This window comes from Chenopodium quinoa, unplaced genomic scaffold (genome assembly GCF_001683475.1).
Source record: "Chenopodium quinoa cultivar QQ74 unplaced genomic scaffold, ASM168347v1, whole genome shotgun sequence".
Lineage (NCBI taxonomy): Eukaryota > Viridiplantae > Streptophyta > Magnoliopsida > Caryophyllales > Amaranthaceae > Chenopodium > Chenopodium quinoa.
The window spans coordinates 2,696,784-2,767,834 of NW_018743850.1; the positions used below are offsets into that span (position 1 = coordinate 2,696,784).

The 71,051-nt window shown below is 34.4% G+C and overlaps 6 protein-coding genes across 8 annotated transcripts in view; 3 read left to right on the top strand and 3 right to left on the bottom strand.

Annotated features, from left to right (window-relative positions):
• Positions 1-7,019: 7,019 nt before the first annotated feature.
• LOC110685937 (floral homeotic protein PMADS 2-like) lies at positions 7,020-10,690 on the bottom strand. The gene is made up of 7 exons (XM_021862492.1): positions 10,247-10,690; positions 10,017-10,083; positions 9,144-9,205; positions 8,876-8,975; positions 8,635-8,664; positions 8,412-8,456; positions 7,020-7,448 (listed from the first exon to the last, which is right to left on the bottom strand). The coding sequence occupies exons 1-7, from the start codon at positions 10,432-10,434 to the stop codon at positions 7,293-7,295; spliced, it is 648 nt and encodes a 215-aa protein (XP_021718184.1). The 5' UTR covers positions 10,435-10,690; the 3' UTR covers positions 7,020-7,292.
• Positions 10,691-12,703: 2,013 nt separating this feature from the next.
• On the bottom strand, positions 12,704-16,002 carry LOC110685938 (floral homeotic protein PMADS 2-like). Its single transcript, XM_021862493.1, has 7 exons — positions 15,544-16,002; positions 15,331-15,397; positions 14,454-14,515; positions 14,162-14,261; positions 13,946-13,975; positions 13,641-13,685; positions 12,704-13,183 (listed from the first exon to the last, which is right to left on the bottom strand). Exons 1-7 carry the CDS (start codon positions 15,732-15,734, stop codon positions 13,055-13,057), a joined length of 624 nt encoding a protein of 207 aa, XP_021718185.1. The 5' UTR covers positions 15,735-16,002; the 3' UTR covers positions 12,704-13,054.
• Positions 16,003-19,742: 3,740 nt separating this feature from the next.
• LOC110685939 lies at positions 19,743-26,171 on the bottom strand. The gene is made up of 6 exons (XM_021862494.1): positions 25,492-26,171; positions 25,120-25,188; positions 24,014-24,118; positions 23,684-23,803; positions 20,239-20,328; positions 19,743-20,116 (listed from the first exon to the last, which is right to left on the bottom strand). The coding sequence occupies exons 1-6, from the start codon at positions 25,966-25,968 to the stop codon at positions 20,000-20,002; spliced, it is 978 nt and encodes a 325-aa protein (XP_021718186.1). The 5' UTR covers positions 25,969-26,171; the 3' UTR covers positions 19,743-19,999.
• Positions 26,172-31,360: 5,189 nt separating this feature from the next.
• On the top strand, positions 31,361-47,670 carry LOC110685940. 2 transcript variants are annotated; one of them, XM_021862496.1, is made up of 13 exons: positions 31,361-32,417; positions 33,595-33,681; positions 33,871-33,960; positions 34,156-34,232; positions 34,679-35,216; positions 37,200-37,299; positions 37,388-37,497; positions 37,629-37,715; positions 38,088-38,213; positions 39,657-39,791; positions 39,921-39,968; positions 41,442-41,543; positions 41,708-42,840. In XM_021862496.1, exons 1-13 carry the CDS (start codon positions 32,085-32,087, stop codon positions 41,834-41,836), a joined length of 1,962 nt encoding a protein of 653 aa, XP_021718188.1. In that variant the 5' UTR covers positions 31,361-32,084; the 3' UTR covers positions 41,837-42,840. The 2 variants fall into 2 exon arrangements, with proteins under 2 accessions (XP_021718188.1, XP_021718187.1); XM_021862495.1 differs by lacking the exon at positions 41,708-42,840 and adding an exon at positions 46,802-47,670 and having other exon boundaries at positions 31,369-32,417.
• A 2,288-nt stretch (positions 47,671-49,958) lies between these two features.
• LOC110685942 (DNA topoisomerase 2-binding protein 1-A-like) lies at positions 49,959-64,061 on the top strand. Its single transcript, XM_021862497.1, has 17 exons — positions 49,959-50,632; positions 50,736-50,778; positions 52,938-53,059; positions 55,443-55,550; positions 55,836-55,977; positions 56,059-56,150; positions 56,853-56,946; positions 57,055-57,544; positions 57,932-58,074; positions 58,244-58,593; positions 60,573-60,740; positions 61,562-61,852; positions 61,944-62,285; positions 62,525-62,569; positions 62,648-62,733; positions 62,972-63,053; positions 63,205-64,061. The coding sequence occupies exons 1-17, from the start codon at positions 50,456-50,458 to the stop codon at positions 63,283-63,285; spliced, it is 2,856 nt and encodes a 951-aa protein (XP_021718189.1). The 5' UTR covers positions 49,959-50,455; the 3' UTR covers positions 63,286-64,061.
• Positions 64,062-70,233: 6,172 nt separating this feature from the next.
• Positions 70,234-71,051, top strand: part of LOC110685943 (NAD kinase 2, chloroplastic-like) — a 9,544-nt gene continuing 8,726 nt past the window's right edge. The window contains exon 1 of one of the 2 annotated variants that reach the window (XM_021862499.1): positions 70,234-70,876. In XM_021862499.1, the coding sequence (XP_021718191.1) occupies positions 70,664-70,876 (213 nt within the window). In that variant the 5' untranslated portion in view covers positions 70,234-70,663. The remainder of the gene's footprint in view (positions 70,877-71,051) is intronic. The other variant, XM_021862498.1, reaches the window with a different exon arrangement.

Sequence of the window (71,051 nt, forward strand, 5' to 3'; positions counted from 1 at the left end):
TATCTTTTGATCTACAAAACATTTTGGGGCGATTTCAATCGGAGATGAAAGCTTATCTTGAGAGCTTTCCAACGACAGGTCATATGCTCAATTCCGATGTAAAACGTGGGAGATATGCTCATTTGAAGCTGAGCAGTTTGCCCAGCCCGCAGCCAGGAGCGCCCGCTTCTCAAGGCCGCACTCCCGCTCCTCACAGGGTGTGCAATTTTGAAGTTTGGCAGAAGATTTGGCAGAAAGTTTGGAGCGCCCGCTCCTGAGGGGTGCACACCCGCTCCTCTACGCGCTGCTCGACTTTTTGCGGAGCTTCCTAGGCAATTTAGTAAGGGCTATAAATAGATTTTTTGCTCATTTTAGAGGGGAGAATTCATATTTTCAGTAGTTTTAGGTTTTTAGAGAGAGAAACTCTCAAATTTTGGAGAGAGAAAGTGAGAGAAACAATGGTTTTCATGGATTTTGGATAATCAAAGGAGGAATTTGATGATTTGAAGATCTCCATTTTATGTCAATGAGCATTTCTTACTTTCTTCTCTCTTTATGCTTTATTAATTGCTTTGTTAATCATGTTTGAGTAGATTTCCTTCTACTAGGTGTTGAGTGAAGCTTTGTTATGGTTAATTGAGTTATTTGAGATAAATTTGATGATAATTGTGTGATTAAATTGATTGAATTGATGATGGCATGTTGTTTGTTTTAGATTGGATTGATCTCCCAAGATAGCAAACTTAAATGCATGTTAGTTCTAGTTTGACAAGGGATTGTGAATTAGAATTTATATATTTGATTGCATTTTGGGTAAATTTCTTCTATGCACCTAGTCAATGAGGGATCTAGGCTAGGAATTTGAGGGATTGCTCTTGATGGTAATTAATTCCCATTTTAATTCTTTCTTTGCATGATTGATTATCAAATCGATTCCCATTAACTTGTTAATTGTTCAAAGTGGATCTTTGCCCCTAGTTGACTTTGTAATATCTTGATCTTTATATGTGTGTTAGTGTAGTTGTAGTGTCCACTATCCATAAACCGACTTCGGCGTAGCTTAAGCATTAGATCGAGAACAATCCAACATTACCGTTCCTTGTGGTTCGACTCCGAACTTACCACTAGACTTGTTTAGGGGTTAGTTTAGGATTATAATAAATTTTGTTTGGCCGTGAGGAGGTTAGTCAACGACCTAATTTCCCCGCGCTCATATCCACAGGGAAACAATATTTTTCTATTCCTAAATAATTAATATAATCTAAATTATTAAGTAAAAAATATGGTTTTATGAGAATTAAACTAAGGGAAATAGATAAACTAACGCGAATAAGAATAATAGGAATAACAATAAATCAAAGCCTAGGGTATAGGTTCACCAATAAATAATACTCCGGGGTAAAGTACAACAATCAATTATCAATGCATCAATAAATAAGATCATAAAGGGCTTTCGCTACATATTACAATCACAGAATTAATCTAGCGGTATTAAATCGCATCTCTCGAATCTTTACTTAACCATTTATAAATTAACCTGCCTATTGAAACTAAGTCTAAACATCAATTCTCATCTGTCGAATCTCGAATCAATATTACATAACTCATACAATTAAACCAGGCCTAATCTCACTACAAGAAATCAGCTGATTTCCGACAGATAGGTTCCGACGGACACGTAATTCCGTCGGAAAAACTAAATTTTCCGACAGATTTACATTCCGTCGGATATTTCCGACAAATTCATTTAATTCGTCGGAAAATCCGTCGGAAAATTTTCGACGGAACTTAAATCCGTTAGGAAAAATGTGTAATTTCCGACGGATTTAAGTTTCGTCAAAAAATTTCGACGGATTAATTTCCGATAGAATTGAAATTCGTCGGAAAATTAGTGCTTTTCGACAGATTTTTCCGTCGGAACCATTAAAATAACATTTAAAAAAAAAAACAAACCTTAATCCTAGTTTGGAGAATTGCGCCGCTAAGTTCTTTCCTCCTTTCTTTCTCTTTCCTTATTTCTCACGCTGTTCTCCCTCTATCCTCTTTCTCTTTCCTCTCGTCTTTCTCTTTCTTCACGTTATTCTCCTCTCTTCTTTCTCTTTCCTCCTTCTCCCCTCTCCTCTCTTCTTTCTCTTTCCTCTGTTCTTTCTCACACCTCTCTATCTCCTCTTCTTTTTCTCTTTCTTCTTTCTTTCTTTCTTTCTCGCGGTTTTCCCTCCTCTCCTCTTCTCCTCTTTCTCTGTCAAAATTAGTACCACGTCATGAATTTCGCGAAATTTGGCCAAAACGAAGGTTTACATAATTAAATCAAAGGTTTTCATGGTCAAATTGGTGGTTTTCGTCACAATGTTCGCGAAATTTGGCTAAAAACGAAGGTTTTCATGGTCAAAACGAAGGTTTCATGGACAAATTAGACCATGAAAACTCTAGATCTAGAGTTTTCATGGTCGAATTTGGCTGTTACCAAATTTGAGGTGAAATTTAAGGCCATTTTCGATTTAAATGGTGTGTTTTCTTGTTTTTGATTTTCTTTCTTTTTTCTGAATTTTTTTGTTAAGTGAATTGTTGTGGTTGTGATTTTCGGGTGGTTGTGGTTGTGGTTTTTAGGTGGTTTTAGGTGGGTGGGTTCGGGTGGTTGTTCGGCCAGATTGATTGGTTAAGGTTACAGATCTTAGTTTAGGGTTAGGAATGTAAATCTGGGATAGGTTGGGAGGGTTAAGGTGGTGGTGGGTTTAGGGTTAACACTGTAGATCTGGGGATTGGGGTTAGGTAGTGTATTAAGGTGGTGGGTTAAGGCGGTGGTGGAGGCTGGTAGCGGTGGGGTTGAAGCGAATAACCTGCTTTTTTTTTTTTATTGTGGTAGGTGGTGGCGGTTGGTTTTTCGTACTGGTGGTGGGGCAACTTTTTTTTTTTTTTGGCAAGGGTTCCGTCGGAAATTTCCGAGGGAATTGTGTCCGTTGGGAATTTCCGACGGACTTTTCCGGGTCGAAGAAACCTCTTCCAACGTCTGAATTCCGTCGAAAACACGTTTTCCCACAGAAAATAGGGTGTTTCCTGTTAGATATTTAGAGTGTTGATGGTTGCGTTCGCGACCATGAAGAAGCGCTCGCGCTTGGGAGGCGCGGTCGCGCAGTAGGCGCGCCTAAATCGCGTACCCTACTGGAAAATTCTGACAGTTCAAGGTAGAGTGCCCGCTCTTTCAGATGGCGTGCCCGCGCCATCGTTAGGCGCGCCCGCGCTCCAGTCCGCGCTAAAACCGCGACCCTTCCTGGAAAAATTGGAATTTTGGAAGAACGAGGAGGAGCGCCCGCGCGCAGGGGGTGGCGCGCCCGCGTCTCCTTGCTCGCGCCCGCGCCTCCTCCCTCGTCTTCGGTTTTTTGCGGTTATTCCCTTTATATTGATTTTGGGGCCTTTGTTTTCGATATAGAGAAAACTTCTTCCTCTCTGAATATTTTCCTTCTCTACACCTTTATTGAAGAACTTTGCAAACTCTTCATTAATTCTCTATCATCTAAGTTTATTGTTTGAGAATTTAACCATCTTTTCACACATCTTTGTGCTAAGTGTGTGATGTTGTCTATTGTATCTCAAGGTGAGTTTCCGGTTTCAACCCAAGCTCCGTGGTGGGGGAATTTATCACTTTAGGAAAGTGTATACACACCTTAGACAAGTATCCGGTATAGAAGACTCACGTGGTCATTGAATTTCTCATGTTCTTGGTGGTGTTCGGCTTAGAGTGAGGCAAGTTTAAAAACCTTTCACATTAGTGTTATTTTGTTGTAATTTCTAGATTACATTGTTAATTAAGTGCTTGGTTTGTAATACTACGTTAAGTATTTGGTGTTGTAAATTTCGTTGGAATTTATACACATTCTAGGGTTTGTCCACCATTGTTAAGTGATTCTTGTTGTGTAGAATTGCTTTGTAAACCCTAACATTTCCAACGGAAAAATTCCCTCGGAAATGGTCTGTTTTCTAGTAGTGTCTAATTGCATAGCATTAAATCAATCAATAGGAATTAATCAAAGTATTGACAATCAACAATAATAAATCACCCCTTCATATTATTTACGGATCTCCACGAACTCTAAAAATAAACTACTCACACATAATGAAATCTAAACTAAGCAAAGCAATTAAACAAGACATGATTAATCAAAGCAATTAAATTACTAGAAATAAAAGGGAAGAAAATCGTTACCCAAATAAACGGAAATAATGAATTGCATAAACCATAGAGTGTTGAGAGAAGTACTAATGTAAGTTTAAAACTAAAATCTGGAATTTTAACTAATGAAAGGCGACATTGTCTTGCTTAACAAAAAGCCTATTTAAAATAAAGCTAAGAGTCCTAAACTTAAAACGATGATTAACGTCACTAAACTCTTCAAAACACGCACCCGGAAAGGCGCCTGATCGCCCGGCCGGGCGCGTCTCTAGCTCGCCTCCTTTATCTTCCTCTCCCGGCAGGGTGCGCCTCAGGGAGAGGGTCTTCTTGGCTCTTCCTTCCTCGCCCTGCCGGCGCGCCTCAGGGCGAGGTCACTTCCCGGTCGGGCGAGTCCACTGGGCAACATAGATTCCTCGTTAGGGCTTCTTTACTCGGCCCAATCCGAATATTTTCTTCTACGAAACAAGTCCAATGCCTCGGTTCTTTCTTCTTTGCCGAGCCCTTAATCACCGGCTTGATTACTCTAACGCAGTCCTAGGCTACAACGTATGGTCATATGAATGCGATCCAAATCTAATGCTCGTAATGGCTCAAATAAGTCTTGGAAATGCTCCAAATCCGCATTCTTACAAAATAATAATACCAAAGCTAAGAAAACACTAGAAAACGCATATTAGTAATAAAAATAGCTCCGTAGAGCCAATAATACTCCTAAATATGACCAAGGGACGGGGGTAAATCACTATATAATATGGACATATCAATCATACCAGATTAAATTAGACCAAATCAAACCAGACTAGATAAATTCAAATCACATCAAATAAGCTAAAATAAGACACAAATTCATGATCAATGCGAATTTTCATTAAGTGTTGCAAGACAGATTAAAGTTACTCAATTTTTTTTTTTTTTTAATGTAACCCTAAAAATATTTAAAGTTCCCTTATATATTACAAAAGTTAACATTTTTCTAACATAAATTTTACCCTTAAAAAAATACTTATAATATATTATATTAATCATATTAGTCTGCATAGCATATATCCATTAGAAAGTATACGTTAAATACAATCAAATTCATTACAAATTAAAGTTAGCCTTAAAGGGGTTAAAGTTACCATCAAAGTTGTTAAAGTTATCCTCAAATTGATCGTCTTATAATAAACTAACATAGGTCTATCTTATACAAGATTTATTTAAAATAAGGTGAACTAAACAAGCCCCAAGTGCTGGGTTCTAAAGGGAAGAAGTTAATCATATGATTAGTGAATCGATTTCGTTTCACTACCACAAAATAGAGAATAGATTACGCCACTAAGGCACTCTTCTGAGGGCCGGGGGTGTCCTATAACATTTATAGAACACCTCTATTTTGTGTATAAATAAATACAAAACAAGAAAAAGAGATCCATTAACTAAGGACATAAAATTGTAAAAAAAAATTATAGAAATCTGTCAATACTCAAAATTTATCATAGTAATTTGGCTTTATTACTTCTCCCTTTTATTCCAAAAATTCAAATAAATCACTTTTGATTTTGAGGCATTTAATTTGAAAAGGTTCAACTAACTTTTACTATTTTTTTTTCTTTCTAAAATCACTCATACTTTTTTCTTTTTCTTTTTTTTTTTTTTTTTTTTTTTTTTGAAAATTTGACGCCATCTTTCCTAATAGCTATGACCGGTCTTCTTTAAAAGGTCTCGGCTACTCCCTCTGTCCCACAATATCTAACACATACAGTCAACTTTGCATGCATGTCAATGCACTAGTTTGACTTTATTTTTATATAATTAAATATTAATAAAAATTATTCTAAATTTTTTATTATTAACCTTTATATTAATACCTGTCTAACAACATATTTTATGATAAAATATGTTTTTATAATGTTAATAAAAAATTGTGGTCAAAGCTAATACATGAATAGTAAAAAAATTCTAATGTACAAGATATTATGGGACGGAGGGAGTATCAAATAAACTTAAATTAGTTCTAACTTTAAGATAGTTTTTGTCAAAACAGTCCGTATGATATTTTTAACAGGTTTATTTGACTGGTTTATAATGAACGTGTCTTGTTTTCATTATTTGTATTAAAAAAAAATATATATCCTCCACCACTGACCACTCTAATCACTCATCCCTCTCTTTAGGCCATGTTCTCTTCACATTAAAACAATAATATTTGATACAATGGACAACTAATGAATATTACCCACTAAAATATTCATCAGTGGCATAGTATAAACTCTTAAATGGACCTGGTCCACACTAATTTATTGTGGACTACTAATATTAGAGACATTGTGGTTGTTTTTTAATAGAAAAAAAGGTCACTATATTAAAATAAAGGTTATTATGTTGCAATAAAAGTCATTGTAATATTATAAAGGCTAAAAGAAGTTATTTTATTTTTTTTAATGAAATTTTTTATATACTGGTCAATATAATAAAGGTTACTATGTTAAAATTAGGGTCACTATGTTTAATATAACGTCGTACTTCAGGTTCACAATAATATTAAATATCACACAAGTTTTAATAAAGGTTATTATGTTAAAAATAAGGTTACCATGTTAAAATTAGGGTCACTGTGTTCCATATAACGTCAGTTGCGTGCATATAAACCTCGGAGTCACAATAATATTATTGTGGACCATATTCACACAAGTTTTTTTGGTGGCATAGACAACGGATGTGATTTTGCACGATTAGATTCTTATTTCATCTTATTATTTTTGTATTTGCTAGTTTTGATTTTTGTTGTAGATATAGTATAACTATTCCATCTATTACGGAGTAGTGAATTAGTTTACTTTCAAAAGACAAAAAATTACACATCATGCAAAAAATATTTGCGTAGCCAAAGTTGCTTTTGAATTATCAAGTTAAATTATACTACCAATGCATAAAGTTCACACAAATAACAGCACACTAGCATAGAGAGTTGCTGAATTAGGAAGATCAAGGAAATCAATCCTTACACATTACACAAAACACACACTCACACACGCATTAGCTAGCTCTAGAAGCATTTGTTAGGAATTGTCACATTATCCAATCCGATCCGATCCAGTCCAGAATTTTGATATGAAGAACTCACTAACAGAAGTAACAGCAGCAGCAATTGAACTATTGAAGTTCATTTTACATCAAATATATCATGGAAATTTGGTTGCATAGATAGTCCGAAAGGCGGTATCTGGTAACGATAGTCTCTATCCTGTGGATTAATGCATACACCACCCTCCATTTCACCCATATCTCCTTCCATGACTTCTTGCTTGTGCTGACAGTGCTGTGTAGAGAATGGAAAACATGCATAGCGATATTAGGGCATAATTTATACAATATACATATATAAAAGTACTTTGACTCGTACATTACAATAGTCCAGAAAATGCTAGAAATTGCCTCGTTATTTTTTCTATGGACATTTACTAGTAGATTGTACATAATCAATAATTCAAATTTCAGCTCCACTTTATGCATACTTACAAAGTACGGAGTAATTGATCTAGTATAGGTTAGGGAAGTCTTTAACGCCCTCATTTAAAGGTTTAAGGTTGGTTTCCTTCGATAATAATTCTTTGATCAAAACCTCGTCATCATTAACTATCTACTTGCATATATAATAATATAGTTTCTACTATTACTTCGTACTAAATTTCCCTCAAAAAAAAAAATTATTACTTCGTACTAAATTCAATTATATGTCAACGAATTTAGGGTTGTTTAACTCTTGATTTTTAAGTCGACGTAGACTAATTATGATCAAGTAGATATAGACTCGATCTTCATTATCAATAATCCATCTAGCCTACAACTTTACAAAACCAATGTAGTTTTGGTAACTACTTAACTAGAAACCTAAATGTTGAGCCCATGAGCAAACTCACATGTGAGTAAAAGTGTTGTCCCACATTGAAGGAGAGTGAATGTGAAGATGAGTATTATGATGTGTATCCCACATTGAAGAAAAGAGAAAGTTGTGTCCACTTTATAAAGCTAAGGGGCTATTCCCCTCATTGCCATATGGTTTTGAAGTGGAACCTCCTTAGTGTTGATCAGTCAAATTTGAGTACATTATACAAAGCAAGGTTGCAAGAGGGCAGAGACCTTATCCCCTAATATACTCATTTGAATTAGTTGTGACCTTAGACGTTCAAATTACACTATCAACATTCAACATAGGCTACTACTAATTCTAGGCAAATAAACGTGATCAAAGAATATGGAGGGAAACAAAACACATGCTTACCCATAAATAAGTGAGCTCCTTTCTCTCCTCCTCAAGCCTCCTTACCTGATTAAATTTTTCAAGAAATAAAATTACATCAAGCATGAAAACCCCAAATCAAATATACATATAGTTAATTATATATTTTCGCTAAAAGCATTCGTTCAATAGCATTAGGCAAGAAGTGTATGTTTTTATAAGACTTAAACGACGAAACAAGATACGCTATAAGAATTACACATACATTCTTTTGGAGCTTCCCGTAGATTTCCATCTGTTACAAAAAAATGTAGTCCGTAATAAGTAAAATATACAAGCTTATTAAGACATACCACAAAAGACTATTTAGGTTGACCGAGATTATTATGCTGTGCAATTTTACATACTCTAGATAAAATCACAAATAAAACATGCTTATTAATAAAACATGTGTAATTAAAGGGTTTTAATTAACAAATTTAAGAGAAATTTAATTAGTTGCTTGCCTCCTTGTCGCGTACACTAGAAATACCATGTTCAAGAGCATCCTCTAGCTGCTGCAATTCTGTGTATGGTAATGCTGCAATGTCCTCTCCTTTCAAGTGCCTAAGTAATTTGAACAAACAAAATCGCGCTGAAACTAAGATATTCCTTTAGCTTGGTTTACATTATTACTAATTCATTAAATAATTCTTTTGATTAACAAACATATTATTTAAGTTTTTAAAATAATATAGAAGATATAACTAGCATGTATCATAGATTTATAATTACCTGAGTTCAATCTGCATATTGTCATTCTCTTTCTTGATCCTTTCTATCTCGTTGCTCAGATTCTGTGACCATTTACATCAATTATGCCAGATCAAAAAGAATATGTTGATATAAAATGCACAAACTTTCAAAAATTTAATATAAATAAAATACTCGCACACCATATTGTTACCAATTACGAGTACAAACAGATTAAAATACGAAGTAATTATTTTTTTAATTAAAATTAGCCTATTAAGTCCATTTATTATAGATTTTCTATTTAACGATCCCGTCTATTGTAGATAATTAATTACATTAGTGATACTTAGTTGCATAATAAAGAAAAAGATAATAAAATAAAAATAAATTTGTATTCTTGGGAAATAAATATGTGGGAATTTCATCAAATTAAAATTAAGATTTTTTTTTTTTTTTTTTTTGAAAAAAAACTTGGTTAGTTGAAGAAAAATAATGATGAATTTCTTTTGTCCAAATAATAATAATAAAAAATAAATAAAAAATAAAAAATAAAAAAAAATTAAGAAAACCAGATCAGATCTGAAGGATGTAACATAACAAATACAGATCTAGGGCATGCAGCTATATCTTTCCCTTTTGTCCAATAAACCTTAAAATTCTTGTGAATAACCTATGCCGTTTTTAGATCTGTTCAAATGATAAATTTCTCTATATTTCTTGCATATTTTTAGAAACCCAATAAATATATTAATAATTTGTGTAACAAAGTGCATATTATCCCCTGAAGAAAAACAGGCACTCTAAAATAGATGGAGAAAAAAGTTTTATTTTTATTTAAAAATAAAATAAAATTATAGACTTATTAAAAAAGAAAGAAAATTATAACATTGAAATGGATTAAATTAAACTTACTTCATGTTTAGCATCCCAAAGCCTCTTGCCAGAAATTTTGTGGTAGTGTTCAAGTATATCTTCCACCCTTTTGTAAATCAAAATATAAAGGTAAAAAAAAAAAAAAAAAAAAAAAAAAAAAAAAAAAAAAAAAAAACATTGGCAAAATCAAGCATATATGTCAATAATACCTTTGTCCGAAACTAATAATCACATTGATAGTGTAATTTGAATGAGTAGCGATGACTTACGAGGTAGTAGGGCTATGATAAGCATGCACTTTGCTATTGTTAGTAATGATAACCAAAGAAACCTTAGCATCACAAAGAACAGAAATTTCTTCAGCTTTCTTGAAAATCCCATGTCTTCTCTTTGAGTAAGTTACTTGCCTGTTTGATGGGTTTTCTATTCTTTTTATCTCAATCTTTCCTCTCCCCATTTTTTTTTTTTTTCTGTTACTTTGTGGTAATGAATTGAAGATGAAGAATAAAAATGGAAGGAGGCTAGAGATGAAGATGTGGTAATGAATTGAAGCTAAGGGGTGTGCCTTTATTAGGAAGGGTTTGAGGACAAGGGGGCTTTAAAAAGTTGGGAAGTAGGGTTTGGTTATATATGGAATAATTAAATTATTTGGTGTAATTTTGACTAATGATTTACATACATGTTTAAACTTATTTGGTTTATGTTAACTTCTATAATACTTTTGTTTTAAAATAATTACACGCACCTTTTTTAACTTTACATTTGTAAATGTATTCCGTATAATTTTAATCACATTTTTACTTTTTTAATTGATAGATATCTGTATTATATGATATTGATATTTTGAAAATATACTTTGAGGCTAATTTTAATAATATTTTTCACACAAGACTCCATGCCTTTACCAACTAGGAAAAACGGCGATTGGTAATAAAGGTAGAAATTTTTTTAATTTATCGATTTCTAAATGGTAAATTATTTTGGAATTTTTGTTAAATAACCACATTTTTGTATACACAGTGTAAGTAAAATTATGTGGTGATACATACTGTACGAAGTACTCCGTATTTGTCTTAGACCCGTAAAAAGTCAAAATTGTTTAACTACGGAGTATTATAAAAGTAGTACTCCGTATAAACGTACTCTGCATTGAAAGTATATTATGATTTGATGTCATGGTTTTCTGTTGCTTTTTTGATTAGGCATTTGATAGTTTGTGTCACCTTGTTAACCGTTGGTCATTTTGCATCATCTAGATGTACTCTTTTGTGTGTGCAAATGGTGCAATATCTGTTTTGTGGTAGTTTCTATAGCATCTTTTTTACTAGTGTGTTAAATACTGTTTTTTTTTTTTTTTTTTTTTTTTAAAAAAAAAAAAAGGTTTATTATTAGTACTTTAGACAAGACTTTGGATTACTATTTAATCTTTGTCTGATTATTTTTCAAGAATATTGATGAATTATATTGGAGGGGGTGTTAATCAATTGACACATGCCATATTGACTGGTATGTATTGTGTTCTGTGAAAATGAAGGTCTTAGTTATAGGGAGAGTTAGGGTTTTGACCTAGCCATTCAAATCAATTTTACAATTTCTTATATGAGAGTCACACATCTTATTCACCATCACATCACATCATATTGTGTGATAATCAAGCTAGATAAATGTGTGTTATTTATCTGTGTAAATAGTATAGCTTGTTGGAACTCTTTTTGGTTCAAAAATTTAGACATTGACTTTGTACAATTTTAGAAAAAAAAATTGGATAAGCTAAGGGTAAAACTCATTTTCTGACGTAGTACATATTTAAATCCTCCGTAATAAAGGAATTAATAATGGAGATTATTTCTTTGACACATCTTGAGCCACTTTACCATGTCAAAATCAAATTGGTCGGGCTGGCACACAAACTGCTTTGACCTGGCATGAAATTGGCCCGATGTTGATAGGTACATTGGTATTTTATGTTTGCAAAGACATTTAGAAAAGATTTTACATCACTAAACTATTAATGTCAAAACATTCAACTTAAAATCAACGTGATAATATGATTAAGGACAACCCTAAGAGTCACGTATAACTTTTTAACATCAGTCCTATGCTATAACTTGTCCTTGCATCTTGCAAGTACCTAAACATGTGCTAATAGTTAGATATAACTATATATGTAGTCTAAGGATAGATTGGGACACCATATGATCCACATACTACAATACTCAGTTGGATAAACAAGTCATATATCATAATCAGTAAATAAGTGACCAATGTATCATGTGTGCGGTTGCTCTATGCGTGCAAGCCATACATCATCCACACACACATAGAAAAAGATGTATGCACTCTTGCTCACTTGATCACACCTTCAATTCATTGTATGCACTCTCCACACACACATAGAAAAAGATGTATATGTAGTATTATCAATCATATTTATGTCGCTAATAATATGAAGTAACAATCAATCTCAATCAAAACTTCATCTTACAATAACTCGCAATTGTCCTAAAAGAAATAAACTCGATCTCACAACCATACGAACATTGACAAAAAGACTATGGTCTCGCTATATTGAAAATTAAACAGCCAATTTTATTTTGTTTTTATTTTTAATTTTTTTTTTAAAAAAAAAGCCACAATTTTCAATTATTTGCCTAATTAAAAGGATATATATTGTGGAAAAAGAGAGACACACTACTTATATTTAGGAAACACACACAAACAAATTATTTCCAGTAGTATATTAATGAATATATTAACAATCTATGAGCCATGACTAAGTCATGAGTCATAACAAAACCACAATCCATTTGCTTAATTAGCTTATTAGTTTCTTAGATAATTGGAACAAACAAGCTATTGATATATAACAAGCACACACATACACGATACACCAAGGCCACACAAACATAGTATCAAGGCAATGATGATAGCCTTCAATTATTACAACACACACACGCACGTAGCTAGCTAGCTAGGATCCTCTTCCGGGTATGATATAGCCGGAGAAGTATACATAGTAGCTAGCTAGCAATTATGCAAGCTAGACATCAGCATTATTTTTCCGAACATCAGATCATCTACATCCTTTCCTGTAGGTTTGGTTGCATTGGTTGCAATCGATAACCATAAGGAATCTGGTAATGGTAATCCCTCTCTTGTGGAGCATGGCGAACGCCACCATCTATCATTTCATTTTCTTGCTTGTTCTGTGTATGTACAAGAATGCAATACACTAAATAAGGAAATTGTTCAATAAACAGTAATTAACACTCATATAAATATGAGCTGAGGTATATAAAAGTAGTTTATAAAAACACTTAGACCAAGGTTTGTTATAGTGTATATAAAATAAGGCCTAGAAAACAACATACAATGATAAAGAGTGAGTATTGTTCAGCACAAGTTTTAGCAGTCGTTGCTTCATTGGTTATCTGGTTACATTTAAGTGCATTGTCCGAAATTAATTGTAGGATGTCCTGTGAAAATTAATCTTCTTCAAAGTTAATTTTTGTAAGCTAATTAAGTAGGTTGCTTTTAGCTTTTTACTATGTATCACATAATTAACATAAGCTGGCATTTGTGTGCTTCACTTAAATCATTAACCTCGTGTTCTCCAAGCATTAGTAAGCATGAAAGTAGCATTATGGAAAACGAAAAACATACCAACATGTAAGTGAGCTGTTTCTGTTCCTCCTCAAGCATCGATGTCTGATCAATTTTCAAGAATCACATTTCAATCATAAACTAATGTACAAATAGGCCAAACAATCATCAACATTAATTCAGCAATAAATAAATCCCAATGATTTTGATGATTGAGATTAATAACATTACATTAACAGTGGAGTAGTTCAACAAAAAAAACAGCAATCAGGTCAGTGAAAATCAAGGTGAAGAAATTAAAGTAAAAGAATTGATACTAAATGTGAAGATTATTAGACTAGGAAATAATTAAGTTTTACACTTACATTATTTTTGTGCATCGTGTAAACTTCCATCTGTCAAAAACAAAGAAACAATAATAAGTAACATAATTACATAAATACTCCTTAGTAAATCATAGACTCGATATAATCTCATATTTTATTTCATTTATAAATTATACGAAGCAATTAGCTTAAATAAGAAATATCGTGTTAGTATTAAATTTCATATGGATTTAATAACAAGGAGAAAATACTTGCCTTCCTGTCATTAATTCTAGCAATACCAATATCAAGAGCTTCTTCGAGGCGAATCAAATCTGGGTATTGTAAAGATGCAATGTCCTCTCCATTCAAGTGCCTACATATAGTTTATAACACACCATTTTATTTTTTAACTTGTTAAATTATGTTATCGAGTACTCCGTGCTACAAAGTATATATTTAGAACAAAATAGGAAGTATAAATCAAGTTATGTCTAGAAATTGTTTTTAGTACTTCATAATTTCAAAATATAAAGATATTAAGTGGTTGATTTTTTTAATTAATCACCTGAGTTCGATCCGCATGTCATCATTTTCTTTCTTGACTCTATCTATCTCATTCTTGAGATTCTGTGAATACACAATTTTTTGCATCATGAACCATAAATTAGCTTGTATCAATGAAAAATAATTTTTAAATCAGAAATACAATCTAACTAGGAGTAAATACTAGTATTTGCTTCAATTTAATAAAATTAGCAATTAATTAGTATACAATCCTTTACTTTTGCCAACATGAATTTACCTACAAAAATGTATATTTTAAAGCAAACCAGAAATAAAAAAAAAATTAAAGGAAAAAAAGATACGAAGTATATGAATATAACTTATGTTTTTTGAATTATTAATTAGGGTTAGGGATGACCAAAAACAGAATCAACAAAAAGAATTTGATGTATTTTTTGTTAAAAAAAAAAATGGATATTTTGTTGAACTTGCATAGATCTATGAAATAATATTAACAATAAAATAAAATAATGGAAAAATAACTTGAATAGAAGAGATTTACAAGATGTAACATAACAAGCATTCAGATCTGATATCTAGGGTAGTATAGCTTTCCATATTTGTCTAAAAAACCATAAAACTACTAATATAAAGCTTAGATACTAAATCAAGCCCAACCCATTTATAGATCTGTTCATATGATCAATTTTTCCTATCTTTCTTGCATATATTTCTATCATCTCCCAAAAAAAAAAAAAAAAAAAAAAAAAAAAAAAAAAAAAAAAAAACCTTTGTTATATCCTGTAAAAGAATAACAAACACTTTTTTTTTTTTTTAACAAAGGTTTTTTTTTTTCCTTTTTGAATAAAAGAATAACAAATACCTTATAAAAAAGTGTTTTTTTTTTTTTTTTTTTTTTTTTTTTTATATCAACCCACCTCATGCTTAGCATCCCAGAGCTTCACCCCGGAAATTTCCTGGTATTTATCCAGTATATGTTCCACCCTTCAAAGAAAAAATAATTCCGTTAAAAACTCCGACTATCAGGGTTTTAAAGTACATAAACTATCAACACGACTATTAATTCTGAACTGAGGGAGTAATAATAAAGTAAAGAATCGGAAATTAAAAGTTTAAGGACGATGACATACGTGGTAGAAGGGCTATGGTAATCATACATTTTGCCATTATTGTTAGCGAAGATTACAACAGAAACCTTAGCATCACAAAGAACAGTAATTTCCTTAGCTTTTTTTATGATTCCATTTCTTCTCTTTGAGAAAGTTACTTGCCTATTTGTTGCGTTTTCTATCCTCTTTATTTCTATTTTTCCTCTCCCCATTTTCTCTCTCTAAATTTTATATATTTTTGTTGTTTTAATTTGTAAACTAGCTAGTTTTTGAATAAAGATGATGAATGATTATGAAAGAAAATAAGTAAAAATAAATAAATTAATAAGAAAAAGAAAGGAATGAAGGACAAGGAACTTTCAAAGGGAGGGTAGTAGGGTTTGGCTGAAAAGGGGTTTGTGTATTTGACAAGTGATATTCAACTGAATTTAAAGACTGATTTTTTATTTCTTAAAATAAAAAAAAAAAAAAAAAAAAAAAAAAGGAATTTATAATTTCTTTAATTTTGACGAAATATTGGGTTGTTGATTAGGTGTTTGTTTGATAGTTAGTGTCACCTTGTTAACCGTTGGTCTATTGTTTGCATCATCATAGAGAGTGATGATTGATTTGTTTGTGTTCTATTCCTTTTACTTTTTTTTACTTTGATCTCCGTACTCTAGCATTGAAATCATGGTCACTAATATTATTTTGGTATGTTTGGGAAAGTTAACATAAAGTAGAATTGAATTCTATGGTATTTCATGAATTTTATTTCACATTATGTATTGAATTGGTACATTCATATTTGACAATTATAAAAAATACATTGTACCTTTTTTTATTTTGGTGTGTGACCTACTAATGTTTTGTTCTTGCCTACCTCTTGGTTCATATGTATCCATTGCCACATTGTGCAATAATGATCGATCTCATGGTTAGGTTTTCTCCCTTTCTAATAGGTGGTAAAATCAATTTCGAGTTTTTTTTTTTAAAATGCCTTATCGATCATGAAAAAAACTCCTACTCTCCTAAATCAATTTAATCCACATTCATTATTTTCAAGTAATTATGTTAAGCTATTAGGGTGGAATAAAATTTGAGACACCCAATTTCAAGTGTGTTAGTTTTAAGTATGGATCAGATTCAATTCAAGTGTATTTTTCTCAGTATTGAATTGTCATACTTATAATATTTTTAATTGAGTAGATTGACTTATATACTTTGTACTTATTTTTTTTTACAAGTATTCCGTACTTAATTGCTAAACGGTAAGTTTCCTTATAAATAATCTATGTACAACTAGAGTGACTTTTATTAGTAAAAAGTTGCAAGTATCTTCTTATTTTGTTGTAATGACTTCCCATGTTGTCTACTGCAAACGTTTCAATAACTTCGTATATGATGCATTAAACTTAGTTAATTACTCCACTAGTGTAGTTTTACGGAGTAACACTGAGTATTTATTTAAAGTCAAGATTTACAAGCTTTCATCATTAGAAAGTTAAATAAAAAGTTCATCCAAAACTGAGGAAGTGGTATTTTGGAGAAGACTCTTTTGGATACAAATAAATACAATTCTTTGTATGAATACAACTCCTTTGATTCAAAGGGTGTTTGTTGATGGACAACTCTTCATCAGCTGACGGCCATTGCATTAATTGTGTGATAATGATGGTCTCACGTGCATGCTTAGCCATAGGAGGGTTAGGGTTTTCACCTTCTAGATTAAACCTTGTACATATAATTCATAGTCACTTGAAATCTTGTTCAATTAATCTCGATTTTTATTTTTAGATGTGTAATAATTTTTTGAAAAATGGTATACCTAAGCTAAGAAAACTGTTATTACAATTATATAATAAAAATTGTGTAAGATTATACAGTAAATAAGACAGTCATATCAAAACGGAGGAAGTATATGGGAGTCTTGAGACATTGGGGAAAAACCTCCACATAACTTCACCATCAAATCGCATTTAATTATGTTAAAGTAGCTTAGTTTGAGGGGAAAAAAAGTCAAAAGTATATGGTTAATAGTATGATCGTGTAGTACGGAGTATTATTTAGCCGTGTAAGAAATAATATATTCCGTACTAGTATGATAAGATACATGCATGTGATATGAATAGAAGCTTGTAAATGATTTAATGATTAGACTTTTGTTGTTTACGTGCTTCAATTAATTACAACTACAAATAATGCCTTGATTAGACAATGACCTTGTACCATTATGGATAAATATTGGAATATACCCATATTAGTGATGTTGCTGCTTATATCCTGTACTTTCGTTTTCTGTTTTAGGAAAGAAAATAACGCTATAAATTAGAGTAGTCGTCTCTCAACACTACAATTTACTAAAAATAGAATATGTACTAATGTACAAGTTACATAAGTATACTCCCTTGTATTTTTCTTGGATTATTAGATATATTTTGGTACAGTCGTAACGTGTGATTGAATACGATTAACCAGCGAAACAAGGAGCCAAGGGTAAACGCCGTTGTTGAAAGAGAAATTTCGTTAAACGCATTTTTTTCGGTGGTAAGGGTGAAGTTAAGGTTAGAGTTTCCTCCCTTAATAATAAAGGGTTAGGTTCAAGTAGATCAGGCAATCCTAACTCAGACCCGATAACCCGACCCGAATGACCCGACTCATGACCCGAAATGACCTAAATACAACGATCCGAAAATGACCTGAAACCCGAAATTGGCCCGACTCGAAAATAGAGTTGATCCGATCCTGACCCGACCCAAAATTGACCCGAATTTTTTGACCCGAACAAACCCGATACTCAAAATTGACCCGAACAGACCCAATACTCGAAATGTCCCGAACTAAAATTACCTTATAATTGAACTAAAATGTCTGGTGCCAAAAATAATTTAAATTGTTCATTTTCAATTGTATCCACACTCATAAACCGAATTGATAGTTCTTATTATAACAATAATAAAATATAAAATTATTGAATTGAGCTAGATCCACAAATTAAATGGAACAACCCGAACATGACCCGACCTAATTTGACCCGAACATACTTGACCCAAAAATGACCCGAGCCATACCTGAAACCTGAAATGACCCGACCCGACCTATACCCGACCTGAACTACCCATTTGCCAGGTCTAGGTTCAAGTGAGGCAGTTTTTTCTTGCATTGGGCTTTGACAATTGGTCTATTCTTTGTGTTGTGGCTCAGACCTGACGGGGAGTTCTTGTAATAGTAAATAACAGAGGTAAGTTGTGCACTTTTTTGAAGTACGACCGAAAGCAATAAGTGTGTTTCAAGCAATCAAGTTCCTTCGAAGATCAAGAGGTTAAGCTTTTATTATTGTTTTACCTCCTCTGTTTTTTTTTATTTAAAATTTTGACTTTTAAATATTTATATGTGCCACTTTAACTAGATTTGATAATTTATAGTTAAGCAAAAATATAGTTATGTGGGATCTTGTTAAATTTGTCTCTAGTTTAGCTCATTTAAGTATTTTGTTGAACTTTTTTAGCTTGTAATAGCTATTGATTAAGCATATGTCAAGAAAAAATAAAAATAAAAAAAAAACAACAACAACAAATAAGAAACATAATTTGATTTCGGATTTTGAGTATTACTCTCAAAATTTTTATTAACTAATAGTCCAAATCCTTGTAGCAAGTAATTACGAGTAGTAATTTTAACATCATCTAAGGCAGCTATAATTAATTTTTACAACTTAATTAACCACAAATGCTTGTCTACAATCTATTCTTTTTCTGAGAGATAAAAGTGTTTGATAAAATATGCTAGCTACTTTCACAGAGGAGTATCTGTATGATTTTTAGAACAGTTATATCAATACGGTATAAGATAATTTTTCCTTCAATTATGATCTTGAAAACCAAAAACAAAAAATACAGTACGTATATGAAGTGGATACTGAAACATGTCTAACTTAATTACTTGTAACACCATATCATCCAAAAAACATTTTGTCACAATCATCCAATCTACAGTAAATTTTTATTTTGTGGTAAAATCATGTATATGACGGTCTCACAAAAACTTACATTAGACTAGGAAGAGCTTTTTTTATTTATTAATTATTCAAGTGATGGCTTGATACTATTTTAGAGATAAACTAGTGTTATTTTTCCACTTTAGTTTCGAATAATATTTCCAAAAAACGATGTGGAAGCGTCAATTCGAATTAAATTGATAGAGATTTTGGCCTAAATGTGAAGTTACTATGAACACATTCATTAAAAAATATTGTGGAAGTGTCCATTCGAATTTAATTGATAAAAATCTTGGCCTAAATGTGAAGTTACTCTATAAACACATTCATTTTCTGGGACTTGTTGGCTAATTTGGTAGTTCTAATTTGGTAGTTCTACTACTACATGACAACTTGACTATTTAATAAATTTCTATCATAAACAATAAGTGCTCCGTAATGTACATTAGTGATTACTCAGGAGAGTTACAAATCATGCCTGCCTTGTTAATGGAAGTGGTTCTAGATCCAATTCGATATGCTGAAATCACGTAGCTTCCTTAAATGTTTCTCCATGTCTTGCCTAGATTTTGTCCACTCTTCCCGTTCTATGACAGTGGTTGGATCATCTCTTTGATTCTGCACCATGCATCAGGTAAATTAATTAGCAACTCCCAAATACGGGTATGCAAGTTTGAAGGTTCACATGAGATGATTCAAAAGAGGGGGAGGGGGGGGGTGATCAGAATAAAGATACTGACCGCAGGAATTATCTTGAATGAGTTCCCGTTATCACGGATCACAAGCAAGTCATCCTTTCTGTCCCTCTTTCTCCCTTCTGGCACTGTGACCTAATCAATGGAAAGACCCAATCAGTCAGTAAACTCATCAATACAAGAATATGATGGAGCATGATAACAAAACAAAACATAGGAATACCCTCATGCGCACATACAAATTGCATGTAATTAGAGCATAATGATCACACCAAGACTGCCAAAGTTATCAATCATACCAAACTAAGCCCAAGGAGGGAGAGATTAAGCATGCAGGAAAGAACAGCTGATATGTATACTTGGAACACATGGACAACTAAACCAATGTTTCTGAAAAATGATAATGGCCGTGGTTTCTCAGTTAAACAAAAAATGTAAAGAACTAGAAGGCCATGCTGTGGACAGCATGATGATGAAGATACAAAGAAAAATACTATAGCAGGATCCTGGAGGCTTGTGTCATACAGCCATTCAACCATTCATGTCACGATTAAAAAGAGTGTGAAAATATGATGCAATATGGATAATTTGTTCTACAGACCATAATTTATACAAACTTTTGACAAGAAACATAAAATTTTATTACAGATGGACGAACAAGGTTTATGACTTCCAGGTCCTTCAGTTGCAGGCAACAGGTTCTTTACAGTCTATTCTCTATTCAAGTAAGTCTAATTGTACTTATGCGTAAGGAAACAGCGGAAAAATGAAACGCCATGCTGAATTGTTAAAATTATAACTTGCCTTATATGGGATTTTTTTTTCAGCCAATTTTGGTTGACCTATGTCAGAACCCAAATTGTGGTCACGCAAGGAAACAAGGAGACAGAAGCAACTGGCAGATATTTAAAGAATGGAATGGAGAAACATTATCTTGGTAGGCTTGGAACAAATGAAGCCACAGAGAAACTATTATTGGAGCATCAGGGCTCAGAATGCAAAAGCAGTGGGTTACACACTTACACTTCTCCATATTGATTACAATCTGCCTCAATAAATGCAGTACAGTACAACAGTAGCAAGGCCTATACAGAAAATTTTCATCATTTAACAGAATTAGAAGTTTCCTGAGAGCGTATTGAAAAGAAGCATGATCCATCAAGGGACAGAGTTCAAATGCATGACCAAACATTAAGTCAATTAGGGACCTAATAGGTGCTGTGATTTCCTACTGTAGATTTAATCATCAAGTTTTTTGATTGCTTGTCTTTCTAGAGTACCAAGTAGATGATAATTATTCTGGAGTATTATTGCAGATTCAAGATAAAGATAGCACATGATTTTATGGGATTTCAAAAACACTCCATGAAGGGAGGGGAAGTTTACATGGCGATGCTTCTAATGGTTCTTTCACTTCTTTGGAATGAGAATGTAATCTTCAATTAACATTAGCAGTACAATAGTAGGACTACAACAGCCAATATTCCCTCTAATAAGAGGGAAGAATCAAGAATCACAATAGAGCTAGAGATGCAGGAGCAGCAGGACTACATTGCCAATAATCTCTCTAGTACGATTGTACAGAGAGCCTCCTCTTACATGCGAGAAATTGAAAATGACAGGCCATATATTGATAAATGCATACAAAAAATTTAACTACTACTAGAAAAACTAATGGACGTGATATACGTCAAAACAGACAAATAATAAAATGAAAATTTAAGTTCAAACTATACCCCTACGGTTGAAAGTTGACCCATAGTCCAGGGACAAAGTGGAGAACTTAATAAACTATTCCACACTATTACTCTTATCTCTTGACCGGATCAATTATGATTCTAAAGTTCTAGAAACAAGTTCAGTGAAGCAGGTTAACAAGCAGAAAACATCAAGTATCTTGGATACTGACATCAATTAGACAAATATGTATATCCCATTCACCAGAATGTTCTAAATAATACAGCTAGTTCCATAACCTAGCTATTCTTCCTCTCCTTCACACGATTACTGCCAATATATACATATCTATTTCATCAGATCCATGGACTCCATTCCTGCAATCCATCATCATAGTTACTCCCTCAGGCCTCAGCCCCCTTTTGTTTTCCCCAGTTTCCTTTTTCATTTGCTCCTTTGAGCTTGCTCCTCACTGGAAGATCTATCTCGTGGCTGGTACTGCATGGTTCCACCGATAAGTGACCATGAAGGAACATCACGTTACTCTCACATCCACTACATTTGGTCCCACCGTCCCAGTGTCCTACCAATTTGGTCCATTATCAACTATACTCAGCCTAAAATCAAGGGGTAAAATGATCCAAAGAGAACAAACACAGGGGAGGAGATTACAAACTAAATGCTCCAAACGAGTGACAGTCTTGTCAAGGATTCATCACTCATCATGGTTACGCCAACCCGGGATATGATGACTTTCTCACTTCTCCAGTGTAGATGTTACATACACGCATACACCTCCATTTCTTGAATAGATCTCATGACAAGCATGCTCTCAGAAAGCTATTCCTACTCATGTCATAAATGGATAAACAAACTTCCAAACGACATCCAGTGCAGTTCATGACAAATAAACAGGACTTTTGTAAGAAAGAATTATTCAAAATGACAAATTGTAAAAGGCAATACTTGCAATGACTATTAAGGCCACACAGCTAGGCCTATTGGACTGATGAGGCAGTATAAACTGTGATTCCTAGTGCGTGGTAGAAAAAGTGGACAGAACTTATAGCAGTAAACAATCACCAGACTAAGTCCATCTGCCATGTACTTCTTGAAATTCCCCACACAAAGGTCACACCGTAATTCCAAAAGAATCAAATGCAACACCAGCAGAAATTCTATTTTAAAAAGTCCCAACTCCTAATCTTTTGACTAAAATTTGCACCTAAAGGCTTTTAAACTCTAAACAGTAAATCATCAGGTTCAATGTGTGGGCATAATTCGCATATGACAACTGAAGTTCCCACTAACATCCTACCCATACATCCTCAAGGTAAAAATAATAAAATAAAGGGGGGGGAAGGAGGGAGGGGGAGAAGTATCACAAAGTTCCCACAAATTTTTTGCCCCTCTTACAATTTTGTTTCCTTTTATCCTCCCCTGCATCCAATGCTTCTTTTAGTTCATCTGTATGATCTCATTCTTCAAATTCGACACCTCGTTCAATTATTATCTTATTTACAATTTTTCTGGTATCGACTCGAAAAAAGTAGCCCAATTAGATTCTAAGAAGACTCATCCAATTACTCTTGACATCAACATCTATACATGGTTGAAAATATATGGAGTATTGAATTGTACACAACTGCCCCAATAAGGATCCTACTGATAGTGAGGCGGATGAATTGGATTGTGAGGAGGGTAGCCCATATGCATCACGAGTCTAGTACACAGGAAACTATTTAAGTTTCCACAGATCATTTATAGCCACAAGTGTAAAGAGCTAAAATGAAGGATAAAGGATAATTCTTACCAAAACTTTTGCACGTGTAATAGACTTTGTTCTCGAATCAATAACATATATCTCCTCGAAATCTAAAAAAAATTCTGGGTCGTTTAATCTCCTATTTCTATAATGCTTTGTCAGGAAAACCTGAAAAATAACCAGAAAATAATCTGATTAAATGACAATTTTGGTCAGCTAGCAAGTACAGGACAGGCTGATCACAATTTTTGAAAGAAAAAGATAATATATCTACCAAGTCTCCATCACATATTCATGGCATTAAAAAAATTGAACTTTGCTAATGCCATGCAAACAAAAAGTAGAAAATTGATTTTAACAAAAAAAAAGTCTTTTTACCTTAGAGACTTCTCGCTCAGATTTATACATTGGATCTCGAGGGGCATCAATTGGTGGTTCAGTCACATTGTAGCATCCATAATCACTCTTTGCACATCGAATATACTGCACTTCACACATAATTACAAAAATAAGAGGATGATATTCTAAAATATTGGTTTACACTACAAAAAGATCACAAACAAAAAATAAATCAAATTATCATAACATAAAATATAATCTACTTTATTGGAAATTATCTATTTGCTATCTAGTTTCAGCAGAGATGAACATTGAACAAGAAGATAGCCAAGAAAGCATCAAGCATGCTAGCCTAGTGACCTTTCAAAATTGATTTATTTGACCTGGTAAGCTTAGGTTAGTGGAGCGGAATGTTAATTTCCACACATGCTAGTGAGCTTTCAAAGGTGATCTACTTGACCCAATAAGCTTAGGTTAGAGGAGTGGCATGTTTAAACAAGCTCATAAATTACGACCTAAAGAGTTTGGAGCCCTTGAGAGTTGACTTTTTATGGTTATGGGAAGATGAACATTTGAGGAATCTACCCCCCCCCCAACCACACACACACTTGCATAAACAAACCAAATAGTAATCTTTGTCCCTTTGAGCTAACGTTGAAGATGGGAATCAAGGCTATGAATTCAAGTCTACTTACTAGAAAAGGGTTCCTGTAAAAGGGCATGTGACTAACTCCTGCCAAATGCCTTAAAAATGTGGTTTATGTAGATGACGTTGTTAGCATAAATTTAGATTGCAAGAGACTAATTAATTTCTTATTTAAAATTAGTTTAATTTGACAATGTAGACCATCAATAGCCATTTTGATGTCTAATGGCTAAATGAGAATAGTCTCTTTGTAAACATTGGGGAACAAACGACTAGACTTTAGAGCAGCACATTGGCATTGTAACACTAGACTACATAAATCTAACCACTCCACTACCCTGCTCCTAGGAGGTTCCCCTCTGGAAGCAATGGGGTAATGGCTTCCATTTCAGTCTAGTAAGTAACAACTGAAATAAAAAGCATTTCCACCAATGTATTTATATCGCGCAATTGATTCTTCAAACACAAAATTTAAAGTAACCAGATGAAACAAGCTAACCTTATCAGGCATGGGAGCCAGAACTTTGGGAATTGAGTAAACATCTGTATCTGGTGGTGTTACATACATCTGCAGAAAATGCCAAAGAGTACATCAACAAAAATTATGACAATTTCACAAATAAGAAACATATAAAATGTCAATAAACTAATATTAATAACAAATTACGAAGAAATTCTAACCAAAAAATTCAGCAATCTCACAAATACATAATCAACAGCAAACTCTCTATCAATTTAACTATAAACCCAGAAAATTCTCAAAAAATGTAATTATAAACAACATATGAATCAAATTATTAACAAAAATTCAGAATTTTAAAAACTAAAACAAGACAAAAACAAATTTCTTAAAAAGTAAAAATAAAATTACCTCTCTAAAATCATAGACATCATTATCAGGATCAGGGGGTTTCCGAATAAAGAAATCACAATCAAACAAACAAATCTTATGAAACTCCTCTTCATTAATCCGATAATCAACCACCAAAACAGAATCCCTTTCTTGAGTATTCACAAAATTCTTACTCTGAACAACCTGAATAACCTCATCATCATTCATCCCAACAGAAGAAACAATCCCAAGTGGTTCGTATTCGACATCGAAATCCTTCTTGTTATCGACTTCCTCCACCTCCTCATCGTCCATTTCATAGTCATCTCCTCCGCCATCGGCGTCCCCGTCATCGGAGAAAACCCGAAAGTCTCGGAGTTTGAGAGGGGTGAAGAGGGGTTTTGAGGAGAGGAGAGAGAAAGTGGTGGTGGGGGGAAGAGAGAGAGTGGAGAGTGGGAGGAATGGAGGTTTTGGAGGGAGGAATTTGGTGGGGAGAAGGAGGAAGGTGGTAGTCATGGTGAGAGTTTGAGAGGTTTTAGGAGGGGATAAGCAAGAGATTGGAGTGTCAAAATTAGGAGTACTTGAAATGTCTTTTTTATTTGGATAAATCTAAACAATGGGGTAAGAAGTTAGGCCGGGTTCTTTTCACCTATTTTTGCAATATTTTTTTGAACTAAAATTATTTTTTCTGATGGAAATTATTTTTTTTGATTTTTAATTATATTTTTTTTTTAAGTTATTGATTATTTTTTTTATGGAAAGAAATAATTTTATTAATTAATAGTCATACGGCATCTATGATAAAAATAAAGACTTGTAAACCACAAATTTAGAGAAATTAACATAATTTTTACAATCAAAATCATAACTACAGTTATTGAATTTTATGAATAATAAAAATTATTTGTACTGAATTGAAATTAATTTTGGTAACATGAACTTTTTTTTTACTTAAGTTAAACTATTTTTAATTATTTATTACTTTAAGGTGAAGACAGCCTGGTCTTACAATAAAAAAAATTAAAAAATAAAAAATTAATAATTGTCTACTCTATAATATTTAGAGGTATCAAATAGGTCATTTAGTATGGCTTTGTACAATTTGAAATTTTAAATCATAATGTGACTTAATTTTTAAAACTTTTTTGTATAGAGAGAGGCACAGTAGTAACGATTTTGACGGAATTTGATTTTATATCCTGAATACCACCCTTTAATAATCTAGCAAGCTAATTTAGTTGATCATCCACAAGTCGATTCATAAATGAGTTATAATGTATTTGGGTCTATTCACGTACAAGGGCATATTTAGGTGTTGTTTGGTTGACATGGGAAATGAGTTCTCATAGGAAATTATACTTCATGGGAAGTAATTTCCCTTGTCCATTTCCTAAGAATTACCTTAAATTTGTTTGGTTGATAATGTAGGAACTTTGATTTCCTAGGAATTTATTTCCTATGTTTTATTAGTTAATTTGATAATTTTTTATTTAAGGTAACAAATTTGGAGAGAGAGAGAAAGAGATTAAATTATTAGTGATAATAATGCAAGTAGGCCCCACAATAATCATGGGAATTGTGACTTACCAAGGGGGGGCTTGGTAAGTGAATTCCCAATGTTTAATGGGAATTGAAACTTCCCTTGGAATTTCCATTACCCCCACTTTGATAAATTTGTGCCAACCAAACAACACATGCTATATCCATTTCCTAGAAAATAGAATTTCCCATGCTTCTTACCTCCAACCAAACAACACCATAGACTTTCAATTAAGGTGCTAATCGTACAAGTTCAATCAATATTGGGTAGCATATTGTGAGAAATAAAATCAACTACATTTATAGTTGATTGTAGACTTTGTAGTCGAGTAGGTTAGATTAGGTTGAATTGATTCATGTTATTTTCGAGTACGGTTTAAGTTACTATTGAGTCATTTAAGTTGGGTCAAGTTGGATATTAAAAGCAATGTGTTAAGTTAAATTAGTATTTTATTTTTTGATCAATACGCTACCTTAATTTTGTAGAATTGTGTAAAATAGTTAGGTATCGATTTTGGACCCTATAAAAAAAAATTCGGTCCTCTTTTAATTAAAATAAAATAAAATAACTCATTTTTAAAATTACTTGGTTAAATAAACACTTGGCCAAGTATAAAACAAAATACTTTAAAACACGTTTTTGGCTTTAGTGGTAATAAAAAATCTCAACCAATGCTCTAATACCACTTTGGAACACCCTAGAAATTCCTTTCCCTTAAAATACCTGTTTTGCTCCTTTTAAATACGAAATAGGAAATTCTAAAACATTACCGCCACCGTGAAAACGACTAAGGCAATTATCAAAGACTCACAGTGGAAGACTCACTTTAAAAATCATTCAAAACAAGTTAACTTTAAAAGTTGAGCCAAACCAAAGTCAAACGAAATCAACCTCCAACTTGGAACCATTGTAGGCCCTTATCAAAACCCAAAACAAAATTTAAAATTTTTTTGTGTTAGTCTCACAAGCAAAATATATGATAAATAAAACAATAAACCACATCATATTCTTATAGAAACTAAGCATGATTCGCTCTTCACTCATATCCATCATGAATATGCTTCATCACCTGAAAAGCTTCTCTTTACTTTGTCCCCACTACTCGGGATTAGAAATGGGTCACCGTAAGGCCAAGATAAAGACAAGGTCAAACAAACATACAAACACACAATCAGCAATGATGAGTACATAAGCGTAAACAGTACAAACTAACATGCTTTCATCCTATCAACACATAACTTACCTTGTTGCACCTGTTACAAGCATATAACATACCAAACGACCAACCAATAAATAAATGAATTGCTTATTTAATTTGATTACGCATCGAACGTGTTTTCCACCAGATCCCTGCCCCAAATAAATTGAGGTAAACTACACCGGGAGCTAACCGGATAGGCAAATGCTACATGAAAGTGACTGGACATCCTGCGCATAAAATAAATAAAGGAAAATACAACGTCTTGTACTCCTAGTAAAAGTTATGATCAAATATAAAGTCGCATAACTCTCCCCATATGTTCATACTCAAGGTATATACGTTCCAATAATTCCAATAATTGTTGTAATTATGTTTAAAAACACCTATTTCAATAATTCCAACCAACGTCAATCAATTTCCATCAATATACGTTAATTTAGAAACCTAGGGTTTTCAATTTGGGGCTTTTTAATTCAAAAACTAAATCTGAAAATTATATACAAACTAATCATTATTCAAACACCATAAAATCATCACACACACCAAAAATAATAATTAAATCAAAGTTGGATTGAATTAAAACAAAAGAGAAAGAGGTTTTTTTTTTTTTTTAACCACACGCACAAGGGGAGGGAGGACGGCTGCCGCCGCCTCCCACTGGCGACTGCTGCCGACGAGTGCTGGTGGTGACCGGCCGGTGGTGGTGGTGGCAGCCGGCCACCCGTGCGGCGTGTGTGTGTGTTGTGCAAGGTGAAAGCAAAAGGGGAGGGGGGAAAATTAAGGGAGAGAAAATAAAAGGGGAGAGAAAGAGAGTTTATCTTTGGGTATTCTCCACCTTGGGCAAGATCTAACTTGCTCATAAGATGGATATTTATACCCCCTCTCAAAACCCTCCTAACCTTAAATTCCCTTTTTACCCTTAATGGTTCATTCTCCTATTCAAACTAGTCATTTGATTTCCTTTAAAAATTCTATTGACTTTAAAACTTCCTTTTATAAAATAATATGCCTCAAAGTTTCTATAAAATAAAATATTTTCAAAGCAATTAATAAATAAAAATGGACCTTTAATTAAAATAAACCTTTTTAAATTAATAAAATACCATAAATAATTCATTCAAATTATTCAAATGCTTCATAAAATAATGTTTAAATTAATTTACGTATAAAAATACGGGGTATTACAAGACTAACCCCGGGCCGGACCAGACTGAATTAAGTGGTCGGGTCTTCGGGTCTAGAAATTTATTTTTTCGGTCTTTGGTCAGGTCCGGTCCAAAACCCTATAAATAAATGGTCTTGGACCGGACCGATTTTTTTGCTTAAAATTATGTGTGAAACCTTAAATAATAGTTAAGATTATCCTTAATAAGCTTAGAAAACTTTAATTTTATGAGCTTTTTTGTACTAAACATACAAAAAAAAAAACGTTAAAATATAGTTTTTCCTTTACTTTTTTCGACTTTTCCATAAAATTATTAAAAATTTAGATTTTTTTAAAAAAAATCTTAAATCGGTCCAAAGCGGTCCGATTCGAGGTTTGGACCGATTTTTCGGTCAAGTCCGGGTTTGGTCCCAACTTAATCGGTCCGGTCTTTGGTTCTTAAAATTCTAATTTTCGGCCTGGCCCGGTCCCGTCTTGAACAGCCCTAAGCTTGATATAAATTATATACATATAACAAAAAGATATTTTGCGATATATAACCTACTGAGTTAAGAAAAATCATCGTATAACTTTTATATCATGAGTGAACTTTTGATTAATGCAAGTCTAATTAGTGACCCCCTATACGTCCCTACTTTTTTTGTCTCATTGCATTATTGTGAGTTAAACTTAAAAACTTTGACTTCAAATTATCACTAATCTATAACAAATTGTTAAAAACTGTCGTGTGGGATCTTATTGAATTAACTTTAATGTCAACCTTTAGAATGTCAAATTTTTATAATTTTTTCATAAGCCAATTTGGAGATATTTACATATTAAGGTTGGTTTGGTGATATACGCCTCCTTAATTAATAGAGTTAGCAAATTTGAACTTGCAACCTAATGTACAAATGCCCTCAATCTTAAGCTCTTAACCACAAAGCAATTTCTCATTGGTTGTTTTTAAATACTATGCACTCCATCCATATTTATTTGTTTTGTAAAACAAATTAAAACATGAGATAATGCCATCACTTTTCATATAGTGTGTTTTGGCATGTATTAAGCTACCTAAAATTTATCTTTAAATATTTGTTTTATAATATTAACTCTATAATAAATATAATTATATGTGCTAATAGTATCAATACAGGTTATGTTGAAGTGTAAACTTTTCAAACAAAACATGTAAGACTTCAACATTGAGAAAATAAGAGAAAGTTAAATACTCTTTATAAGGTTAAGGGAGGCTATTCCTCCTATTGTTATATGATTTTGTAATGAAACCTCATTGGACTTGTGATTTGGTCCAATGTTAAGGATAACTCACATATGAAGGGGAGTGTTGAGCCCCTTGAACAAACCCACATGTGAGCGAAATAAGTCAATTCAGCAAAAATAAGATTTGTGATTTCACTCAAACTTTTAATTACTATTTTACATATAATAAGATAATAATCTTTAATTAGGATAATATTATATTTTAAAGGATCCAATGTGATATAATTGATATTTTTTTTTTTTGGCTATATTTCATTCCCTTTCAATTGGTATTAAGTAAAACTTAAAATTTCCAAAGTGAAATTATATCTCTAGTTTCCTTTTGTTGTTGATTTTTAACCCTTTTTACAAAATTTGTGGTGGATTTGGATTTGTAAAGAGTATAGTGCAATATTTTAAGAAAAATTTGGCAAATTTGGAGAGATAGGTTTCAATTTGTGATCATAATAGATATTAAATAAACAAGAAATAATAAAAGTTAAGAATTAATCACAATGTGAATTGTGAAAGAGTTACAGAATAATTCTAAATAGCTAAATAGTACTCCAAAATACATCAAAAGTTAAAATTATAAATAAGAAAGTTAATGGATAAAAAACCTTCAAATAAATCCGTTAAACAAAACCGACTAATAAAACCGTTTAATAAAAACAAGCTCAATAACCTTGGATAGCAAAGCACAAAAACACAGAATTTTGACATAAAGTGTTAAACAAAACAAATCGAAAAAGACATTATATACAAGTAACAAAAATTGAGATTAGATATTAATGGACACCAAATGATCAAAACCAAAATGCAGTGGTAAGATACTAAATATTCTATTCTTATGCATTGCCACAAAATTAGCCTTTCATCACTCCTCTCCCTTTTGCTATCATCACATTGACCCATAACTTTTACCCTAAAACCCCCTTAACCAAAAACCATGTTCCATAATCCAAATTCTCCCCTAATCTTCTTTGATTAACCATTATTCAAATCCCAAATTACCCCAAAAATACCATTATTTTTCTTTCTTTCTTCTTCCAAATCTCAAATTCTCTTCACTCATATTTTTGCATCAAACAGTTTTGTTGGTAAAAATTAAAAAAATATACACAAACACAAAAATTAGATTTGAGAAGAAGATTAGAAATTAGAGAGAGAAAAGAAAAAACTAACACACAGTATGGTAAAGCGCAGCCATCGAACGGAAGAAGGATGAAGATGACAACAACAACGTTTCTTCCCGGTTAAAAAATAGATAAAAAAACCCTCTTTTTTTCTTCTTCGAAACGTTTCGTATATCCCGCCATTGTTACTTTCTTCCATTTTCTCTCTCCTCTCTCTTCGTCCTTTGTTCTTCATTCTTCAACCAATTGGATCTTCTTCTTCTTCATCTTCGGTTTCAGTTTCGATTTCGATTTCTGCGGTTTTGATTCTTCGGTTTGATTTGGAGTGGTGAATTCTAGGGTTTATAAATGGTGGAAGGAGGAGGAATTGCCGGAGAATCTTCGAATTCGGCGTCGAGAGCGGCGACGGCGTTTGTGAAAATCGGTGACCGGACGAGGTTTACGGTGGAGCTGAGACCTGGTGAGACTACTATTGTTTCATGGAAGAAGCTTATGAAAGATGCTGCTAAGGCTGAAGGTGCCTCTTCTTCCGCCGCTGCTGCTGCCGCTACCGCTGCTGCTGCTACCGTTCCTGTCGCTGCGGCTGCTGCCAGTGGTGCCGGTGTTGCTACCGCGGCTGCTGTTGCTGCTCCTACGGGTCTGAATAATTCGCTTACCGCACTCGAGTCTCGCCTTGCTCCGGTATAATTAGTATTGTTATGTTAATAGTCTTATGAATTTCCAATGTTGGGAGTTTGAATTCGTTTTTATTTTTATTTTTATTTGGATTAGAAATTAGAATGCCGTGTAATGTTGCTTAATTGAAGTTTTTATTTGTGTAAGTTGAATTTCGTGTTTTTTCGATTAATTTGCTGGTTTTATGTGTTTTTGTTGATTGTTGTTTTCAAAGGTTTCGAGCAATGAGTTTCAGATTGTTGGTTGTTATTGTAGACGAATGTCAATTGGCAAGAATTAGTTTTTGCGAGATGTAAACGATTAGAGATACAGTGATACCGGATTATGATCGAGTTTTGAATTAGGCACCTTTTCTTTTGAGTTCATTTTTTTTTTGAGCTGTTTGTATTAGCTGAGTAGCCGGTGTTGGGTTTAGTATTAGGATTTCCGCTTGTATTTATTTGAAATCAATTGAAATTATACTGCAAGTATATCTAGTTGTGATCTGTTGTTGGGTGTGTGTTAATTACATAGTACATTGTTTATTGTTGATCTTCAATTCATTCAATTAGCTATTTTTGAGTTAATTTTTCAGCTGACGAGTGTGGCATACTTATATCACCAAAACAGAGAGAGAGAGAGAGGGGGGGGGGGGGAAGCTTCCATTCTTACAAAACAGGGTCATTTATCATCTGACTGGAATAGATTAGTGATATTTTTTTTCCCCTTTTGTTTAGATAGATCGAACAGTTATTGGGATATTACTTTTTGTTTTGCCCTTATCAGTCATCACAGTAACCATAGCTAGACTTGTTTTAGTTCATTGTGTTCATGTTCTTCTACATATTCCTCGAGGAGACATTACATAGTCAATCATTTGTATTTGATTGTGTGCGAATGATGTGTTGAGGTTTTGGTTGAAGAAGTATGCTACTTGATCTTTGATAAAAATTAAGAACAGCTTTGGCTGTGAGGATATAGACCCTTCATGTTGAAACATTGCACTGTACTTTTGGCTCAATTACTTGGTTGTATACTTTGGAAAGATTTGTTTTCGCCATGCTGATTTGTCTTAGCTCCTATTTTTATTTGGCCAAGAGTAAATAGATTCTGGGAGTTTCCCTTCTTTGTTAAAAATAACAATTTTATGAGAGGCTTAAGTAGTAACATATGTTAAGATGCTGTTTGCTTCTCACAATTGTAGGGACAACCTGCTGCAAATGATCTGAATGATGCACCTGCTCCTAATCGTTTCAGTGCCGTTATTGAGAAGATTGAGCGTCTGTATACGGTGAGAACTTTTTATTGATTAATGGAGTGATTAACTTTCATGTTAAGTGTTTGCTTGGAAATTACCTCCTCTTAGTCATAAACTTGTAAAAGTCAAGTTGATCCTTTATCTTGAAGGGTTTTTTTTTATTTAATTTAATTAATTAATTTATTTATTTTTTAATTTTTACGGTTGAACTTACTATCTCAGGGCAAGGATAGTGATGATGAAGATCTTGATGACATTCCAGATGATGATCAATATGATACCGAAGATTCATTTATTGATGATGCTGAACTGGTTGGTACTTGTATCTGTACTGAATTGTGTGGAGACATTTGGCTTTGTTCCTGTTCTTTTAGTTTGTTTGCCTTTGAACTTTGGAGTTGTTGGCCTCAGCTATGACTTAATTTGAGATCAAAATTTTGATGATCACTGTTGGCAGTGGTTATATCTTACTATGAATTAAATCTGGTTGTCTATATTATTGTTCAGGATGAGTACTTTGAAGTTGACAAATCAAAGACTAAGCATGATGGTTACTTTGTTAATAGGGGTACGCTGGAAAAAGTGTAAGTACTTAATTGTTTACCATGCATTGTTTGTCTTTATGCTCTGCTTCTGCTGAGAGTATAACAGAAAAAATATGGATTTATTTCATCATAATTGTTAAGTTGAAAGAATTTCGTTGGACATTTGGAGCCCCTTTGTCATAGCTTTTGTTTGTTGTGCGGCTGTGCCCTTGTTAAATGTTTCTCTTAGCCAATCTCCCTCCCCCCTCTCTTTGTCCAAAAAAAAAAGTCTCTGTTTTTATTTATATATTGTTTTAATATTTTGGATTGTATCATCTGAAAAAAGAAAAGTGGTTGTTCTTCCCTTGTTTAAGATTTGAAGTTCCTTTTTTATTTAAATTGGAATCTCTATCTATTTATTTTCTTACCTGAAATTGCACCGACTCAACTTCAAAGTATGGCCTAATTTTTCATCTTTTTATTTGATGTTTCTTCCTTTAACCTAGAAATGAGCCAGTGGAGTCAGTTAATCATCAGCCAAAGAAGAGGAGGAGGAAGGAAGTAGCAAAGGCTCCTGGGGATAATCATGATGGTCAGGGTGCCATTAAGCCCATGAAAGTGGGCAAAAAGGGTGCTGGCAAGTCTGCCTTATCAGCTGACAAAGGCATTTTGCCTACATCACAAGGTCCTTCATTGAAGAGCTCTGAAGACATGAAATTTCAGAATATTCTGAAAAACACTGCTGACTGTAAATCTTCGTTGGATCCTTCTGCATCTTTGAGGACTTCACATGGTGATGCATCCTCAGCCTTAGCAGAGAACAGTGACAAGCAAAAGACTGGGATAATGGCAAAAAATTCTAGTGGCAAGCTGAGGGAGGCTAGCGAAAATGGCGATAAATCCGAATTTATGCATAAAAGTCAATCCCTTAAGCCAAACCATGTTGAGGAATCTGATTTAGTGGCACAGCCAAAGGATAAGAGTGGCATGCGTGAAAGGATAGACCTTAATCTTCCTGACAATAAGCAGACTATACAGCCTATGGTAAGCAGATGCCCTTTACTTTGATGGGCTCTACTCTTGTGATTTAAGATGTTGCTTACATCTGATTTGCAGAATTTGTATTATTTTCTATCTGAAGTTTTGTATTGCGTTTCCTTGTTATATTCTCTATTAAATTTGTTTAGAACACAAATAAGGTTATTATCTTTGTTTAAGGGGACAAGTAAAAGTCAAAACTCAAGAGTCAATACATTGTGTGCACACAACAGCAATATGTATTGTTGTTGGCTTTGTAATGATATTGTTACAACCTTATTTTTAATATAAAATAATTCTTGGTTGTATTACTCCCTCTGTTCTAGTTATAGGGTCATGCTTATGTTTTTTTTTTTGGAAAATAAGAAAGAAGTTTTATGTTTCTATTAATTTTATGGGTTTTCACCTATAGATATTGTAGGATGGATGGAGTACTTATAGTATGTCATAAATCAAGGATGAATATAATAAACATTAACAGTGTGTTTGGGAAACTTATTAATGAGTTTTCTTTGTAACCTCATAAGTATGCCATAATTAATTTATTCCAATCCTTTTGTCTGTATATTTACGAGTAAATTATCTTGTCCTATGTGACTTGACTGTAGAGTTTCTCGTCTGCTTTCTTGATGAATTCTCCTTTCTCTAAGAGGGGTTGTAATTGGTCTGCTTTGACTGTAAAATTTGGTAGATGCAATCATACTATGTTTGTGAACTTGGCATTTATAATTAAGACTAATTAAAGGTGTATAAATATACGGATTCTTCAGTTATACCATGTTTGTTTATGGGGTGAGAAAAAAATGAAAAGTATAATTGTAGAACTGTGGAAATCTTATTGTTAGATATGGGTAATATAGTTTTCTTTTCAAAATTGATGGAAAAATTACTGAAAACTTTGGAAACTTAAAATGCTCGTGATTTTACTTGCAATGTCAATATTTTTCCTCATCAAACAAACCACACAAAGAAAGAACATTTTCTTTAATTTCAATTGTCAAACTAATAAAATCTTGGTATCTAAACAGTTTGCTTTTGTACATATTTCTGTACTTTTACTTTTCCATAGATTTACTTGTTAATAAAGTTTGCGAACACTGTTAATGTTAATCATATTCATTCTTGATTTACCTGAGTTTACTGTTTCTGAATTTGTTTTGCTGCCTTCCTTCTTTGGTAGCTTTAAATGATGCATAGCCATCATAAAATGTCCATCTGCTTGGAGTTCTATGCAATGTGTGATAGCTAACAGCAGTGTGAAAAGGCTTGCAAATCCTGTAGTTTATTTTATTAAATGTTATGATGTTATTACACAGCTGTGTTAGTATCCAGTGATTTTATACCTTATTAGTTCTAGAATGTGTAAAACATTCTGTGTAGAATAATTGTAATTATACATTTTTACATAGGAAACATTTGCCTCGCTTTGCTTAGTCCATACATATGCCTCTCCCCTTATGCTTGGCTTTTGGAACCTTGTCGCCTCTGTGCACTTTATGCCTTATAAAACACTGGTTAATGGGTTTTTATTATATTTACTTTTATTTTCTTAATGATGCTCTGTTTTCAATTATGTCTTATAGATGGCGTATAACTATTTTTTTATTCTGTTTCAGCACATTTACATTTACTAATGACTTTTCTTGTAGTTTTTTTTGCTATATATATAAATTCTAGTTGTTTATGCCTATTAAATTCATTCCATAATACTGGTTCTGGAGTTGGACTTCTGGTCGATCTATCCTTGATAGTAGTGACCGCATCAATTAAGGGCTTACATAAGAGTGCATTGATTTCTGATGGCTAGGTCCCTCCTGTCACTTCATCCAATTCTTGCCTTTTGGTTTAAAGTTCTTTGCTATTATTACATATAGGCTTTCTCCCTTTTCTCCTTAGGTGGTTTACGCATTGCATAAAACTGCAGGGTTTTTTGGATTGCTATGTATGTTTAGCAGTAATCAGTATGTTGACTTGATTCTTCATTTGCAGAAAAATGCTGTCTTGCATAAAAAGGAAGGTTCTAGTGTTAAGCCCAAAGCTAATGTGTTGGAGAAGGCCGTTAGAGAACTGGAGAAGGCGGTTGCAGAATGTGAGGAGCATGCTTTCTTGGCATTGGTTCATCGATACTGTATCTTTTTTCTAAGCCTGATTGTAATTTTGTTCCTCCAACCTTGCAGCGAGACCACCAGCTCCAGATGCTCAAGATGCTGACTCATCAGGGCAGTCTGTCAAAAGAAGATTACCTCGAGAAATCAAGCAGCGGCTTGCCAAAGTCTCTAGACTAGCGGTATGTGAACATAATCTGGATTGGAACCTCTTTTTGTGTATCTTCTGGTTTTGATCTTTATTTTTCTTACATCTTTGTATATACGCTTGGGGATTGTAAAAAACTAAAGTAGTCTGCTCATGGTTTTGCAGCATGCAAACAATGGTAAGGTGTCAAAGGAACTCCTGAACCGTCTTATGGATAGTTTGGGGCATTTAATTCAGCTCCGAACCTTAAAGGTAACTGTTTAATAGTAATTACTGATCTGAGCTTTGACATGTTTTATGTTGATGAAATGTTATAAGCTACCCAAGCTGCAATCTCCATTTGACATTTTCAAGATGCTTCCTCTTCTAATCTTCTTCTTATGTGATGAAAAAATTTACCAAAATTATGATTTCCTTATTGCTGTTTTGTTTTATGATAATAAAACTGTGAGGGTTTCACTATTGGATAAGATAGAAAACTGGTTGGTTACTTCTTAGTTATTGGTCTTCTTGCTGCTCATGGATGTATCTGATTGGACTTCTTAGTTATAGTTGAATGAGTTTGAGTTTAATGTGCAGCGGTTTTATATCATTTTAAAACATCTCTTTTGTATTTATTGACAGAGGCACTTAAAATTAATGATGACCATGAGCCTGTCTGCGAAACAAGAGAAAGATGACAAGTTCCAACTAACAAAGAAGGAGGTTGTTGAGATGATTAAAACTCGTATTCCGTCCGTGATGTCTAAGGTACGCACATGCATGCACTTTTATATTATCTCTTAAATAGGTTTTTGTGGAAGACCGTTGTACCTTTAGAAAGTGTTTTCTTTTTAAGATTTAAATAATACTTTCTTCTGTAAGCTTCCTCTCCTGTTCTGGGTTTGTAGGAATATAAGCTTTATGACATGGTGGACTAGTAGCTTTAATATATTAATGTGTTGGTGTTTGCCAAACCTATGATAGGGATTTGTTCTTTTCTTTTTTATAAGGATAACTATCTAAGGTTTTTGTGGAAAGTTGTTGCTCCTTTTGAAAACATCTAATAAACATGTTTTGGTGCACACATCTAATAAATTTGTAAGATATTAATTGAACTTTTCTTCTGTAATCTTCCAATTCTGTTTGGTGTGTAGGACTATAGGTTCTATGACCTGGTGTACTGGTAACTTTAGTTGATTAATGTGTTGGTGTTTGCCAAACCTAAAATTGGGGCTTGTTCTTTATATCATTAAAAAGGATAACTATCTAAGGCTTATGTGGAAGGCTGTTGCTTTTAGAATCAACATTTTCTATTAAATCTGTAATATATACATAAACTTTTCTCCTGTAATCTCCCTCTTCTGCTTCGGGTGTGTAAGACTATAGGCTCTACTACCTGGTGGATTAGTAGCTTTAATAGATTAATGTGTCGGTGTTTTCCAAACCTGAGAAAGAGATCCGTTCTTTTTCCTTAAAAAGGACAGTTATCTAAAAATTTATCAAAGAATTTTGAGTTAAGAGTTCAGATTCCATATGCTGCTGTCATATACTGGGTTTGGTGCTGTGATATACATGTCTGATACCAATAAGTATTCATGTTGCTGATGTAATGATTTTTTGAGGTAAGTCAAAGTTAAGATCCATTATAGTATATGTTTTTAGCTGCTTTATGTTAACTAATACAACAAAGTGTTGTATTGAAGATCCTGCTGAGGGCAGGGTCCTGGGTAGGGAAAGATGCCTGTAGGAATAGATCTTTTACTGAGATACGTGCAATGGTCTTGATCTAATACTTTGAAAGAACATGATTACTTCCTGTAGTTCATTACATTTGTCTTGCTTAGAAAAAACATTCAGAAGAGTTTAAGAGGACCAATAGTTAGAGACTAGGAGCTATGCTCTTTGTAGAGTGATTATCACTTCTAAGACAGTTGAATTGAAATAGACCAAAAATAGAATATACTGAAATCTTGGATTGGGAGAGATTATCTTATATGATTCATCAGCTTACTGGATCAGAGGAAAAACATGTAGCATGTATATTGTGGTTTGATTTGTTTCTTATATCTGTATATGGCAATATCGCAGGTAGTTTGTAATTTGGTTGGCCTACATGTACGAAACAATTATTATTCTTTAGTAGAGAGAATCTAGCTCTCAGCTCAAAAAAGAGAGCATAATCTGAATTTACCATGTTGCACCTATTTGCAGGCAGCTGAGCAACAAGGTGGAGGATCGGCTGAATTTCAAGAGGGTGGTCTTTTAGAAAAAACAGGAAAAGGGCAGATTTGTATGGATGCTACATTGGAGGATAAGATTTGTGATCTCTATGATATTTTCGTTGATGTATGACCATCAATACTGTATTTCATTTTAAGCAAGTAGATACCAAAAAGATGATAAACTTTAAAAATGAATGATTTTCTTTTATAGTTTATTTAATCTAGGATAAGGCAATTTTTTTTCTTTAATCAGGGACTTGATGAAGATGCAACTCCTCAAGTCAGAAAATTATATGCTGAGGTATGCTACTATTTCATTGTTGTCCGTTTGTAGCATGTTATTGCTCGCCTCTATGGCTCTGCTTTCCTTTCTTTTTTGTTTTTTCTATTGAGCATTCTTGGTCATGTCATGTGTAAGTTATTATTATTCCTTCAATGGTGGAATATGCTCTTACCTGGTGATTTTCTTGTATACAAAGGAGCCTGTCTTTGTGTGAAATGAAATTTTAAATAACATGCTAACGTCATCTCTCTAGAGAAAAAATAGACAATGAACTGAGATTTTAAAGCATGCAATATATTCTAACTTGAGGTGCTTCCATAAGTCCATAGATCTTTTTTCATTGGCTGCTCTTGCTAAACTTGTTGAGTTGTTCAACTGATATAGTCCATCAAGCTTTTGCAAATCTTATGTGATAAATTCTCGGTTTGAGGATCACAGTATTCTAGGAGTGTTGCCAGCATTAGTAAAGGCAATGCTGATATGACCAACAGCTTGCCTATCTGTGTATTTTTTTCTAGTCTTTTTCCCCCTTTCCTGATTTAGAAAGTGGGTCACTTGTTTAATTTATTTGGTACTATCACTAATATATTAATAACCACTTATGCTTGGACAATTACATATTACTCTTTATTTTTATTATTATTTTTATTTTATTTTATTTTTGTTTGTTTTAAGTGCATCGGTTTGACCGGCATATAGTTTTATGAAAGTGAGTTGAATGGAGTAAAATATTGTTGTGGGGTTTTGTTGGGGAATTGAAAGTTATACTCTAGGGATGTTAGAGGAGGGAACTAATAAAAAAAGTTAGAGTGGGGACCATGTGAGGAGAAAGGTGTAATAAAAAATAAGGATGTCCATAAAAGGAAGTGATGCACTTAAAAAAAAAAAAAAACAGCCAATGTAGGAAAGTGATGCAATAAAGCTTCTATTTATAGGCCTTGGAGGCACTTAAAATGGAGGGAGTACTGTTTCATGTTTTGTATTGCAATATGCATGAGCTGAGCTTAACCAACATAGGTGCTCCCTGAGTTAGCTGATTATGCATGAAGGAACCAAACTTTTCTTCTAATTTGATTCATAATCTGATGTAGCTGGGCCATTTATAAAGAGTGCTTGCTCACAATACAAATTTTCTTTTTTGTAATCCATTAGAGATTTGTCTTGGAGATATATATAAAGTAAAGTTGCTATGGCACCTTTTCCAAATTTTACATAGTGCTGCTCTTGGCAATCCGGGATTTGAGAGATTAGCTTATTTCGATGTTGCTGGGTATTTGTTGACTTAGTTCTTGGTTCATTGCTTTTTGAATTTCACTTTTCAATTGCTAGTCAATTGTGGCATCTACCTCTTTTCCGCAGAAATACTTCATAGTCATGACTTTTGTTACTCTTACTCTTTACTTTATTCTGTTATTTGTTTCAGTGGCATTACTTGCATTGCATCTTTTAATTTTCTTAGAATAATTGATACTCATTGTTTTCATTATTTAGCTTGCTGAACTATGGCCTAAAGGAGTCATGGACAATCATGGGATTAAGCGCGCTATATGTCGAGCAAAAGAACGGAAGAGGGCACTGAATGAGAAGAATAAGGTGGGGATGATCTCCGAGTATATGTGCATCTACTGAGCTTTGGATGTCAGCTAGGGTTGCTTACTACAATCTATTGTTTCTTATGGTCTGCTATTTGCTTGTTTTCTGGTGTGGACAGTAGTGTCTATTGTTTTTTTCACTTACACAGGGCATATTATTTTCAGTTTAGTGGTGATGTGGGGTTAAGGACTACATGGTACTTGTTCGTCAGTTCATGTGTGGAATTTTTAATTGATAGCAATCACAGCATGGTTGTGCTACTTGAAACAAGGTTCTTGACCTCTGTACTTTAGATAAATGTTTGTTTTTGGTTATTTTTTGGATTGCCTAGAAGATTGTCCTAGGCGTCTTTTTTGAAAGATTTCCCATTTGAAACTCTTATTGCCTGAACTTTTACTTAGACATAATTTGTCTTCATGCTACTCTCAAGGTTTGCCGTGTTTATTCTTTATGTGACAAGGTCTTCCTCACTTCTTTTTTGTTCTGCTTGATTTTGTTTCCCTATGGCGGCCATTTGTGGTGATATTATTTAAAGTTTGATGACTTTGATTTAAGTAGTAATCTGTTCTGTGATGATTTTTAATATCAGTGTAGCTTTAAAAAGTGCAATTTGTGGAATCATTTTTCTTTTTCTAGTGTTATTATGTCGTTATTTTACTTTATTTATGAGTTTGATTCATTGGGGTTGGAGAAAGGAGGAGTTTTACACGTATGACAGTCAATTATTCCTTTTCATTGGATTATTTTTATATCAATTTATCAAATATTACTTCCTGAACTATATTGCTCCCACACTTCATTTGTAATGCTGTTCTTTCTAGAATCTTTTGGAAGATCCCTTTTGTGCGGCCTACTGATGAAGAGAATGAAAACCAGAGAGTGTAAGCAGACCTTGTACTCCCTTTGCTTTGGATTAGTCATGGCACTAAGTGTTGCACATAATTAAGGCTTTAAGACTATAGGTTGTAACTTTATAAAATTAAGTGGGATTATCGGAGCATTTATATTGCGTGAAAAGGGATATTAGGACTTGATAATAATATATTTGAGTTGGTGGAGCAATTTTAGGGGGCTTGGTGGGTAACGGTCTGATTATTGGCGCGACAAGCCGAAAAATGGGATCAATTTCCCCTCCCATAGCTGTGTATCTACCGCTTTCCTTCAAGTGAGTTCTCGGGGTGGGCTGACTCTTGTTAAAGTATAAGCTTGCTTTTCCCTTGCCTTTTTGTTCTATAAAGGTATTTTTTTACCAGTGTGGAGCCACCTTCTTCGTACGGCATGCGACAGTCCCGTTCTTTGCTCGACGAGACTGCTTTGGTTGGCCATCCACCTGTCGGACCGACTCTCAACCAGGTAGTGTCCGGGAGCCACCTGTTCTTTCCTGGCTAATACCCGCCTTTATACTGTGTGAAAATGAGGGAGTAGGATTTTATAATGTGTAGTGAAGCTAGGAGCTATTTAATACTACTGGGCCCTTTCCCAATGATGAAGTGTTGCAGTCAATCAGAAACGACTGATAAAGGTAAATGCTGTGATTAATATGATATGGTGGGAGTATGAATTTAAGATCTACACTTTCTTGGAATTGGCTTGATCTTGTAGGTTCAAACCCTTCTCACCACATGATTGGTGGTAGATCTCGTAGATGGCTTTGATCCTAATGGGTAAGGACCATGGTCTTGATTTGATCAGTTCTTACTTCTTGTCCCCACTACCGAAATAATATATGTATTTTTCTCCAACCGATTTCATTACATATGGACATATGGTACATTAGTATTTACCTCATCTAACATTGGTTTGGAAGCTGTTTTGAAGACTGCCGCTTCAATGATGCAGCTATGATAGTTTGGCTTTTTTATGTCTAGCAATTGCTGTCTTTAGATATTATTCTACTTCAATTACTAGATTATCTCAATAAAGTGCTCCAAAGATAAAAGTCATTATTGATGTGCTAAGCTTGCCTCTCCCCATTCCGTGTACGAAAAAGGAAAAAACAAAGATGCTTACCAAAATGAGTTATGGCAAGAAGTTGAAGTGGTTCTCACTTTTAAGTAGCAGGGACACAAAATACTTAGTGATCCCTTTATTATGCTTTTGATGTGGTAGTTTCTGTTTCTGCACTTTTAGGTTTTTTCTTGAGCCTATATTCAGGATTTGTTCCTAATCTAGGAGAGTTGCCATAAAAGGTGTATGTGCTGCTTACTGTTAACTAATGTGATACAAAAATGACCGTTAAGTTGATTTAAGGGCATTATTTTAAGGAATTTTCTTATATAGAAAGTTGACCCTAAATGAAAAGATAACATACCAAATTTGTTACTAAAATATTTTATTGGAAGTGTAAGGAATATGTAGGGTCATTCTTACGTCTTATGTTTAATTATTACATGAATGATATGTTTATTGCTGAATTTACCAAGTCTATAGAATACTTTGCTTTTATATATGATTTTGCTTGATCTATTACGTTTTCAAAAACTCGCATAATAAGAAAAATATTGGTATGCATTCTAGTAAAATATCAGTGTTCTCTAGTATGTTAACTAATAACATACATGCATTATTGCTAGGACCAGAGATCTTGCAATTTTTTCAATTTTATGGCTAGAAAGTAGAATCAGGTTCAGGGGTTCATTTGATGATTAGACATGTCTATTTTCTGGAACTTATGTCCTCTTAAATTAATGTGTGCCATTTCATATCTGGGGTGCAAGGGTTGTTTTCAGGTGCTTGAATTGATGTGGAGCACTAGTACATTGCTCAAAAAATAATCTCAAGTAGAAATATCTTTCCCTTTTTTTTTTTGGACTGCCGAGAATCTCCCTTTAGTCCGTATACCTTGTTTGGTAGGTGGCAATAAATCTTGATAATTTGAATGAATTTGTTTGCATACTTGTAAGGAAAGTCCTACATCTATGACCATGGTAATTCTAGTTTATTCCAATTTATTTCTTTTTCCATAAATTTCTCCATTACCCCTCAACGAGGTTGTAATTTGGTAAGGAGGATTTTTTTAAGAAAAACACTGGTTTGGGGATAGGTTTGCATTATTATGGACGTTACACGTTAGGACGATACAATCTTTGCAAAATTTCACTTGGTATCATTCTTTCCGCTTATTATGACTTTATGATCACCCATATATTTTGTTGTTTGATGTTTTAATTTTATTTTGGTAATTTAATTATTTATATTTATTGTCGAGTTAGTGGAATCGTCGGTTAAGGGAGACTAAGTTGTCTCAAGTTTTCATTTCTTAATAAATATCAAGGTTTACACTTGTATAAGTGCCAGCTGTAAGAGGCTATTGTATTTTCCACTCTATACATGTTTGTTTAGGTATTTTTATTTTTACTACATGTACATTCCCGTGCCATGGTACTAGGGATATATGCTTGTGTGTGTGTGTGTGTGTGTGTGTGTGTGTGTGTGGTGAACCAGTTTACTTATTTCTCATGCTGGGCTGCATTTGTAGTCTGAATTCAAGGATTTAGATTGTGAATTGTTATGGATATTTGAGGTAGATACAAAAAGAAAACATAAATGATGATCGGATGGAAATTTTTATCTGATATCCTGAATTACAATTCCAGCCAACTAGTATGATCTTGGGGAATTTCCTGATAATGTGTAATTAGCTGCTGTTTTGACCTGCCACTTTTCTTGGGTATCGATGGACCTTTGGGTGGGGGAATGTCATGAAATCATCAAATGAGTAGCAATTTATTAGAATTTAGACTGCTATTTCTATTTTAGTAGTTCCATTTCAGTTACTATGTGAAGCTGCTGGTAATTGTGGCATCGGGCTCTTCCTTGGTCTCTCTTTATGTGTCACTCCTCCCTTTATCCCACCCCATCTTTAATTCTATGTAGGCTTGTTAGTTTGTCTTTTGGGATCTCTTATTCAGTGGTGGATGCCCTTTTTTAATTAATTTTTAAATTTTGTTTTTTAAATTTATTGTTTTTGTTTCTAAAGCATCAGCCTAGCCTGGTCATGTATTCTTAACTAAGTATTAAAGATTTAAAGTTTATGTGCTAACTTCCCTATGATAGTAAATTCTGGGCTTGTGGTTTTTATCTTTTAAGATACTTCGTTGCCATTGAAAGGTATTGATCATCTGAGCTGGTTCCACATTGTCTCTCTTTTCACCATTTGTACTCGATTTTCTTCTGTAAAATGCTGTTTGAATTTGGTTAACCGATTTCGCTTATATGGTTGAATTTGATCCACTTTACTTTTTTATTTATTTATTTATTTATTTTTTTTTTTTTTTTTGGGGGGGGGGGGGGAACTGTTTTGGTTTACATTGTTTGCCTGATTGATCCTAGTTGGTTTACTTTAATAAAATTAGGCTGTTTTTCCATTGCGTTTATTTGATATGATTTAAATTACTTTGACCCTTTTTGCTTGTAATTAATGCAAATGAATAAAATTTGATCTTATTGAGTTGATTGTGATCCATTTGATCAAATATGGCTTAATTAAATTGGTTTACATTGTTCTTATGAGGTTTGATTGATCCAAGTTGAATAACTGTATTTCTTGAAATATGAGAAACATTTTGTTGATGTTGTGTTTCAAAACTGTGTTGTTTGTAATGCTCCATTCTTATACTAGCTCTTTGTCTCATAGTCTCTTTTAGCTTTGGTCCAAAAAGAAATAGGTTAGACTCCATTTTGATTACTCAAGGTGATCCTCTCATCCCCTTACTGATTTATTCTGCTCTATGCTAGCTTAATTTAGTTAATCTTGCATTCTTGTTTTTGCTTTTACTTCAGTTCTCTTGTTGTTTTTGGTGAATAGCTCATATTTTGCCAAGAAATAGGTTAGATTCCATTTTGATTACTCGAGGTGATCCTCTCATTCCCTTATGGGTTCATTCTGCTCCATGATAGCTTAATTTAGTTACCCTTGTGTTTTTGTTTTTGCTTTTACTTCAGTTCTCTTGTTGTTTTTGGCGAATAGCTCATATTTTGCCAGTATTTGTTTCTACTTGAACATGGAATTCATACCTGAGATAGTGAGATGATCATCATCGTTTGGATTGTGAGATTGTGCATTTACATTGAGTGGGTTTGCTATTGGCTTTAAACTTGTTTCAATTCACCCGATATGCTGCTGTGTGGACATGTAGAAAGTAAATTTTTACAGTTTAACCATGCATTGTCATGAGCAGTTAAAATCTGAAGCCATATGCCATGATGATGACCTTTAACTATGAATTAATAAAATATTCTGCTCCTGTACTCTGCAGGATCAGGAGAAAATCAGGAGGAAGAAAGTGCTAGCTGCAAACACAGAAGAAACTGTTCGTGTTGAGTCTAGTTCAGCTGTTCAATCGCAGTTTGTGGACACGAATATGGTCTCTGATCCCAGTATAGCTGTTGCAACTCAGCAAAATAGATTTTCCACTGTGACAAGTGCCGCACCTGCAACGACGACTGCAGTTAGCATAAGTATTGCCACTTCTGTGTCAATCCCCCGACAAATGTGCCCAATTTTGAACGTTTGAAGCAAGAGAAAGTGAAGGTAACACAAAACAATTCTCTGATAGATGGTAGGATTGTTGATATGGGTGTAAAGAAAAAGGTAAAGAAGAGGACGGAAAACCTGTTGGGAGAGATACCCTTGCGTTCTGAGAAGCTATCTTCTCATCAAGGCGATGATAGACAAAAACAGCCCAAACATGCTGCAACTGCTGGCCAACTTCAGAATTCTTCTCTTAAGTCAAGTTATGACGAGTTTCGGTTTGAGCCACTGACGTGATCCATACATCATCATCATCATCATCATCGTGAACCTGCTTGTGTAACAAAGTTGATTTTTTTTATTTATTTATTTTAAAATCTTTAATTCTCATCTCTCCCCTGGCTCCATTTATCTTCAGCAGGTGAGTTTAGCTTAGCCAGTTTTGTAATTAAATTGTCTTTTCTTTCTTTTAAAAGCTCATTTTTACTATTGAATAGAGGTAAAGTAGAGCTGTATGTAACCAGTAGTTGATAATCGTTCATACACCCTTTCTGAATCGTCTCTCTTTCCCAGCTTCATACAGCTTGAAAGGGCGAGTTTAACCATTTTCATTACTCTTTTGCAACACATCCATCAATTTGCTGGAGTTGTTGAGATCTGAGTTTCTTATCGTTGTTATAATTGAAAGATGAGACAAACCTTAATGGAAAGTTATCGTGATATTCATGACCATATCACAGATTTGTGAAGCATTCCTTTTTTTTTTTCTTTTCAAATTGACACCATCTTCCACTCTTGTTATCAACAATTGTCAAACAAATTAACACTGTAAAGCTCAATCTTTAACGTCAATAAGTCTATAATGAGGTAAACATAGCCCTGATTTTGTTACTAATAGTAAATCCCCAATTTAGTATGATTCCATAAATATTGGACTGTAAAATTTTGGGGTGGAGAAATCAATTTTTGATATCATGCGTTTTGAATTACGATGTGGATCATGATTCTTGAATAAGTATATTTTAAATTTCAATGTTTCTGAACATATTTACTATTTCATGGTAATTTATGCTTTTTATATATTTGTTGCTACTTATATAATTTTAGAACTCAGTTTCTCAAAAAAAAAAATATATACTCCGTATTTAAGAACTGTGTAAGTAATATATGAAATTATTGTTCATTACTCTGTATATTTGAACTATATAAAATATAAAAAATATGTTCATATATTGTTCAAACAAAAAAAAAATCTTCATTTTCTATAAACTAGCTGTTCTTAATCCAATATTTTGAACCTTTTGTTCAATCAAGATTATGATGAGCATCATGGTCCCAGTAATGGTATTAAAATTTCATCACCCACTTGACTTATTTCACCGGAAAGTAATAATAGTTGATGTTATGTACTCCGTAATATTTTCTCTATCTCTAAAAGATTGTCCTATACCTTATTTAGCAAATTTTTCCACTTGCACCCCTCTTGCTTTCTCTCTCTCTTCATACATAATTGTGTCCAGCCAATTGCACGAATATGGATTTGGTTTTTAAAATAAAATGAAATAAAGATATGAGACAATCTTTTAGAGATGGTAAAACATGTGACATTTTAAGCCTTATATTCTTTTGCACACTTAGCTTACTTATCCCTTCTACATATTTTGTAAGCCTTATATTCTTATGTGTGCAAAATGAAAATTCCCCATTAAAAAATTTGCTAGCCTCTTAGAATTAAGAGAAAATTTAAGTTTATCTTCTTGATGAACAAAATACTAGTTATCAAATGGTAAAATTGTAAATAAATCTACAACTTTTTATTAAAAATAGGCCTCATAATAGTTGATTTATTTACAATCATGCCATGATGACTAGATTATGGACCCCATAATAGTTGATTTATTTACAATTACGCCATGATGACTGGACAAAATTGTTGATTTATTTACAATTTTGCCATTTGATAAACGAATTTTGTTTATCAAGGAGATAAATTGGGGCTTCCTCATTAATATAATCCATCTCTACCAATCCGATCTTATTAAACAAAAAAGCTAACTCTTCTAAATTAAATTTATTTTCTATTTTTTCTTCAAATAGTTCAAAAACTTCAAATGCGTTAAGCCGAATCTTAACCGATTCTACTTGAACAATATAATGGGAAATTGTTTCCATATCAATGCACAAATAAGTTTGTGTTTTCGTATTTTGAATTGCTATTTGACGAAATAAAAATATTCAAGCTGACAATGTTAATACCTTCATACCCTTATTTTCAAATGTTATTACATCCTCACCCATACTTACCTTCTAACCACAAATTCATACCACCACACCACAACACCTACACTGCCACCACCACTAATACCCTAGCCACCGTCACCACCACCACCACCACCACCACCACCACGCAGCCACATTAATGAACGCATAATTATGTAAAATTAAATCAAATTAAGGACGACACATATTATAGACAAAATTATTAATTTTGACTAATTATGAAAAATCGAATTAGATGCAAAACATTAATTTTGACTAATTATTTTCGAAATATTTTAAAAAAAAACAATTTTTTTTAAAAAAATCGGTGGACATCTGTAGGAGATGTCTCTACCGTGGTAGGGACATCTCCGACAGATGTCTTTACCAACGGAAGAACATCTACAACAGATATCCTCCACGTGGTGGAGACATCTGAAGGAGATGTCTCTACCATGGTAGGGACATCTTCGACATATGTCTCCACCGTGGAAGGGACATCTCTGACAGATGTCTCCACCACGTTGAGGACATCTCTGACGGACGTTCGTAACCAACAAAAAAAATAAAAATAAAAACTTATCGGCGTGGTGGTCGGCGTTTTCCCCCGTAGTTGTTTCCCTTGACGAGACATGACGGTGGTGGTGTCTATCTCGCGCTTGCCCTAGTCGACGGAGCCTCGCCGGTGTTGCGTGGTGGGTTGCTGCCGTTGTGAAGAGCTTGTTGTCGTTTAGGCCCTTGTCGACAGAGCTCGACCAGTGTTGCGTGGTGGGCTGTTGCCGTCGTGAAGAGGTTGTTGTCGTTTAGGTTGGTGTTGTGGTGGTGGCTTGGTGAACAGTGTCAAAGAGATGGTGGTGTATGAGGTAGATTGGATTAGAGGGAAAAGATTATTTATAAGGGTATATAGGTCATTATAATATCGCCCTGAGTATTTTTATTTCGTCAAATACTAACTCGCTTTTGTATTATTCATGGAAATTGCTAAACTAGTGTTCCAATGTTCCATATGAAGTACTTCGTATTTTTCTTGCGCCATACTGAATAGAAATTCATCTCCCATTTTCCCGCGTTACAATTTCGCCTTCAGTCATCTTCCTCCCACACTCACTCGCTCTCTTCCTCTCAGCTACTCCAACACACTTTCTCTCTCCTCTTTTCTTCTTCCAATTTTCTGAAAACAATGGATTCAAAGCCATTTAAGGGTTCAAATGTGTTCATGTCAAGAAATTTAGTACCTCCCGAAGTGTTCGATTCTCTTCACGATGCCCTAAAACTCAACGGTGCTACTGTCTTCCTTTGTTGCGATCCTTCTCGCAATTCTCCCAACGATTTTCATGTCATCGCTTCCTCTCACCATGTCTGAATTACTCCTTTTCTCTCTAATTTGTGCTTAATTTACTGCTGTTTTTTTTTTTAATTTTTTGATTGAAATTTTGTTTCTGGGGTTTTCAATTTTGCAGGAAAAATTTGAGGATTTGAGGGCGAAGAAATGCAATTTACTAGGTAATTTGCGTGCTTTTATTTTGGGATTTTTTGTTTTAATTTGTTTGTATTTAGCTGGTGCTGTTTTAATTGGTAGATAATTGCTGAAGACTGAATGACTTGTGCAATACTTACTTTTTATTTGGATTCTTGCAACTGATAATACATAATTAGAGTTTTCAAAATTGTGCATTCACAATAGTGTACTGTGAAAGCAAGAACATCGAATAGAAGCGGAGGGAGTAGTAGTAGTATTTATAACTGGTTATTGACCTTGTAGGATGCAAGTATTTTAGATGACTTGTGAATTGTTATAGTATGGTTTTAACTTCGATAGGATTGTTGTGGTTTGTGGTGTGAGATGATGGACACAAATACGATGATAGGTGATGATTTTTGTTGAGGTTGCATAATATTAGGATGATAATGGTGGAAGTAGAAGGGTTTGGAGAGATTTTGGTGGATCTTATTGGTTGTAGACTTGTAAGAGCAACAATGTTAGGATTGTGATGTTGCTCTTTTTGTTTCCCTTGTGTGTATTGAATTGTATTTTGTCAACATTGGTTTATTTTAAAGATATCATTTTATTAAAATAGATTAGTGGTTGAAACCCTTCATGTGAAATGAGAGGTCTTGTATTTGACTTTAATCCATTTTTTCTAGTTGAAAGGTTTGTAAATCATAATTAAGGCCAAGTCAAGTATAACATGACAACACGTCATTGTAAATGCTAAGCTTGAGGGTGATGTCATTGCCAATGTTTAGGTGGAGGGTGCCATGCAGTGTGGTCTTGTGAAAAAGCAACACCTTTTATTTTGAAAGAATAGATATGCATGAAGAATAGGTACTTATGTATATGTTATATCATTTGATATGTGCCCGTGAGTGTCGTCGTTTTACTGGGGGCTTTTAGTGGGTGTCTTGTGTAGCTAAGTGCGAGTCCACAGTTTCTAGAGTGACCGATGATGTTATTTTATAGAGTGACCGATGATGTTATTGTCCTTTCATATATTCCTCTCAAGTAGTTGTATTATTCTATACAAATTATACTTTACAGTCATTTTTATTGGGAAATCTGGATGGTACTTTCACTGTGGTTTGCTCTAATGAAAAGCTAATATATTGGTGAACAATGTAGAAGACACTAGCGCTTTGTTTGGAAAGCAAAGAAGGAAGCAAAGTAAAGGAAGGAGAGGGAAAGAGAAGGAAGGGGAGGGAAGAGAAAGGGAGGGGAAAGGTGAGAATTGTATTCCCTCCAATTCCAAGTTTGGAGGATTATGCTTATTAAAGAGAGAGGGAGGATCCCTCCCTCCCCTTCCCCCAATCCTTTATCCAAACAAGAGAAATTGTCCTCTTTCTTTTCTCTTCCTTTTCCATTTCCTTCTGTCCAAACAAACTGTAAACTTCCAGGAATTGTTGGTGTAGAAAATGTAGGACAAATGCATCTGAGTTAAGAACCAAATGTGTATATCTTTTTTATTTATGGGTTTCATTGCTGATCTCACATGGTGCTGAGCTTCATTGAACTAGCTGCTTTATTTCTTGTATGATAATCATCTATATTTGACTGGTAACGTTTGAATGGAAGGTATTATTTATTTCACGTCCCTTGTATGACCATGAGTCAAGCAGTTAATGCCGAGATTTTTGATGTTATCAACTCTATCAAACACTAAAACTGGAGCAGTCAATCTTGTGTTTTAAGCACCTAACTGGTTGAAAACTTACTTTCAGTTGCTGTACTTATCACTTTTCAGTACTGTCTTCAACCCATAACTCCTTATGATTTTTTCTAAATAATGGTTGTTTGCATAATGTTATGTTAGGTGCATGATAGCATATGAATTGTTGGATTATGTTAGAATATCTGCAAAAGATAATAAATTGGGTGTACTTTCAAGTTACAACTAAGCAATTGTATCACTTTTTACATTTTGGCATGTTACTCTTTCTTTATTTATAGGAAGCATGCACTTGTTGACACCTGCTTGTTGATTTGATTTATACGATGTATCCTTGCTGATGCTGATTGAATTGAATTATTTATTGTATGCATGCTGATGGATGAGGTATAAGGAGAAACTTTTTTGCCGACTTTTTTTGACTTTATCAACTTTTCTACAATCTTTCTGTAATATACTAGATCATAGATTGTAGAATGATTACTATTCTATTGGCAGGTCCACAATGTGTTCTTTCCTGTGCAAAAGAGAGGCGAGGGCTGCCTAGGCTAGGTTATTGCTGTTGTCTTGCTATGGATGGTGTTAAAGTTCTTGCATCCGGCTTTGGGCAAGAGGAAAAGGTAATTATACGGGATTTTGTTTAGTGTTTTTTGTTGTACTCAGAAAATTAGCTTCTTATTAAACAATCAAAGCCTTAATCCCATAAGTGGGGTCGGCTAAATGAACCAAAAGTGATTATTCCGTATAGTCATCCACAAAAATCTTCCTCCATCCCTAACGATCAAATACCTCATTCTCACGTAAATTCATATGCTTCATATCCTTCCTAACTCCTTCCAACTATGTCATATTCGGTCACCCTCTACCTCGTTTAATCTCTCTATGATCCCACTCTTTCATTCTTCATTTCGGTACACCTAGGGGTCTTCGTCTTATATGCCCGAACCAACACAGACGATTTTCCCTTAGTTTAAGGTGGATGTGCGGGAACACTCTAAGAGATAGAATCAGAACTGAAGTTATTTGCAAGAAAGTAGGTGTGGCAGGCATTGCAGACAAACTAAGGGAAAATCGCCTACGTTGGTTTGGGCATGTAAGACGGAGACCTGAGGGTGCACTGGTACGAAAAGTGGATGAGTGGAGGGGTTAAACGAGGGAGAGGTAGATCGAAAATGACTTGGTTGGAATGAGTTAGGAAGTATATGAAGTATATTGATTTGCATGAGGATGAGACATTAGATCGTAAGGGATGGAGGAGGAAGATTTTTGTCAATGACTACACGGGATAATCACTTTTGGTTCATGTAGCCGACATCACTTATGGGATTAAGGCTTTAATTGATTGATTGTGTGCAATGCCTGCGACACCCACTTTCTTGCGAATAACTTCATTTATGATTCTATCTGTTAGAAAATTAGCTTAGATTAGGGAAATTAAATATAGATGATTCAGTATAGGTTCTACCTTGACAGTAAGTCTAGTAAGTCTTTGATAAGGCCTACCATGCTTACACAACTATAAATAAGATTGGTGAAGCGAATCTTGTGTGGTTATCAAAGTTTGATCAAGATCTTTAATTTTAACTATGAGAAGTGCTAGGGGCCAAGACTCTAGGGTGCAGTTGAAATTTTGAATTTTGGGAATGCTTTCTAAAGCATTTAAACAAGCTAATACTCCTTATGTTTCCTTTTTGTTTTCTTGTTTGTAATCTTGCAACTATTCAATTTGGAGAATCTTCTAAAACATAGTCATGTGGGGTTTTGTTTGATTTGTCTCAATGTGTGCGGTATATATATCAAATATTTAATAATTTCTACCAATATGTAATTAGAGATACTATTGGTCTAAGATGTACAATGGCAAACAAGTACTGTCAAAGCAGGAAGCCAGGAACATAAAAAAGAAACAAAGGGAGTAACTAATACTATACTAGCCTTGTATGACAGCTAAAACAGTTCTAAGTGTTCATTAATTCAAAATGGTAATATCCAATGCCTCTAAGTGGTTATTCAAGAAACATTCTTTTGCTAATGAAGAAACTTTAAAGCCTCAAGATTAAGGTAGTCCTTTTCAGCTATAATCAACATGTCTACTCATTAAAAATATCTAGTTGCTTGTTGTTATGGACCAGATTTTGCACAATCACACTCACACTAATTTATACAAATTTAAGGCAAAAGCTTGAGTATTGATTAATTAGAGTTTGAATTACAGATTCTAGGAGATAAATATAGCTTTAGGCTATAACTCTCATGGTAGCTTGAGGCTACCAATCTCACATCAAGTCACTCAATTTCGGGATGGTTGCTACTACTTCACAAAATGCCTTGTATACTCTAGCTACTCTCAAGCAATTACAATGCCCTAATATTAATTAAAGTTGTCTTCTAGCAAAAAGCATAACATGGCTATGGCATCAAAGTATATCAGTCAACAGCTTTGTCTTCTTTCCCTATTTGGCTTGCTACCCAAAAGCTACTGCTCCTCATGTCCCTCCCCTTTCTGATCTTGCTGGTTGACTTTAGTCACTCCTCCTTTACCGTTGAGATTGTTGTTGCCCTTGGGCCTGCATTGGTAGACCCGAATAGGTGTTTGGGCCTTTCTTGAGTGTTGGACCAAGTGAATAAGTGGATCCATAACACTTGTCTCACTGTCATGAATTGGCAGGGGAGGAGGGAGATTGGCTTGCATCATGATTTGCTCTATATGTGACATTCCATGTTTATATTGTTAGATGTTTGTCTTCTATTTTGAATTTTGTCATATGTATTTCTGTCACCTTTTTTTTTTTAGTAACAGCTATGTGTTAGTTTTTAACTTTTTATTATGTTGACTACTAATTGGAAGGAGCTGGCTTCATTATTTTTGACTTTGCTTGGGAATTTACATTTTGATCTCTTCCTGAGATGCTTTGGCTTATCTTGATAATAATTATTCATGTGCCTTTGGTTATTTATATGTTCTTTTGGGTTTGATACCTCATTTTAGTTAACATTTTGCAGGAAAGAATAGGAAAGCTAGTGACTGCTATGAGTGGGAGCTTTACTTCTAAGACTTCCTTGGATGTTAACTTTATTATCGTGAAGAATGTGATGGCTGGAAAGTACAAGGTTTTTTTTAAATTTTTTTTTTTTTTTTTTAATGATTTATTTTCTCCCCTCCCCCCCCCCCCTGTCACCCCCCCTATTTTTTTTTTTTTGAAACTTTTGGTTCTTCAAGATGCATATTTGTTGATTATTCTAATTGTCTTCTCATATGAACTGTTTATCTTGTTATTTGAAAAACTCAGATGTAGTTTTGTCTATGTCGGCGATCTCAGATGTGCTTTCTGTCTTTATTATTGCTTTTTAATTCTCTTTATATGTCTCATTCTGCATGACTTCATGTTTTGGCAGTGGGCTGCGAGTAAAGAGAAGAATATAGTCACTATTAATTGGTTGAACCAATGCTGGGTTGAACACCGTGTCGTTCCCCTAGAACCATACAGAGTCCCACCCTTCTCAGGATTGATCATCTGTGTCACTAGAATTCCTGGAGGTTAGTTTTGTATGAATATGCTGATGTTGTCTCTATTTTTTTTAACTAAATTTGCTGGCAATTTATTAACAATCTTTCCAGATGAGCGGAAGGAGATGGAGAAGCTTATCATACAAAATGGGGGAAAGTATTCTGCTGAACTGACCAAGCTCTGCACACATCTAATTTGTGAAATATCCTTAATTTTACTAGACAGCTCATTCTAATTCATTTTCATATGTTTATGTAGATTATCTTTCACTATGCTAGAAAAGTTCCTCTATCCTTTTCTTTGGCAAGTATACCGGTGAATCTGTTACGTGAAACTTATATTGTCTCATCATCACCAATGTTAGTTTCACACTGTGTTCCTTGGAAAATGATTTCTTCTGCTTAATTTCATATTTAAGTAGTTAATACAGTTTTCTTCACTTTTAGTTTTTTCCTTATTTGGTGGCAGTCACAAGTATGCTTGTATTCCTATTTTTTATTTTATATATCTCTTTCACTATATTGATGTTACCGTATTGAATTATAATTCCCCCATTTTGTAACTCGTTGTAAAGCAAATATTTATTAACCCCTTTTGTTCTTTGTATGGGAATTTCTCATGCTTGTATTCCTGTTTTTGATTTTATGTATCTCTTTCACAATATTGATGTTACAGTATTGAATTATAATTCCCCCATTTTGTAACTCATTGTAAAGCAAATATTTATTAACCCCTTTTGTTCTTTGTATGGGAATTTCTCATGCTTCTGTTCCTTGGCTTACCTTCTGCTCATAAGATGCTTCTTGTAGATGTCACTTGTATATTTCGTCAATTAGAAATTTTGCGCCTAGCCTTTTGTCCACAGACTGCGGATTTTGTTATTTTTTCCCTTAACCATGCTCAAGTTCCCGAAGGTGACAAATTCAAAGTTGCAAAGAGATGGGGGAGTGTCTGTATTGTTGTTCGAAAATGGTTTGATCAGTCGATTGCTAGAAGAAGTATGCTTCACTGTTCTGGGTTTGTTATGTACATGTATTGTTTATTCTAGGACATAGGTAATGCCCAACTATGAATGCTTACCTTGGCACTATTCTTTGTTGTATCAGTATGTCTCGATGAAGAAGCCTATTCAGTTCAGAGCCCTTCCATCTCTTCAGCTTCTGCCTTGAGGAAAAAACTAATATCTAAGTCCTGTCAGGACAAGTGTACAATCAAGTCACAATCTATTTTGTCATCAGTAGCCACAGATTCATCTTTGCAAGCTGCTCCATCTGTGTGGACTACAGATTCTGATTTGGATGTTGCTCAATCTCAAAATCTTTCTTCTGGTTGTCAGAATGTCTCTTTCATTTCCAAGGATGAGGAAACTGAACGACATGATCTTCCTGGTGATGCCAAGGAGCTGGATTGCTGTATTGCTGATGATTCAGAATCTGATGATGGCTTATACCTATCGGATTGCAAAATTTGTTTAGTTGGTTTTAGTGCTTCTGATGTGAGAAAACTAGTTAGTATTGTGCGTAAAGGCGGGGGCTCTCGATACATGTCATGCAGTGAGAGATTGACACATATAGTTGTTGGAGAGCCATCAGATGCGTAAGTCCTCTTTCACTTTCTTTTTTTGGTGCTGAAGAAAATGCTATGTTTCCCAATATTTTTTTTGTTATGCTGGAAATAGTCCCTTTGCTTTTCCAAGTGTAAAAATTGGTCATATCATCATTCAAGAACCCCTCTTTGTGGGATCTTTACTGGCTAGTTTTTTGTTCAGTTGTCAGCTAGTGATTGAGTCCCATACTTGCTAGCAAGTTGCATGTTCAAGTTTCAGCCCCAGAGTAGAACAGCTTCTGGTTGATCTCATGCTTTATACTTCTCTTATATTTATGATTTGCTAAATCAACTTCTTTTTTGATATGTTGCACTTATGTTTTATCTCTATAAATTCTTAGATGGATATTACCTTTTACATCTTGCATTGTTTACCAGTGAAAAGAGGGACTTAAGAGGCTTGGCGGCTCATGGTGTTATACGTGTTGTTAAACGGAACTGGCTTGAAGATTGCGATCGTGAAAGGAAAGAGGTTCCTGTAATTCAGAAGCACATTGCTTATGATTTACTTCATTGCAAAGGTCTCTTTCATTGTCTATCAATGACTCTTCTTTTTGTTTGTTGAATTTTATCTATCTGTTCTAGTTGCTTGACATTGCTTTGTTTCTGTGTATTCTAATTTCAAATGGTTTGGAATAACTTGGTCAATGGTATTAAACTTTTTCTGTCCTCAACACTTGTGCTATGAAGATTCGATGACCTTGTCAAGTAAAGCACCAGTTCCTGGTGTGAGCAGTGGTAAACAAGGGGAAGGCTTAAGCATGCTTTTCAGCCCACCATCTGCTCCAAGTTCGGGAGCTGTAGGCTCAATTACTGATATCTCACTCGAGAAAAGTGGAGAAGACATCTTTGATATCAACCTGAACAATAGCCGCTCTACTGAGAGAAGTCAGAGAACAAAGACTTCTCCACGGAGTGCAAAGGCTTCTGCTTCAAATGACAAAGACACAAGTCAAATAGATAAATTACACAATGGAAAGTCTATACACGTATTCATCGGGAAGCGTTTTGGTTTTTCACTTTCTTTCCCTGATGATCAGGTTAGTTTTTTTCTGATTCTTTTTTCTGCTAGGCAATCAGTTTGGTGTTTGTGAAGCATTTGACTTTATGTTCTTTTTGCAAAATATGAACTGCAGGACAAATATGATTATATCGTTTGCAATAACTGAATTTTCCCATCTTACTTTTCTGGTGCATGTGTCTTTTGCATCATATTCCTTTCTCTCACCAAATATCAACATGATTATTTAATGTCTCCTTTCCATCATCTTAGGCATCCATGCTGTATACTTGTATGACTAAGCTAATTTTTCACGCTTCTTAATAACTAACAACAATGTCAACCTATTTCAGTTTCTGGTAAGGATAGGGCAGTAGATTATGATTTCTTGTGTTACATGAAAGGTCTAATTTCTTGTCAGTTGTCACTAAATGTTTAGTTGGCTTTTATTTGGATATAACTAACTTTATGTTTAAGTAATATTAAGGCACTATTTTGTCTATTAATGGGATAAATGAATGAAATAGTAGATAATTTGGTTCTAGGAGTTACCTTAAAAATATTGTCAGGGAGCTTTTCTTGCAGTTTTGCATGGCAATTATGCTAGCACCATCTCTTTTTCTTAACTACAAGTCATTTGAGTATATTTTGATCCATGTTGTAACTTACTTAATGGATCATCTATTGTTCTTTTGCCACAATGCTATCCCTTTATCAGCACATTTGCCTCATTTGACCTTCCAAAATTTTGTGGTCAAACTGTCAGAGTGATTTAGCCAAATGTACTAAAATGATGCCATAATTTTTTTTTCCCATAATACTTGTGCCACAGGTTTTGTGATTTATGTATACACGTTGATTTTATATGTACTAACATATGTGTTTTTTATTTTTTAATTCTTTTTTTTTTTTTTTTAAAAAAAAATTTCAATTTACCCCTTTAGCAAGCTAGCTTCTTGTTTCTCTGAAAGAGCTATTGCAGGCTTTGCTCAATTCAACATTATTTAACCAGGCTAGGGTTCAGGTTCAAGCTCAACTCGATCTACAAAAGTCAGCTTGAAGCCTTGAACTTGGCTTCACTGCTACATTTTAGATTCTGGTTTGAGTTTGAAGCTTGACTAAAGAACAATTTGAGCCAGGCTGAAACTTTGAGCATAGTCTGTAGGATTGGTTTTCTGATTTTGAAAATGGGAATCACAATCTTCAATTATGATTTGATAAAATGAAATTCTGCTAATTAGAGGTAGTTGATAGGGAAGAGAAATAAAACAAAGGGTTTATGTTATGCCTACTTTAAATGGAGGATTTATTAGATATTATTTATCACGTAATTATGTTTGCCACGCTCGCGAGACTATGAGCCATATACAATTTAATTTGAGTTTGGCTTGTTAAATATTGAAACTCTAATTTTGAGCTAGAATTCAATTTGCTAACAAGCAAATTGAGCCGGAACCATTTTTTTTTATGAGCCAATGCTGAATTTTTAAACAACAACAATAGTGTCTGTCCGTCCCTAGTCATATCCCTCACCTTTCCCTTTCTTTTCATGACTGCAAGTTGGGCATGTGTAAGGAGAGTTGAGGGGGGGGGGGGGAGACCATTTTCAAGACAAGGAATATGAGAATGTTTGGGTCTTAGAATGTGTGCATATGGACACTGTGGTGGCAAACTGGCAATTATATCATGGTTTTAAACTCCATGCATATATAATAGCTGTCAGCTATCTCCCAAAATGATATAGTTATGAGTACATGATATTTCAATAACATTAGTGGCTTAAAGTTTGATGGAGATCCAGGATTTTTAAAGAAGTTTGGTCAATGTTGTATACAGGTGCAACTCGTGCAATGCTTTTTTCCATGACGATGCACTTGGTTTTGTTGTTGTTGTTTAAAGTACTTTATTTGTACAGTATCTTAGCATCTACCTTTTCAAATAGCTCTGTTCAAATTTTGTTGAGTATTCTAACAGACTTGAATTTGTTTTGTGGGTGCTTATATATGGGGAATGGTTTAGAGAGGTGAGGTTGTTCAATGGATAAATCAAGGTGGAGGTGAGGTAGTAGATGATCAGACCATAATTGATGTGGACTTCACCATTGAATGCCATGGTGTGCTTGACAGACCAACCAACACTTTGCAAACTACTTATGTGTCAAGTCACTGGATTCGGTCTTGCCTAAAGGTATGTATACCTTTTGAGGTTTATTCAACTGGTCATATAGAATACTACTCCATTGGGTTGCTTCTAGTATTTTTTATGTTGATGCATGAAATTATGGAATGAAGCTTTTGATGTGAATGATTTCTTCATGATCTGGTCATTTCCCGATTCTTATCAATGCTGCTGAAATTACTATTGAACTGTAATTAAATTTGACTTTGCTCTGGAGGGAATGATGCTTTACTTGTACAAACAGTTGGCCCAGCATCTTTTTGCTTCTATTTCAATATACCCAAAACTGCTAAGTCCATTATAATTCACGTCTGAAAAGATGCATTTTGGCCCAAAGGTGACAATCTTTTCAGATGTGAATTATAATGGACTAAACTGATGTCCCACTTAGCTGCACTTGGTATCTTACTTGTTACTCCCAAGTGTTTGACAATATATGCCAATTGATTCTCTTCTCAAAAGAATATATTGTTTTTGTATGTCCCTTCCTAAAAAAGAGGAGGGGGTGGTGGTAATAGCACAGTTGTTTATATGTACTATAGGTCATCAAGTTGTCATTAAGAGAAGAAACCACAGCACTTGCTCCGCTTTTTGTGACTGCATTTTGCTGCTTATCTGGAAGACACTTTGCTGTTTGAGTAATATAATATCATTCGCAATAATCTCTTTCGACTTTTATTTTGTTCTAGCTAACTAGAACATGGGTAGACACCATGTTCATTAGACTTCCGACACTATTGATTAGAGAATACTGAAGAATTTAATGACCTTTGCTCTCAGTCAGTATGTCATCCTATTGAAAAAATTAACAGAGTAATTTTGCATTATAGGATGGACGTTTGCTAGATGCTGATAGTCACATACTTTTTTCTCCACTTCCCTGTCGGGTTCCCTTGCCTGGTTTTGAGGGCTTACGGTTCTGTGTATCGCAATATCCGGAGAAAGAGCGAATGCTTTTGCGCAATTTGTGTTTTGTCCTTGGTGCTAAGTTCGCGGAGAAACTTACAAGGAAGGTTACTCATCTGTTATGCAAATTTGCCAATGGCCCCAAATATGAAGCTGCCGGCAAGTGGGGAGTACGTCCAGTTAGATGCGAGTGGCTTTATGAGTGTGTCAGGATGGTAAGACTTCCAGGTACATTCAAATTTTAATGCTAATAATCTTATTTCTGTATCCTTCTTGTAAACAATTTGGACTTGCTATTTTATGCAGAATGACATTGTTTCGCTAGATAATTTCCATCCAGAAGAAGTTCCTCAACATCCTGAGGCAGGGGTTTGCACTGTGACACAGTATCCTACTCAAGCTGCTACATTTATCTCTATGGATAATTCGTCACAGTTCTCAAGTCAGTCCCAGGATTTGAGAAAGGAAAATACCATACATTCTAGTAAAAGGCTAAGGTTATCGGAATCAAAGCGCATTTCTGATCAGGATGATAAAACGCATATAAATTCTGCAGCTGTGGAGATTCGTAGCAATGCTAAAGAAAATGGTCAAAGCGTTCCTGATGTTGCTGCTGCTATAGAGGACTTATTGGAGCAAACAAGCAAGGTACAATCTGCTCTGTTAAGTTGCTATGATCATTTATAGTGTTTCGTTGAATCATGGTTGTGGGTGTGGAGATATCTTAATTAGTCAGTTCAAGTGCATGCATGTTTTTGAAATCGGTTATTCTACACCTAGTGTATGAATGATGAACTGTATGCATCCTTTCTGGCCATTCAATTTGCATTTTGTTAATGTTTATTATGTAATCAATTGCTGGCTAAACCTTTTCTTTTGGATGTCAGATTCAGGATCTAAAGTCACCAGTTAGTAGAGAGTGTGAAACAAATGTATCCTTGTTTTTTGCTATCTTCGTTTTCTATTCTTGCTAACTCTGTCATTTTTGTTCTTCCTTAATGATGAAATAGATTTATTCTTCTGACTGTTCAATTCTCGTTAGAGATCATTCAGGTTCTCACTCTGCGTTTGGGCCTTCAAGACATTGGTTAAGCAGGTAACCTTCTCTACCTTTGTCCATATCTCTACCTAAAAAGTTTGTAGATGTTATGGGTATCTTTGTTTCTATGGGTAGATGTTATGGGTAACCTTCTCTACCCAACTGCGCACATGGGTCATTGGGTTGGGATGTGATTTGATTGAAATTATTCCATAATTTGTTTTGTTTGAGTTCGTGATTCACATTCTGCATCATGTTTTGGCTTACCTGATTTATTTTGGTTGTAATCTTTTAGTCTAGGGAAGGACCTTCACGATGCTTCTCGAGATCTTAACACAGGCAATAATGATGGATTTACTGAAACACAAGATTCTCAGGTCTTTGTTCTGATAAAATCTCCTTTTCGCTGTTTATTTCTTCAACAATCCAATCCATGGGAAGATTTACATTCTATGACTTCTTGTAGAGGATCAATTGAAATCCTTTTCCATTATCTGAGATGTTGCTAACTTAAAGTCATAATTGCAGTTGGTTGGTTATGAAGAAGATCTAAGTGGCAGACAATTGTTGTTGGACAAAGCTCGAACCATAAGTAGTAGCATGACTTGAATATCTCTACTGACTGAATGAGAAGGAATGGAGCAGGGCTATGTTCTGGTAGGGAATGCTTAAGATGTCACTGAAATCATGGCCTTGCAGGGGGAAACTTAAATAGGTTTCCCTTCTGCAGAATTGAATTTCAGATTGTCTGACACTCTGACTTGATAAAATCATTACATTGGAATGGAGCATTTGTGTCCAGTGATCATCATTTTCGACAGTTGGTTAAGCCTTTTCAAGGGTCTGGTGAGTTACAGAGAAGTGCAGCAGATAACAGCAGCTGGACATCATTTTGTTTCTCCCGGATATGACTTGCATTCTTGGAAGCTGGAATCAAAAGCTGCTGATTCACATGTTAGTGAACGGTTATTACTGATACAGGCTGCTATAAATATGCATTGTGATTCGGTTTCTGAAATGCATTTGCTTGTTGCCCGGAAATTCCAATCTTTCTCAAGCATTGCTTATTTGTACATGGGATTCTGTATATGCTGTGGCTAGGGTTGTTTGTAAATACTCCGTAATAACTGTATATTAATATAATAACTGTACACTAGTGTAATGTGTAGCCTTTATGCTGTATGAAGGAGGTTGCATTTTGGAGTAGTGCCAGACGATTGCATGAGCTTTGTGTTGCGTTTTGTTCCTTGACCTTCGTTTCCCTTAAATATTGTATTTGCTTGGTAATCTTTGTACAAATTATACAAAAAATAGTTCATCTGAGCCACCACAAGGGACTAATTATTTGATGACTTTATTAAGAGCTAGGCACGAGCTAGTCTTGTTCATGCCTAGCTATGACTTGACTCTTGATCTTAAACATTTTAATGTTCATCCAAGCATATTAAAAATTTGATTTTCCATATTACTCCCTCCGTCCTACAATACTTGGGACGTTGGGGTAGACATGTAGTTTAAGAAAATTATAAGTGGGTCCATTTAAAACATTTGTTTATTATATAAAAGATTTTCTTTTATATTTTTATATTGTAAGAAAACAAAAAGTGGGGGAGGTGGGGGTAGTGAGGAGAGAGAAAATGTAGGATTTAATTGGGTTTTAGGGTAAGTGGTCCCAAAGAGAGTATAGGAATTTTTTTTTTTAGTGGTCCCATTCCATATTAGTAATGTGTCAAGTATTTTGGGGTGGACGAAAATGAAAACTGTGTCAAGTATTATGGGACGAAGGGAGTACAAAATACAAAGTACAAAGTAGTACTTGTTTCGATGGACACATACCACGCTTGACTCCTATTTGGTTCATACAAATTGATAATTATTTATTTATTATTTTGATCGACGTATAGCACGCATGACTCCTATTTAGAAGGTACTTTATCTATATGTAGAAAATACAAAGTATGGTTTGCTAAGGTTAATGGTGGGTGTATGCATAGTGTTCATTGTGCATTTGTGCATTTAAACATCAAGCCTAACTTCAAATAACATGAAGACTAACTTCAATGAACATACTCTAAAACATCATCTTAGTTATAGCTTTTATGTTCATTATAGTATATATTCATTGGAGACTTAGAATTAGTCTTCATGTTCTTTGAAGTTAGGCTTGATGTTCAACGTATATACACATGCCTCCACTATCCAATTGTTGGGCTAACAAATTTCGTAGGAAATGTTGCCTCCTAAATATAACCAAATAATCCTTAGAGTGAACCCCATGATTGCCCACAACCATTGTGGTTATCACTTATTTTATTAATTTCTTTATCTTCCACCTCACCTATAAAGGCTATAACCACTCTTATACCCATTTTATAACCAATGTATCCCAATGGTTGACCACACAATATCTCTCTTAAATCCTATCGTAGATAACTAATACACTTGCCACATCACCAATAATAAATGAGGAAAGACATCAAAAGCAAGTTGACACTATTATTTTATTCAATGACCAAGCCTTCATAACTGGTTGTTTGTGCAATCAAGTTATTGCTTTTTTTCCCATCAATTTCTCTCTCTATATTTTTATTGTTTTTTCACAAATTTTATCCTAATAACCAACCCAAAAGGTTATTGACTAGAGATGCTAGAGCAAAGCCAATGATTGCCTAAGCTAACGGTGGTCATCAAATATTTAATACATATCTCTCTTTTCCTCCTCATTCATGCTGAATTTTTAAACCCATTTATGCCCATATACTCTCATTAATTGCCGTGTTCATAAATATTTTCTTTCTTATACTTGGTACTCTTATACACATAAAACACTAAAAGAATATAAAAAACACTATCAGCCAATTATAATAAGACAAGTGGCGCACCTTAATCTTGCCCACCTTTTGCCAAAGGTCATAGCTATGACATTCTTTTTCCTAAAATGCTGATTTTTTTTTTTTAAAAAAAAATTAATATTATTTCTTCTTCTCTCTCCTCATGCCCACTACAAAAGGGCAACCAATGTGTGTGCTCTTATAAGGGTATAGTTGAATACCATATATTGGATGGAGATGATAATTGTGGTAAAAAAAGACTTTGATTAAAATATAAACACCTAGCTCTAGTCACACCTATCCAAATTCAAATTTAGCGAACTAATTGTTTGAATTATTTATTCATGTGATTATATTTAATTTTCCCACTTCATTATTGTTCTCTACATTTTCTGATGCACCAACTTTTAAATTTTTTTTTTAAAAAAAAAAAAGATTATTTCATTTTATCTCTCGTAACGCCTACTTTAAATGGGCCACCAATGGAGTTGCTCTAACGAGTGATTCTCAATTGCAACTAAGTCTTGAAAGACTCTAGTAGGAGCATTATCTTAATATCTATACTAATATATTAAAAGGTGTTCCTAAGAACGTTTATGTGCCACGTAGACCCCTTCGTTACGCCACATCATCCACTCTACTCCTTATTACGCCACGTCACCCACTGAACGCCACGTGGCTCTTCCTTCCATATGTTTCTCATTGCATGTCATGCACTTATATTTTAAAAAAAATGTTCTCCACAAGATTTGAACACGCAATCTCTAACTCTAAATGTGAACATCTTACCACCAAGATATGTGATATTTTATGTTACCTTATGATACAAAATATTAATATGTATAACAAATTTACTAACAAGAAAAATGTAATGACCCGGGACATCGTCCGGGCCCAAATACTAGTTGATTATTTAAAAAAAGGCAAGGGAACACTTGTTTAATTGTTAGTTATTTTTTTTATTAGCTCTTTCAAACACTTTACTTTTCCAAGGAACCAAAGTCACTATTCAAAATATTCCTCCATTGATATCCGAGGGATTCTTTGCCCGAGTAATAAATTGCAATTAGAGAATTTCAAAATTCTCACAATTAGAGTCTTTCTAGAGGTTAAAAACTTTCTGCACTTTGATCCTTGCCACCTAACTCTCTCTTTCCCGAAATTGATGCCTAATCACTATCCCATCTTACTTCTACTTTTGCCTATTATCACCTGGCCTCTATCATTTACTACGATCAAATTTTATATACTGATATATAGTTCAATTATCTCAACAAAATTTCATTACAAAATCAAATTTTCTCAAGATGAATATAATAATTTCATGTGGATTATGCTCTTAATTTCTAGATTTACTCCAAAGAACACTTTATTAGAATACTTGCTTCATTATTGTTGTTTTCCAAATATTCAATTTAAATATTAAGGTTATACAATATTTTTTTTTAAAAAAAAGTTGAGTACCATATTTCACTCAATTTTTTTTTTCTTTTGAAAAATTATATGATTTCAACTAGATATGTAGTGCCAAAAATAAAAGTTAAAAAAAAAAAAAAACCCTTAGATATGAAAGATGAATTTGAAATTTATCTCTTAGATTTCATCCCTTAAATTAAAATATAAAATTTATTCAGCTTAGGTCCTTATAAACAAAGTTTTTTTTTTTTTTTTTTTTTTTTTTTTTTTTTTTTTTTTTTTTTTTTTTTTTTTACAACGGTCTAAAAAGTAGGCTAGCTCCCAACTGACTCGAGGCTACAATGAGAATATCTAACTCTCTTAATTAAACTAATACAAGAACTAAAATAGGCATTGGGGGTACAAACATTATGAACTGCCTGACAATGCAAATAAGGGGGTATAGAAAATCCATCGCCAGTACTGGCCATTAGGTGTTCCAAACTTGTTCCCTTACATTTCTTGATCCTGCAAAAACAAAACCTAGAATACCTTTTACTTTTCTTGTTCTTTACCCTTGACCTAATTGGCCTTCCATGCTTCATCGACGTGGCAGAGAACGTGAAGGTAGAGAATGGTAGAAAGGACTGTACTTGGTCAGGTTCAAAAATCATGGGGTCTTCATTATTATTAGAACCTACGGATTCCACATCAGCGACATCAATATTAGTTAAAACTCTCGCAAGTATCTCACTCCCATCCTCAATACTTGAACCCTCATTGCTGCTAGAAGTTAGGTCAGTAGCTATATGATCATCTAACTTCTCAACAACAGCGGTGTTGGGCTTGGAAAGTCCAACAAAATGGCTGACCATGTCAGTGTCCCGAGATCGTGAGGCCTTTTTCTTTTGGCTCTTCTTGACGCGACCCTTCTTTTCCGGACCCACCGTCCTAATAGACATAGACAAGGTTTTAGGAACTTTGGAGCCCTTTGCCTTGTTAGAATCATGATGCCCATCTTGGATGGTCTTCTCCTTCGCTCGTACAGTCATCCATGTAATAGCAGAATGTTTGAAGAAACTCAAGGTTTTCCCTTGATTGAGATCCGAATAAGACAAAACGAAAATCTTAAGGGACTGATTCTGTTGAAGAACATATGGATTTTCCTCGATCCTTTGTCCTTAACTTAGACTAGAATCTTGGTTGTTTAGGGAACTGGTATGTAGCATCATCGTTTCCCTTTTCCAAAGGGGTAAAACCATTATCAGTAGGGATAATGCTCTATACCATCATCTCACTAGCAGCCTCCATGGTTGGTAAGTTCGTAACAACACTATGAACATCGCTTAGGTAACCCGTTAGATTCTAAATTGACAGCAGACTCACCGATCTTTCCCTTTTTGTTGAAGGTTTCGTGTGACAGGTTGGAGTCCTCGGTGCCCCTCTTGCCCTTAAGCTTGCTAGCTTTGATTCTTAAACCCTCCACCTTCTCCATTCACGACGGATGTCTTGGTTGATAGGCTCAGCCTTGGCTGCTTTGCCAAGGTCTTCATAAGCCTCTTCAATTTGGTTTAGCTTGATTTCGGCTAATGAAGGGCTTTAGTGTTGTTACCATCAAGCATGATGATTATTGAGCAAAGCTCCTTAGTTTGTTCATAATCTCGAACCTTTAGGGACAAGCTGCAAGATTTAACTCAAGGGATATGGCAAGATTCCATAGAAAGACATAATCATCTTCATTTCTTGGCAATCCAAAACACATGCAAAAAATTTCTATCCTCTGTCATACTTAGCTCTAGCAAGAACGACTTCACCTTACTTGAAGTGAATATTGCCCTCCTCCTTCAAGATCTTTGCTTGATTGAGGATATTCCGGGGGCAATTATTTGTAGCAAAGTTGACAATGTTTCGTTGTAATCATCGTTCAAGTGAGTATGAATAAGGGTGCTAAGTAAATTTTGACAGTCCATAACAATTTTTTTTAAAAATATAAGGGGGATCGAACAACAAAATCACAAGAAAACACATACTACAGCAAGGATCAATACAAAAGGCGGTGAGCAGGTGCCCACTAAGTCTTAGCCGCAAACCACAACTAAAAACACAGTAAGCTGCCGCAAGAGGTGAGTGGGAGGCAGCTACGGTCAAGCGATGACCGGCGGAGTGCTACCACCAAAACAGAAACTTCTAGCGAAGGTTCAGTTGTTGATCGAACCAAGAGATCGGACTACGAGATCGCGGAGCCTCACTAGCGAAAAAAACCTTTCTCGAACTTCGAGGACGAAGACCTCCTGCGATCAGGGCCCCAGCAAAGGACTCACCGACGATTGAGAAGGAAGGCCGCCTACTTTGATCGCTTGCGGCCCACCTAAAAAAGCAAGGGGAAGGTTGGTGTTGTAAACTAGGGGCTTGAAAACTGGTTTTTGGGTTTTTGATTTTACTCGCGCGTGGGGCGCATTCCACCCACGGCACAACTATTAGCCGTTTAGGTGAATGACGTTTTAATCCCTATGAGACATACAATACATTTTACGGCTCACCATTAGTCGTTTGGAATGCCTCAAGTTTAAGAATCATATTTAACGAGCTCAAGTTTACAGTACGATTCTTAAACTTTGGAATTAGGGTGTTTAGAAAGTCTAAACCCATTTTAATTGGGTACAATCCCAAATTCCCAATCAATGTAGGACTTAGACCTGGCAAACGGGTTGTTCGGGTTGGGTTTGGGTCAGGTCAATTTCGGGTTAGCAAAATATTCGGGTCGGGTAGGGTCAATTTGGGTTTCGGGTCAACACTTTGGGTTAAGTTTGGGTCGGGTCAGTTTGGGTTGAGTCATTTCGGGTCGGGTCAGTTCGGATCGGGTCAATTTTTAGGACCAATTTTGGGGTCAGTTTCGGGTCGGGTCAATTTCGTGTCGATTCAATTCAGGTCGGGTCAGTTCGGGTCGGGTCAAGTTTGGGTCGGGTCACCAAAATAAATTCACTTAAAAAAATAGTTGGAAAAATAAAGTAAAATCGTTAAGAAAATGAAAAATCGTGAGCATTTATTACTTAGGAAAGAAAGAAGCCCTAAAATAAGTAATTCACCATTTCATCTATTCACTTCAGGAATCGGGTCAATTTGGGTCGGGTCGATTCGGGTTTAAATCGGGTTTTGGGTCAATTTCGGGCATCAGCTCATGTTCGGGTCAACTTCATTTCGGATCGGGTCGTTTTCAGGTCAACTTTCGAGTCATAGGTCAGGTTATTCGGATCGGGTCAGGATTGTCAGGTCTAGGACTCATCAAGCGTATGGCTACTGTCCTATACTCCTATCTATGCTTGCTGCCAAATCACATGGTCACCTTCAACCTCTATGCCAAACAAACACTGATAAATCCACACCCAAGAAAATTTTGGAATTTGGATAAAAAAGAATACTTCATCTTGATTTGATTTGATTATAAGATGATAATTTTGAGGTTGAAAATGACACCCTTTTCAAAATTCCGACACCCAATTCGTCCTAAACCTTACCCACACCATCTTCATCCACACTATCTTTCTCTCTCCTCTTACTCCCACCACAATCTTACCAGTCTTTCACTATTTTCAACTTCACAAAATATGAATTTCTGAAATTTACAAAATACCCACAAAAATCTGATTCTTCCCTGATTGTTTGAGCTGATGATCATGCTGTAAGAATCTGAAAATTACGAAAAAAAATCAAACTTTTTTGATGCTTTTTTGTGGGGTTTCTTTGGTTACTGGTAATTTGAAATGAACCACTCTCCAGCAGCAACAAGTACTGCGTCTTCTTTCCAATTTTGCCCTCATGGGTACTTCAAATTCTCCGATTTTAGGCATGCCCAGAAGCTGTTTGTTGGTTCGTATGGATTAGTGTTGCAGAGGAAGGAGCTTCATCGCCTCAAATTTGTGGTTTCTGCTGAGCTCCCAAGGCCTATTACTCTCAATTTTGGTTTGGATTCACAGGTTTTGAGTTAACTAGTAATTTGATGTTTGTTTTCTTTTGTTGATGCAATCGAAATTGATAATTAATTGCCATGAATAGGGTTTCTTTTGTAGTTTTTTATGGTGGTATTGGGAGTTATGAAGGGCAGTGATGTAGACGGGATAGGATCTGAGAGGTGTTGGGTACCACCCTCAA

Bases quoted from the DNA above. Each gene is read 5' to 3' on its own strand.
- LOC110685940 (XM_021862495.1), top strand. From the start codon at position 32,085: ATGGTGGAAGGAGGAGGAATTGCCGGAGAATCTTCGAATTCGGCGTCG. The intron at 32,418-33,594 runs GTATAATTAGTA...TCACAATTGTAG, and splicing joins TCGAGTCTCGCCTTGCTCCG to GGACAACCTGCTGCAAATGA. The intron at 33,961-34,155 runs GTTGGTACTTGT...ATTATTGTTCAG, and splicing joins TTATTGATGATGCTGAACTG to GATGAGTACTTTGAAGTTGA.
- LOC110685938 (XM_021862493.1), bottom strand. From the start codon at position 15,734: ATGGGGAGAGGAAAAATAGAAATAAAGAGGATAGAAAACGCAACAAAT. The intron at 15,398-15,543 runs GTATGTCATCGT...TTTTCTTTGAAG, and splicing joins TACCATAGCCCTTCTACCAC to GGTGGAACATATACTGGATA. The intron at 13,976-14,161 runs GCAAGTATTTTC...TGTTTTTGACAG, and splicing joins CTAGAATTAATGACAGGAAG to ATGGAAGTTTACACGATGCA.
- LOC110685937 (XM_021862492.1), bottom strand. From the start codon at position 10,434: ATGGGGAGAGGAAAGATTGAGATAAAAAGAATAGAAAACCCATCAAAC. The intron at 8,457-8,634 runs GTATGTGTAATT...AAATTTAATCAG, and splicing joins ACGGGAAGCTCCAAAAGAAT to GTAAGGAGGCTTGAGGAGGA. The intron at 7,449-8,411 runs GTAAGCATGTGT...TTCTCTACACAG, and splicing joins AGGAGCTCACTTATTTATGG to CACTGTCAGCACAAGCAAGA.
- LOC110685942 (XM_021862497.1), top strand. From the start codon at position 50,456: ATGGATTCAAAGCCATTTAAGGGTTCAAATGTGTTCATGTCAAGAAAT. The intron at 50,779-52,937 runs GTAATTTGCGTG...TTCTATTGGCAG, and splicing joins GAAGAAATGCAATTTACTAG to GTCCACAATGTGTTCTTTCC. The intron at 61,853-61,943 runs GTAAGACTTCCA...TATTTTATGCAG, and splicing joins TTTATGAGTGTGTCAGGATG to AATGACATTGTTTCGCTAGA.
- LOC110685939 (XM_021862494.1), bottom strand. From the start codon at position 25,968: ATGACTACCACCTTCCTCCTTCTCCCCACCAAATTCCTCCCTCCAAAA. The intron at 25,189-25,491 runs GTAATTTTATTT...CATTTTCTGCAG, and splicing joins ATGTCTATGATTTTAGAGAG to ATGTATGTAACACCACCAGA. The intron at 23,804-24,013 runs GTAAAAAGACTT...GTTATTTTTCAG, and splicing joins CTGAGCGAGAAGTCTCTAAG to GTTTTCCTGACAAAGCATTA.